This window comes from Mercurialis annua, linkage group LG3 (assembly GCF_937616625.2).
Source record: "Mercurialis annua linkage group LG3, ddMerAnnu1.2, whole genome shotgun sequence".
In the NCBI taxonomy this organism is placed as follows: Eukaryota; Viridiplantae; Streptophyta; class Magnoliopsida; order Malpighiales; family Euphorbiaceae; genus Mercurialis; species Mercurialis annua.
Window position 1 is genome coordinate 62,790,088 of NC_065572.1, and position 72,089 is coordinate 62,862,176.

Here is a 72,089-nt window from a genome sequence, read left to right on the forward strand (position 1 = left end):
TTCCATAAAGCCAAGCGAGCTTTAAAACGTTCCACAACATAATCCCACGACCCAACTGACAGCTTCCTGTTTGCTAGCGGCAGACCCAGGTAAGTAATCGGCATGGTTGCAACTCTACATCCGACAACTCCTGCAGCTTGTAAAAGATCATTATTATTGACATTAATTCCCATTAACGAGCTTTTATGGAAGTTAATAGTCAATCCCGAGATAAGCTCAAAACAACGCAATATTCTAGTCAGGTTCTGCAGATAATCCATATCGTAAGGAAGAAACAGGAGAGTATCATCTGCAAACTGAAGTAAAGAAATCTGTTCTTGGTTACCTGCGAAACTAAACCCATTAGTATAACCCAATTCAACTGATTTATCAAGTATGCGTTTCAGGCCCTCAACCGCAATCAAAAATAAATAAGGAGAGATAGGGTCTCCCTGTCGAACGCCTCTCTTCAAAAAGATGGGTTTCACAGGACTACCATTTACCAATACCGCAGTAGTAGCTGTAGACAGGCACACATACATCCACTCCCTCCACTTGACTGGAAAATCCATACAGCGCATAACCTCTAGTAAATAGTCCCAACTAATACTATCAAATGCCTTATGGAAGTCAAATTTTAACACCAATAACCTCTCCTTCCGTCTTGATGCTAAGTGAATTAATTCATTAGCAATCATAGAACAGCCAAGGATACTTCTACCTTTTAAAAAGGCATGCTGACTGTCTGAAATCACCTTGGACAAGATAGGCGTCAGTCTCAGAGATAGCGTTTTTGACAGAAGTTTAAAGAAGCCGTTAACCAAACTAATTGGTCTGTAATCTTTGATGTTAGCAGAATCGACAATCTTTGGAACAAGCACCATAAAAGAAGTGTTAATTCCTTTAGGTAAGGTGTTGAGTCTGTGAAAAACATCAAAAAAATCAAGGAAAGTTTACTTCATGAAAACCCATGCGCGCCTGTAGAAATAAAAATTGAAGCCGTCTGGACCAGGAGCCTTTTTCTCGCCACAAGCTGTCAGCGCTGCAAGGATCTCGGCTTCAGCAAAAGGAATCAGCAACCGATCGGCCTCCCCCTCAGTCAAGCTACTGAAATTTAGCCCAGACAGATCAAAGTCCACTTTTTCCTGTGTGCTATATAGAGATTGGAAAAAATCTCTAACCTGAGATCTTATATTATCCGGCTCAGAAAAGACCACATCACCCACTTGCACCGAGGAGATGAAATTATTTCTATAATGTTTGGAGGCCACACTATGAAAAAATTTTGTATTCTTATCTCCCTCTAAACTCCACTTCAGACGCGATTTCTGAGCCCAAATAGTTTCTGCCCTTTTTTCAGCTTGCCATAATTCTGCTTTGAAGTCATTTAGGGACACGCGTTCATCCTCAGAAATTGGAGTTACATCTGCCAACCCCTCCTTTATAAAAATCTCTGCCGTTGGGTCCTTGATTTTTTTATCTGATCACCAAACACTTTTTCGTTCCATTCTTTGAGAAGCTGCCGCAACCTTTTCAGTTTAGTTACTAAACTCGGAGAAGAGTTACATACTGAAGTCCAAGAATTCTCCACAAAAGAAGGAAAGTCATCATGATCCCACCGAGAATCCACCGAGCGAAATGGTTTAGGGCCCCAATCAAAACCATTACAAGACCGAAAACAAATTGGAGTGTGATCAGATAGATTACCCGGTAAAGCCGATAAAGACATGAAGGGCCAAACAATTCCTGCTGAAGCCGAAATCAAACAACGGTCAATACGAGATTTTGAAAAGGAATTTTGCCAAGTGAAGGCACGACCCTGAAGCGGCAAATCCAAAAGCTCATTTGAATTGACAAAATCCCGAAAAGCAACCATTGCCTGAGAGAAACCCACGCCATTCAGTCTGTCCTCTGGGCCCAAAGTTTTATTGAAGTCACCGCTAATAATTACTATCCCTGCGAAGTCTAGTAAATTGCTTAGCTCTTGCCAAAGAGCAAGCCTCTCTAGAGCTGTGCTGTGAGCATAAACAAGAATATGACGGCAATAGATGTTTTGCAAAGAGAACTCCATTGCAATCCATCTCGATCCTTTCGAAATAACAACGTTCCCCAGAATAATAGGATTCCAAATCAGTATTAAACCACCGGATGCCCCAATAGACGGAATCCAATCATAAGAAAAATCCAAGTTTGGCCAAAGACGTGTCACCATGAAATCATCTACTACTTCCTTCTTTGATTCAAGCAAACCAATAAAAGAAAGTTTATGCATTGAAACCAAGTTACTAATGAAATTTTGCTTCCTCGTGTTAAACAATCCACCTCTACAATTCCAGGAAATAAAAGACAATGACACAGACATAAAAATTTGCAGAAACCTTGCGCAGAAACTGAAAGTTAAACTAGCCTCATTTTACTTGAAATCAAGTTCGTCTTTAACTTAGACAGAGTAGCCGAGCGTGTCTCCCTCTTAAAAACACCAAGATGATGACCAATATTCCATGTCTTGTCTATCTCCTCATCAGTATACACGTAACTGTTGTCTTTCCTTGCATTCAACCGATTCATATTTTCAATATTCGAGTCTGAAATTTCATTGTCTAATTCATGTTGGCAACCCATGTTGACATTGCTAGTTAAAATCACATTTGATACTGCAGGCACCGTGTCCATAGTCTGACCCGATAAAAAAACCTGATGAGAATCTTGTTGCTGTCGTTTCTTCACTTCATCGTCAGCTGAAGCTTCTAAAATTTCTGTCAGCAGATTTCGAGCTGGAAGATCCACCAAAGCAGCTGCCAAGTCCGTTTTGGTCTGTAACCTGCCGTCTTCAAAGGGGTGACAGTGAAGTTTTACCACGTTTGGACGAGTTCAAGACAGTAGCAGCGCTCCCTTTCCAGTAAACACAACCTAAAGTGTCCCCATCATCACCATCTGAAAATCTGTCATTTGATATTTCTATCTCTGATGACTTAGCTGCTGTAACATTAACAGCAACAACGGTTTCCTTGACAGGACTGACCGTTAGGGAATTTTCTCCACCACACCTAAAATCCCTATTAAGAGATACCCCATTAAAACTCTTTAAAGGAGATTTTCCTCCATCTTCAAGACCAATAGGATTCGGAGAAACAAAATTGGCAACTTCCTCTACACCAAAATTTGCATCCTTATCCGCGTTGATTTGAAGACTAAAATCCTCCACAGAGTTAGGAACCGTAGTCTCAGCTGAGCTACTAGGTAACGATGCCAAATTTTCTTTCCAAGCAACGGGTTCCTCTAAAAATACTGGTTTACCAGATTCTACCAAGTGAATTATTCGAGAAACATCGCCAATCTTAATCGTAGCAGAGTGATTAATGCATCGGTAAGTGGTCGAAATCAGAATTAAACCTGTATCCAAGCGATCATCAATGTCAAAAGCAATTGCCTCTCCAATAGAGTTCCCAATTAGACCTGACAATTCGTGTCTACGGGTCATAAACGGGTCATACACGTTTAGACACGAACACAATTAACCTAAACCCAAACACGACACGATTAATAATCGTGTTGCATATATAAAACCCAAACACGATACGTTAATAATGCGGGTTACACGACACGACACGAGTAAACACGCTTAATTAAACGTGTTACGTAGATAACCTGTTTAACATAACACGACACGACACATATATACACGTTTATTTAAACGTGTTATAAGATTAACTTGTTTAACATACACGATTAGACCCATTTAACATACACATTTAGACCCATTTGATAACCTAAATAACATCACTGCAACACAATTAGTATCATAACAATTAAAGTCTTAACAAAGTTTCAACATCTAACTTAAATAGAAACTAATCACAACATAATATCAAGTTTCAAAAACAACCATCAACAAAAAGATCTTGTTCAATTCAAGAATCACAATTAATAGAAGAAGCTTGAGTTGATGGTAAAGAGTCCTCGTCTTTGTTGAGATTCAATTGCAATATATCTTCCGTAAGCTCTACTAACTCATCTTCAACCGCATCTACATATAGCAAATAAATATATAAATTAGTAATATATTGATACTAAAAACTTTAAAATAAAACTATTAAAATGATAAAATTACCTATATCGCCATAAATCCAATCACGTGTACAAATGAGTGCCTCCACGGTTTGAGGTTTGAGTGAACTTCGGTATTGATCAAGAACTTGGCCACCAATGCTAAAAGAAGACTCGGAAGCAACTGTAGTGATCGGGATGCTTAATACATCACGAGCCATAAAAGCAAGTTCAGGATAACGGAATTGATTAGCCTTCCAAAATGCTAAAACATCTATGTTTGCGGTTCTTTCAACTTTTTGCTCGTCAAGATATTGCTCCAACTGTGACTTTTGTCTAGCACCACCAAATTCTTCACTTTCTAAACTATCAAATTCCTTTAATAAAAACAGAAAATCAGTTTAGTAGAAATATTAAAAAACAAATCAGCTCTAAAAACATAAAATAACAAATCAGCACTAAATAAAAAACTTTAAGAACTAACCTTGAAAACATCTCTAGAATCATCAATTAATTCTTGATCGTTTAAGCCATTTCCATTTGAGCGAGATGGAGCTCTTGAAGAGTACTCTTCGAAAAGTGAAAATAAGTTATCTCTTACATTTTAAAATTGACTCGAGTGCAATCCATACAACTTCTTATACCCCCAATCAACAAATTGAATCTTATATCTAGGATCCAATATCACCGCAATAGCCAAAGTAGTATTAAAATCAGCCCAATACTTTTCAAATTTAGTCATCATATTAGTTGCCATTTCCTTTAAATATTCATCATTTGATTCCATATTTTCTTTCAAGCTTAAGTATGCCTTAAATATTCGAGGAAAGTACAAGTTTGCGGTTGGATATTCCGACACCGAAAAGGCACAAGTAATATCATAAAAGTCCCCCAAAAATTTACTAATCTTTTCAATCTTTTCCTATTCACTTGAAGAAGGACAACTCTTGTAATTAGAATCACTTAATTCTAAGTGACAAAAGGCACGTCGATAAAATAAAGCACTTTGAAGCATCAAAAATGTGGAGTTCCACCTAGTTGGAACATCTTGCCTTAGACCTTTTTTTGCATTCATAGACAAAAAATTCACACAATCTAAGAATTTTTGTTTTCGACTTTGAGACCCTTTCACATACTTAACACTTTCCCTAACTTTTTAAACCGAGCGATCAATATTACTTAAACCATCTTGAACAATTAAATTCAGCACATGGGCACAACACCTAAGATGAAAAAAATTACCATTGCACAAAAGTGACTTCTTAACATTTAACTGATCTCTAAATTGACCCACAAAGGCATCATTAGCAGAGGCATTATCCAATGTAACTGAAAATAGCTTATTGTCTATTCCCCAATCTGTTAAAATACTAAATATTTTCTCAGTCAAAGCTACACCACTATGAGGAGGAGGCATATATGTGAAACATAACACTCTTTTTTGTAAAATCCAATCTTTATTCACAAAATGTACCGTGATGCATAAATACCCATCAGTAACAATAGAAGTCCATAAATCAGCTGTTAAACAAACCCTACCAGATAATTCAGCAAACACATTTTTTAAGTTATCTTTTTCATACTTATACATCTTCATCAAATCAGCTTTAACAGTGTTCCTTGATATCAAAAAAACTTCTGGACAAAGATAGGAAAACAAAGCTCTAACACCTTTATACTCAACAAATGATAACGGCAAATTATGCATCACTATAGCAGCCACAAGCATCTGACGAAAGTTTTCAGCATCAAATTTTAAAGACTTAAGTTTCATATCAGCTCCTACAATCATTTGACCAATATCACGATTAACTCTACCCGGACAACTATTAATATGCCTTTTCAGATTACCGGTTCCATACCTACTATCATACTTAAAAATAGATGCACAATGTTTACACTTACACCTTGCTGATCCATCAATTGTTTTTGTAGTCAAACGATCAAAGTAACCCCAAACTGATGACGTGAGCCTTCTCTTCCTCTTCCCTTTTTCTTTTGAAGTAATAGGTTGTTCATATTCTGTAATTTCAACCACATCATCATCCCTCGCTTCTATCGACACCGTATTTAACTCTAAATCAACATGAATTCCTTCTGAATCCATCTAAAAACAGAAAGTTATCAATAAGTCAGCATAATAAAAAAAACACATACAGACTTAAAAATGAAAGTTAGATTTTCAATGTAATTTTTATAAACAATACTGCAGTAGGTTTAAATTTAAGCTAAGAGGTGAATGATTAAAATTAAAAAATTGAAAAACAATTTCTTAAATTCGTTAAAAAATCAAAAAACAGATTTCAGTAATTTAAACTGATTTAAAGTGTTACAATTCGTTAAAACATTAAAAAAAAAATTGCTTGTGAAATGCACTTACCCGTCTCTTTATTGGAAATCTTGAAGTGTAGATGATAAAATTAGTAAAAATATGAAAATAAATGGATGAGGTGAGACTTTCAGATGTGAGGATGAGAAATGGAACACTCAGATGTAAAGAAAAGAAGAAGATTAGGTTCTGTCACTGGAAAAGAAAATGGAGGCGGCTAGGGTTAGAAAAGAAAATAAGCTTAGGTCCAAGATAGAGAAAATGAGAGTTAACGTGTAATTGTAAGTGAGCTAGGGTTAGTTTTTTCATTATTTTTAATATTATATTTTTTTGTTAAATAAATAAGAAATATTAACATGTCACATTAAATGGGTGTTAACAGGTATATATGGGTCATATTAAATGGATTAACACGATTAGACATGTTTAATTAAACGTGTCTAATCGTGTCTAAACAGGTTATGCGTGTTTTACCTGTTTAGACACGAAATTAAACGTGTTATAAACGGGTTGACCTGTTTATGACCCATATCTGTTTATATTAAATCCAAACCCGTTTAACTTCGTGTCGTGTCGTATCATTTAATCGTGTCGTGTCTAAAATTGCCAGGTCTATTCCCAATATCCATAAATGAAGTTGCCGACAAAAGATAAAGAGGTAGACCCGTTAAGGATACCCAGACCAATCGTTGTAGAGTCTGCTTGAAATCAGTAGCCCAGGTAAATGTTTGAAAGTAATCCAATAGAGTTGGATCCTCTAAATCCATGAAAAACTTCGCTTCCTGAAAGGTGTTAAAGGTCAACAAGATGACATTGGCTCCCATTAATGAAGTCTTGACATTAACATTCCTTTTTGAAAGAAAGATCTTTGCTTTCAAGATGGTTTGGATATCATTAACCCTAGCCACAATAGAGCGGGACATCCATTCATGTGTTTCCAGTAACACTGCTTCATTAGAGATACAAATCTCCATGTCCGTTTTTGCAACTTGAGCTATTGAGGAGCTGACTTCAATCCCCTTCGTTGATAAAACATCTCTGAATGTTCTATTATCCCTAAAAGCTGGGGAATGGATAGGTCGCGGTGATTGCAATGGTTTAGGGTTAATCGTTTTATTCAAAGGTTTCAACTTCTTCTCCGGAAACTTTGAACGAAAAGCCCTAAGGTTGAACTTACCGATAGCAATCATATTTAGCTGTTTCAGAATCCATGATAAGTCCTTGTCCATGTCTGGTCGAAGGAAACCAAAGCTGCAGTTAGCTTTAGAGAGTTTTGTTGCTAGAGAAACTCTCCCAACAACACCATATCTTGCAAAAACTTTTTCCAAATCGCGATACCTCCAATGTTTAAGGAAGTTTTCAAAGTAGATAAGCTTTTGAGAAGAAGGCAACTGTTGATCATCCCTTAACAATATGGACTTGTTTGCTGCAACACGTACATGGTTTGCATGAAGATTAGGGTTAACCCTAATTACTTGAAACGGAGCGGGTGTTGAAGTTGAGATGCTGATGATGGCTGAATCCTTGGGATGATTGATGTCTTTCTGTACCGAAGTCTGTTTGCTGGTCGGAGTGAGGAGTTCCGTCGTCGTCGCCGGGCTAGGGTTCCAGTTAAGGAAACAGTTAAGAAATCAACGTCCAATTTATTTTATTTGAACTTTTTGAAGCTAGTGATTAGGTATTATGTCCTTCTATTATAATTAATACGATATGATCCGTACTTGCATATGAATGATAATGATATGAATAGGATCTAAAATTAATAATACTGCATGTATATTCAGTCTCACTCAAGCAATTAATCAACTGGCCATTACATAGATACAATTTTGTCAATTACCTATGAAAAATGAGACTATAAAGACGTACAATTAACAAGCAATTATTAAAGACGGACGTGTTTAATTAAAAGCCTTTTAAATGCCTTTTTTTGATGTTTATGTTTATTTTATCTTTATTGAATGAATTAATATACAATATGCCACCATTCAATGACCACTACGTGAGGAAAAAAGCGATAAACCTTTAAATTTTATGAATTATTATGCCATCAATAATTAAAGACGGACGTGTACATGATCATGATGTTAGGGGCGTCCATGGGCAATGAAATTGAAACTAGTATTCATATAGTTTTACATTGCGAATTTGCTTGGAAATTTTGGTCCTTTATTTTGAGGAAATGTGATATTTTCCGGGTGTCTTCGATCTCCATTCATTGAAGATTTTTATAACTTTTGGTTTTCTCTCTCGATTCCGATTTATAAGAATTTTTGGCGGCTTGTTTGGTTTTTTGATTGTTGGGAGTTTTGAAAAGTTAAGAATAACCGAATGTTCAATAATGGTGCTTCTTCCACAAATTCTTTAGTTTACTTGGTCATTTGTAGATCGGTTTTGTGTTATGCTTCTTTTCATCCTCATTTTCTTTATTATGGAAATGATGTATTTAGATGTATTGATTACTTTGTAAAGACTATTTGATTGATTCTTTTGGATTTTTGCCTTCCACTTCTTGTGGTTGTGCCTTATAAAACCATCATTTATCTAAAAAAAATATCAGTAATCGATTGAATTACAAATCTTTCATTTTCTTTTCCATAGTATGAGCAATTTATATATGCAGTACGTATCATTTTCTCATTTCGTTTTTTTAATTGGCCTATGAATATAATAATAAGACCATTTAATTTTAATAAAATAACATCAATTTCTAAACAAAAATTATTCCTATAGAAAAATGAACTCATCTAATACATGTTCATGAAATTCCATAGACTAAAAATTATTCCTGTAGCAAAATGACCAATTTTTTTAGTTTTGACTTTTTTACCGTTAAATCAGTCCGTTTTGATTTTTAAATCACCAAATATACGATCAGTTTCTGAGAAAAGATGTTGCTAGAACTTTAAGTTCTCTTTTTGGAGAGTTGTTCATTTCTAAATGTAACTGAACGGGGTCCAGGAAGGCATATAAATGAAACGTTTGCAGGGATCTAAAAAAGGGATTTTGTACTGAAACTTTGTCATTAAAATTTATTAAAAGTAGACTAATAAGCTAGTCGAACGTATTTGCGTAAAAGGAGAGTTAAAGCTTTGGTCTATACACTGACCGGTAACATTAGTCTTACTGTTTATATACAATCTTAATAAGCAGCAACAACAACAAAAAGAACCTATCTTTGTCCGAACCATAAAAAGGCGAGTCATGGTAAAAAAAATAAAGCAAGGAGAGAATCCAAGTAAAAGAAGCAAGAAACACTTGGCTAGCTACTCTTATAGAGAGAAATTTTAAGGGAAAAGAAGGCTGATTATGATTTTTTAAAAAGGGTAAAATCCATACGGAGGCCCCTCTATTTCTCTAATTTTGTTCGAGAGATCCCTACTTCAAAATTGTTTACGTTTGGGTCCCTGTACTTGGCAAAATTCCAATTTTCAGGTCCTTTTGAGAGATTGGAGGAATAAAAAAATTGTAAGTAGAGAGATTGGAGAAAACTAAAAAAAACCTGAAAATTAAAAATTATTTAAGTAGAGGGACCAAAAGAATAAAAAATAATATAAGGGCTTGTTGAACAAAAATGATACAGTATAAGGGCCTATAGATGAGTTTAGCCTTTAAAAAGCTTTGTTTCATGAATTTATAACCCTAATTTTACGAAAAGTGATACAACATCTTAAAATAATTGTCGAATATTTCGGCCGGCAGCATCAAACACCGCCACTTGCTGCCTTCAAACCGCCACTCTTTCATTTTACTAAATTTGTAAATATAAAATAAAAATAAATTTAAAAAAATTAAGGCCAAACTCTAAAAAAAATCCCAAATCGTTGCGATTTTTATCAGTTATGGTCAAATCTTTCAAAATTTACAAACCCGTTTTGACAAATTATGATTTTTTATAGCCAAATTCGAATCAAACCAATTTTTTTTTCAATATAACAGCCATGTATATAAAATTAATAAAGATTTAATCACAATAAAATATTAAACATTTGCGTGTTGTGTCATAATAAAAGGTTTAATTACAATAAAAAAACAAAATCAATTCAAAAATGGCTATAAAAGAACCATATTATACAAAAACGGGTTATATTTGCAAATTTTGAAAGATTTAGTCATAACTGCAAAAATCGCAAAAATTTGGTATTTTTAAGGTTTGGCCAAAAATTAAATGGTAAAATAGAAAGTATAATTTTTAAAAAAATTAAATATAATCAAATTTTTTAAAAACATGAAATATATGTTTTTCTTATCAAATTTCAATATCAAAAAATGGGTGGTCACTAAATAATTTTGGTCAATTTATTTAAGTGTGCGTATACTTGTACATATACATACATATATGTATATACATATACAATGGACCCTCTAATAATTTATATACACGGCGAATTAAAAATTTATTAATTATTAAAATTATTAATTTATTGAATATCATATCAGAATCTAATTTTTTTAATAACCTATATATAGTTGTTGATTAATTATCAGAATCTAATTCATCAAAATGAGTTGTAAAAATTTAAAAATTTAAATGTCGCTAATAATTAAATAAAATTAATTTATCTATATATAATTATAATTTTTTTAAAATATATTAATATTTCAAAGCTTTATTAGTCAATAAAGGTTTGGTTTGCTCTTTGAACTTGGCAAAAATAAAACAATTGAGGCCAATTTATGGTTTTAAAAGAAAAACACCATGAATTTATTATGTCTCATTTAACCCCTCAAATGAGTTGTCAAAAAAATAATTGGTGAACCATATACAAATTGGAGCTGATATAACACAATTTTATTAGACAATTTAAATATGAAAAGATAAAATGAATCAAAATGCTAATTTCAAGGTGTTTTATTTTAAAGTCATAGACTTGACTTTAATTGATATTTTGTGCTTAGTTCGGGTGGTAAATGTTCCACTGTTGCTTTATTAGTCTGGTCCATTATTTTTAAGGATTAATGTCATAAAAATTCACCAACTTTACACATTTTTTCATTTTAATCACGCAGTTTAAATTTTCTCATTTTCATGCACGAACTACCACTTTTTCTCAAATTCATGCATAGTGCTGAGGTGTCACGACTCCATTAGTGTAATTTGCTGATGTGGAGGTCATTTTACACCAATAAATGAGTGTCACCTCAGCACCATGCATGAATTTGAGAACAAGTGGTAGTTCATGCATGAAAATGAGAAATTTTAAAGTACGTGATTAAAATGAGAAAACATGTAAAGTTCGTGATTTTTTTTGACATTAACCCTGTTTTTAATGGATAAACTGTAATTAATATACAAATTTATCTAATTTGCAATTACAACACGAACTTTAAAATTTGGAAAATTTCTACACCAACTTTTAGTTTTTTTGACAAATTAGTACACCGACTAATCATGCAACAATACGTGAATGTATATTATAACGTCCACGTTAGTATTTTTTAATTCGGTGTATCAATTTGCCAGAAAATGAAAATTAGTGTACCTATTTACCAAATTTTAAAATTCGTGTTGTAATTGCAAATCAGGATAAAGTTCGTATATTAATTTACAATTAACCGTTTTAAAGTTATATCAAACATATTCACAACTTGTTTAAAGTTAACATGATACAATATTATATGACATTGTCAATATCGTGCGACATCATTTACAAACTAAGTATAAACATATTTAACTAACACATTAAAAACTAATAAATAACTGAATTTGTTTTTGAAAAATGATCTTATTTACCCAACAATTTCAATATTTTTGAAAAATATACTATGATCTTTAAATTTTGTCAGTTTGATCCATCAATCGTCTTTTAAATTGTTGTCAAATATAATATAACCACGACTCATTTGTAGCTGACATGTGCAAGGTTGTATACACCACATAAGATAAATTTCATACATATGGACGAACAATATTGCGCCACATCAGCTCAAAACGAGTCATACATGCAAAGAACTAAATAACAATGAATCAAAATAATAAGAGTTAAAAGTTGTGGTATACTTGACAAAACACTAAAAGCGTAGATGGATAAATTCATTTTCCAAATATTTTGAATATTATGATATATCTAAAAAACGAGTTTAGTATTTTCATTTTCTTACCAATGAGCTATAAGTCAAACGGTATAAAAACTGCACAACAAACTGTTAGGTGGTGAGTTCAAATCCTTCCACATACGACTATATCTTCCTATTTGTATAAAAAAAAAATCCGAGTTTGGTAGATAAATATATTTACCGAAATAATACTATAACCACTTACAAATTTTAACCCCAATAAATTTCATATCCGGAATATGAGTATCTGAGGGGGAGCAGGAGAATTGGTCTCCCAGTCAAAAGAAAGTTTTGGCCTCCCACGGGGGTAAAAAAGTTCATATAATATATGTCTCAGCTTCTGCTATCAACAGATTATATTATTATTTGTCCTTCCCTCTTCTCTAACTAGGGTTCCATAGATGTGGCCAATCTCTACCAGTCATTAACCCTATCACCTACACACTCCCACTCTCAAGAAATCAACAAGAATGGTTGCTATCACCTGTTCCCACGTGAACTTGTCACCATTTCAAACCAAGAAATTTTCTTTTCTTTTTAGAAATTTTGATTTACCTAAATACGGATCATCATCAAGAACAACATCAGCCCTTTTTTGTACATTAAATATTAGTTTAATTTTTCCACTATTCTTCTACCTGCTTGGCTTTAAGAACACCACCCTCGTCCCCTCCTTTTAATAGCTTTAGCTCTTCAAACTGTTTCTTGACCTAACTAATTAACCATGTATGGCTATAATCCATTCTTGGACACTCATCAAAACCCTAGTGAACTACTTGAAAACCCTTCTTCTTCGCCTTTCTATAACTTTTCTTCACCTTTTGTTGATGATGGTGATTTGCTTCTGAATGAATTCTTAACACATCATCATCATAATCAGCAGCATCGAGAACTCGAAACATTAATGTCTCGTAATCTTGATTTGGCGGTGGAGACTTTTGGTAATCAAGAATTGAACCCACCTGCAGATTCAAAGAAAGCAACAGCAAGAATCAATGGCAAGAAAACCGGATCAAAGCCGGCGGTCCCACGAAAGAGAACCGGAAAAAAGGATAGGCACAGCAAGATTTACACTGCTCAAGGGCCGAGAGATAGGAGAATGAGACTCTCTCTTCAAATTGCAAGAAAGTTTTTTGATCTACAAGACATGTTAGGGTTTGATAAAGCAAGCAAAACCATCGATTGGCTCTTCACAAAATCAAAGGCAGCAATAAAGGAACTAACAGACAGTCTTCCTAAAGTGAAGAGAAGTAGTAACACGAGTGGTGGCAGAAGTGTTTCTGCTACTTCAGATCAGAGTGAAGTTATGTCAGAAATCAAACTGACAATGGATAATAATAGAGACAAGAGAGTTATGGGATCGGAGAATGACTCAGTTGTAAGCATTAGTAGACAAAAAACATGTGAAAACTCAAATGCTAAGCCAGTTTTTGATTATCTTTCTGCAAGAGAATCCAGAGATAAGGCAAGAGAAAGAGCCAGAGAAAGAACAAAAGAGAAACTGAAGAACAAACTTCTTGACCAATCAACAAATTGTTGCTCTCATTCAAACCCTAAAAAATTACAGCAGCCGGGCCCCTCTAGCTCTCTTGAAAATGGTGATCAAGAAGAAGAAGAAGAAGATCAAGAACCTAACGGTTATAACTTTCAGCTGCCACATCAAACGGGTTCCATAAGCATCGTTGACAAGTTCTTGGATCTTTCTCGAAATGCTGTAATTTCAAGTGGTCCTGGTTTCGAGGATCATGAATTTGCAGGGTTTCATGCAAATTGGGACAGAGCACTCAACATGAAGCATTCATCAGCAGGTAATTATTCTCATGTACAAAACCCTAATGCAATTTTCATGGCAACCTCGTCGTCAAATGCCCTAGAACAGAACCTTAATTCAGTGTTTATGGCTACTTTAGACAAACAAGAAGAAAACCCTAATTCAGTTTTTATGAACTTCTCAAATGTCAATAACAATTATGGCAGCTTGTATTAGAGTAACTAAAATCTTTAATTTATCATAAAAGGATTCAGATTCAAGCCCTAAAATCACTGTGTGAATCCAAGCAGGTGAGCCCTTGTAACTTCTAAACTAAGTTAACTGCTATATAATTCAAGGCTGCATTATATTAATATCCATACAGAATTCTTAAAAATGAAGCACAATTTTATTGGTTATTTGATTATTTGTTTCAAAGAATCCGTTTATCCATTGCTCAGAAGGTTCCTTTTTTTTTTTGTCAAAGATGGTAATCGACTTTTAAAGTCTCAATTGTTAGTTGTTAGTTACCGAGGCGTGGTTCGAACCCACAACCTCTCGATGCACTAAGAGACGCCTTAGCCATTTAAGATAGACAACAAGCAATATAGTTTACATTTAAAGGAGGTCTATTTCCTAGTTCACACTAGGCAAATATATTTTTATATACCCACAACTGTGCTTTGTTTGTCAAATATATCACGATTTTAAAATCGTGCCAATTTGATCCATCATGTGATCGACTTACGCCCAATATACTCATAGCTCCTTTGGAGCTTGAATTAAATCTACAAATAACAATATAAATCATCCCAAAATGATGATGTTTTGATGCTCTATTGGAGTTGTAGGTATATTTGGCACATATCGATAAGTGATGGATTAAACTGGCACAATTTTTAAAATCGTGGTATATTTGGCCAATAAACCATAATTATAGATATAGAAGAACATTTTGCCTTCAGAAATGTCATCTAAGGTTTGTAATCCACTGATGGAGATAACAAAGCTATCAAATAGTTTGATGGTCATCTTAAACATAGGATAAGTATTATTAAAGATCACGAAAAATATGGTACTTTTCATATATTTAATTGCAGAAATGACTCTTCATTATCGATATCTAGGCATAGTGAGCTAGGATCTAATTACACACTTCTCTAACAAAAAATAAGGAATTTTATTTAAAAATTTACAATATCAGTTAATTTTTCATTTTAATTTTTGTTGGGATTATGGTTACATTTTTGTTCTATTGCCTCTTTTGACATTGCCTTAAAAATATCATATCGCTGCGTACTTTCTTCTAGCTATTTGTTCATGTGAAAAAATTATCTCCTGCAACCACTATGTGCAGAAAAGAAGTCCCTACTTCCAATTTTTTGTACGATTGATCTTTATTTGTATGATTTTAGGGTATATTTTTTTATTATGTATCAAAACGGATGTATAATTCTTATATTGTAGAGCTAAAAATGTTTTCCAAGAGATAAGTTTAGGCTTTAAAGTCTTGAAGAAAATAGTTACAGATCTTGTATGTACCAGAGGGGAGTGACTCTGGAAGAATAATGAATCAAAGAATTTATGGTAAAGGCAAGATACGCTTGGACTAGAAAAACCCGTGCTCGAAAACATAATATGTATATATATATAAATGTTTTCCGAGAGATAAGTTTAGGCTTTAAAGTCTTGAAGAAATTAGTTACAGATCTTGCATGTACTGGAGGAGAGTAACTTTGGAAGAATAACGAATCAAAGAATTTGTGGTAAAGACAAGATACGCTTGGACTAGAAAATCCCGTGCTCGAAAACATAATATATATATATATATATATATATATATATATATATATATATATATATATATATATATATATATATATATATATATATATATATGTGATTTTTGTGAAAAGTATCAATAAACTAGACCCATGCTTCGGGTTCATGCCATAAATAAAGAAGTTAAAACTGGTACACAATTTCCCTTGCGAAGGTGTAATTATATATTTGTTGTTAATTAATCGGGAAAATGTATAAGTTGAGTCGTTTTCTGGACAGAATTTATTTCGCGTCTACCTTTTCCATCAGGAGATCAGCAATGAAATTGTCAATCGGGAAAGAAATTTCCTTCCGGGTTATTCTAGACAAATAATATTTTTCGGAGTCTCATCAAATAATTTGTTTTCCAACAGAATGTTGTCCAACGCTTATACCATTTGATACATAAATAATAATGCGTAAATTCTAGTAGTGTTAACATCAAAACAAGTAAAAATTTGAAATTAAACAAAATAATGTTAAATGAGCAATAGGAGCTAGCTATTTAGAGTAACTTTTGTTTCAGGAAAGTGCTCAACAGACTATAAAAATAATTTAAAATATCCAGACAGATGGTGTTGGAGAAATAGGTAGCAGAATTTGTAGTAGTACTAGCAACGCTACTATGTTATTAGCCGTTTTAAGACATAAACTTCAGTTATCTCATCTTTATGGCGACTTCTACTAATTTACTAGAATAACATACCACTTGCTCCCACAGAAAATTTGATATTTTTTTCTTTTTATGTTTGAGAGTATGCACCTAAAGTAAATTGTTAATATAGAAATTTAATCAAATTGTTAATATAGATATTATATAGTAGTATCATCTATATATATATAGTGTTAGTCAATTAAGTTAAATAACCAAATTAAAAAAAATTACTTCAGTCCTAAAATTATATGTTTAATACATCTAAATAAAAATTATATTATTATGAAATTTAATGAAGTTTATGACTTCTCTTAAATTTTTATTATTTGAATTTTTTAAAAAGATAATTTTATTATTTTTAAAAGTAAATTAATTAAAAAGATTAAAAATATTATTTATGAAATTTAAAAATAAAAAGTGAAAATTAAATAAAGTAAATATATTAAATCAAAAATATTTCTTAGGGACTAAATTTAAATTTAATTTTTTTTAGTTAAGTCTTTTAATTCAATTGACTAATACCAAAAATGGACGGAAGGATTAAACTGTTAATAGAAATAAAAATGATAGATTATATTATTTGATTTTCAAATACGAAAAATTAAAATGTGAATTACGACATGTACGGAGACTTAATAATAATTTGCTCATATTATATTATGTAAAAGAAGAGTAATTTGGATAAGCCCATTGCGTGATTGGATTGCATTGCAGTATTAGGTGCATACTCTCAGACTATATACATATAGATGATACTACTGTATAATATCATAAACTACGGTGACATAGCTGTAAATTACTGTGTTAAAATAAATGTTAATTAAATTGACTCGTTCAGATATATACTACTGTTAATTATGTAACTTCTTCTCTTCTAAAAATAATAATATAATAATATAACTTATTTTTTTGAATGGTTGTTGAGAAATCTAAATTCATAAGGCTCTAGAAATTAATGATTATTAGTTATGAACAATAGATTGTGAGTGAATCTTCTAGGGTTTGGGTTTGGTCTGTACTGTGACGAGGTGTGTTAGGTAAAAGGAAACACCGACTTTAAAATTATTACTGTACAGATGTTTCTTTTACTCAAATAGGATCAACAGATTCTTGCATTTAGAGGTTTGCAATATCCGCATAATAACCGAATTAACCAACCGAATCAAACTGATGCTGTAATTTAATTCGGTTTTTGGTTAATTCGATTTGGCCATAGCTAATAATTTTGAGTTTTGGTTAATTCAACTTGATTCAAATCAGTACGAAATTTCCGAATTAACCAAACCAACCGAATTAACCAAATTACATAATTAGAGTCGCTCCAGTAATCATGCCAAATAAGTAGTTCAATGTCAATTTACAGGTTTAGGGCATGAACTTGCTTAACCTGCTTCGCAATTTAAAAATGCTTTTCAAACTTTGGTGAAAAAACTTTATTTTTCTTAACTGCAATAGCATAAAAACCCTTAAAATATAACTTAATTTCAAATTTAAATAGTTTGTTATGCTATTGAAGAGGGACCTAAGTACACAACTAGACTTGGCTGCCTGCTGATCAGTATGAAACTGCAGCTACAGAATTTGACAAGAAAGTAACAACATTTAAGGTAAAGTTTAATTGATAATATGAAATCTTACACCACAGCAACCTTATTAATTACATATAGCACGCCTCAACTCCATTTTCAGGACCTCAAACGCGCACGAATACAGTAAGCATTCTATGAGTAATTGCATACAACCACCGTCCCGTAACCTCTTGTTACATACCCTGGACAACAAGCAAAAGAAAGCAAGCAAACAGCAAACTCGTATTTACATGATATAAGTCGTTTACAACTGACAGCGGGTGGCAAAAGAAAAACATGCAAGATCTTAAACCCAAATTAAGAGAAGCTTTATATCAGTTGAAAACTATAGCTAAAATCGCCTTGAGTTTTGCTTATGCCTGACGGAAGATATAGGGCCCTTTGACATAGAAGATGGCTTGAATCCACCGGTCAGCAAGTTGGAGGCTGCAGCTGCACTGATCTTCCTTCTTTTGACTTCCAAGTCCAAAAGTTTCTTGTTAGACAAGGACGATCCAGGAGCTTCGGGAAAGATTGAAGCAGCATGAATCAAAGCCCGCTTATCTTTCCTATTTCTTTCAAACTTGGAGGAGAACTTCACGTGTGCTGCACTAGCAGCATCTTCTTTTGTAGACGGAAGCAGCCGTATGTTAATTCCCATTTTCCTGGAAGTGGCCTCTTCTTCAGAAACTCTTTTCTTTTGACTTCTAAGTCGAGCTCGAAGTGCTTTGTTGAGGACATAGTCATCTGAATGTCGGGCATCAGATACTCGTTGAAGGCGCACTATTACTGGTTCAGCTTCTTTCTTCTTCTGTAGATCCTCTTCCTGATGTTCAAGCCGATAAAATGGATCTGACAGCTTGCCTCTCTCTGAAAAACAAACAATTGAATCAAACTTTTCATTCATATAAATCCATAACAATATTGGCAATATGAAATTGAGAGAGCAATATTAGTTTCATCAGAATGGAAGGAGTTGGCACCAACCTTCATCTGCAGGAAGAGCAAATGTCTCTGCATCCTCGACGTCGTAGTCCTCCGTCTTCTTCTGAGCCCCACTAATAATCAAATACTCACAATTTTTGGGATCAGTCTGAATAACAATCTCCTGTTTGCAGCATGCCGCTTTCATAGAGAAGCTCCATATCTGAACCGAACAAAAGACATGGTAAGAAACTTCAATTCTGGGAGAAAAGAAATGCCAAAACAAACTTCCAAACATCACTAGACAGAAGCTATCCCATAGACTAGCAGAAAGAAAATTCCAAGCCAGTGAACGTCCTCTTGGACAACAAGCAAGTGACGGGAATGAAAGATCAAAACATTATATGCGTATGCACATATGCATATATATTATTAACTCTATAACAACACAGCCAGATTACGACATGGTACATCCGTTATCAAGTACAGCAAATAAAAATTCTTGAATGGTAAATATGCTTGTTTCCACATGCATTTAGAAAACAACTATCACAATATATGCCTTTTTCAATTATACGTAACTTTCTACCATAAGATACCAGAAACATCTGTTAATTACTAGTTGCAAGTACCTTCGTAGAGTAGTAGTTTCCCACTTGCTTTTTTTCTGCATTGAACCGAACACCCTTTGCAATCATGGAATTGCAACCACCACACCATATATTGTATGGCATCTCGAACCTGAAAGCAGAAATTAATGACGGATTACAGTCAAAATAAGTATAGAAAATTGAAAACAACTCTCAAAGCATATTATTAAAGCAACAATGATAATCTTCTTTTAGATTAGCTGCTAGCATTGGTGACAAAAACAGCTAATGTATGATCCTAAATTCTAATTCATATCTTGCCATCACCAGATACTAGCTTCCCCTGTTTAAGGATAGAGCACTCCCCCATTTAGAAAACATACGATTTGGTACAAAAAGAAAATCATAGCATAATCATATGTCAGGATATGATACCTTATTACCAAAATGCCTTGGTCTATCTTTTTTGCTCTCTCCCGTAAAGCATGCTGACCATGAAATTTGTTCAAACCACCCTGAAAGTAAAAGGAAACGTGAGCAATTTAAATCAAAAACTACTTCCCACAATGACCTTGTTCAGAATAAGTCATACGCAAGGCAGTATTCAACGTAATAGACTGAACTCAATTCTTGCAAAATCATGTCAATTTCCACACAGTTCAATTCAATTTCTATCAAAATGCTATGTTACTTTAAAGTTGAAAGAATTGAATGGTCATGAGAAATTGCCTAAACAAAATTCAATTTAATCAAAAGTCTCGTATTTTAGACTACCCGAAACACACTCAACACTAAACAAACTGTACAATTTTTATTTCGGGGAAGACGACGTACCTGTTTCGGAGTCCATTCTGGCGGGTAATAAAAATTGTCTGCTCTTGCTGCAGCTAAAGTAGACTGCAATAAATCCAAGATGAAAAACATCAGTAAATAAACATGTTAAAATCTACAAATAATCATGTTAAAACTAAAACTTCGTCCAATATAATTCAATAAAATCGAACAAATTTTTTTTGGCAATAATAAGTTTTACATATATAATCAAATTATCATGAATACTACATACAATAACCGATTCGAAAACTAGAAACCCTAACAAGAAAACAAACAAATAGATAACGAACCATTGTGATTAAATTGGGACGAAGAATTGAACGATTAAATTAACCAAACAAATAAAAAAACAGAAACCCTAATATTTAAATCATAAATTAAACAGCATACCATTTGAAATTGTAATCTGAATCAGAATCAAATTTGGAGAAGGTTTTGAAATCTCGTTTCGCGATTCGCACCAATATTAATTATGCAGATTCAGAAGCTTGTATGTATATCGCCTGTGTAAACGCCGTCGTTGCTAAGGCGGTCCCGAATCCTATACTTTTTCGGAGAGGGCTATTTTGGTGAGAAGCTTTATTTTCCTTAGCATATTACATATACACCCCTAATATTTACCTTATTCTACAATTTGGTCTTCTACTTTAATTACTCCCTTCGGTCTATAATATTTGTCGCATTTGCCTATTTCAACTAACTAGTTTCGCATTACGTGCTATGCACGTGACTCATAACGTAACTCGTCAATGAACATATTAGTAAATTTATTATTAAATTAGTTAAGAATATTTGTAAAAGTAAATATAATATATTCGGTTATTAATTTTTTTCCATACTGAATTTATTCTTCTTTTGATTTTATAATAACCATAATAAATAATTAACTTAATTTTATTAATAATAGCTTTAAAAATAATAAGATAGAAATTTAAATAATAATATATTAACCAAATATAATATTTTAATTTTATAGTTCAATCGAACTAAAAAATAGATATTCCTACTAATTTGGAGACAATTTAATTATTTTTTACATACTAAAAACTAAATTGGAGATAATTTACCTACCTATTCTAATTAGGACTTTAATTATAATAGTGATTAATTAAATAAATAGTTAGTTAATGACTATAAAACCTTTATTTAGTAGTAAAATGAAAAGAATTATTCAGTAAATTTGCTTGTCCCCCCCAATCCGTACTTTTATATATAGTATAGATAAATATGTCTTATATAACATTTGACTAATTTTATTAATCTTATTAAGTTATTTATTATTAAGAATAAATTTTAAAAAATAGCAGTTAATGTTTTTTTTTGAAATTTTAATAAAATTAGTCAAATGCAAAGGAATGGAGTATTTTTTCAAATGCGACAAATATTATGGACGGGATGGAGTATTTTTTATCCTCTAAAATTTTATATAATATTATGATGATATTTTGTTTACTAATTTTAATATTAAAAAAATGATAAAATGTTATATTTAATATAATTTTGTTTTCTTTAAGATCAAATGCAAAGGAATATAGAATAATAATTTTATTATTATTATCATGGTTGTCAAATCCGACCCGGTGATAAAAACGGTAAAATTAGAGGGTCAAGGGTTAAAGATTCAACCGGGGTTCAACCAGAATTAAACCCGTATTATAAAAGTAAAAAAATAAAAAATTATAACTATTAATAATCATATATATATATATTATAAAATAAGAAACATAGACACAAATACAAAGTTAGTTTGGTAGTATTAAATGCTTTCATTAAAAATACTATACAATCAAGGTTCAAATCTCAGCAATGACATTTAAATTTTTTGGTCCAATGCAGCGGTTACCTGGTCGGTTCGATTAAAAAACCACGGATTTGTGATTATAAGGGTTTTTAGTGCAACCTGAACCGTTGATATGACCGGTTCGAAGGTTTTCCGATCGAACCGGACGGTCCAATTCGGGTTTGACAACCATGATTATTATAATAAATTTTCAAATGCGACAAATATTATGGACGGGATGGAGTATTTTTTATCCTCTAAAATTTTATATAATATTATGATGATATTTTGTTTACTAATTTTAATATTAAAAAAATGATAAAATGTTATATTTAATATAATTTTGTTTTCTTTAAGATCAAATGCAAAGGAATATAGAATAATAATTTTATTATTATTATTATGGTTGTCAAATCCGACCCGGTGATAAAACCGGTAAAATTAGAGGGTCAAGGGTTAAAGATTCAACCGGGGTTCAACCAGAATTAAACCCGTATTATAAAAGTAAAAAAATAAAAAATTATAACTATTAATAATCATATATATATATATTATAAAATAAGAAACATAGACACAAATAGAAAGTTAGTTTGGTAGTATTAAATGCTTTCATTAAAAATACTATACAATCAAGGCTCAAATCTCAGCAATGACATTTAAATTTTTTGGTCCAATGCAGCGGTTACCTGGTCGGTTCGATTAAAAAACCACGGATTTATGATTATAAGGGTTTTTAGTGCAACCTGAACCGTTGATATGACCGGTTCGAAGGTTTTCCGATCGAACCGGACGGTCCAATTCGGGTTTGACAACCATGATTATTATAATAATAATCTCGTTTTTATTATTAAAAAAATGTATCATTCTTTTTCTATAATAATAAGAATGTATCATAGTTGCAGTTTTAAAGCGGTAGATTTTCATAAATATCATAATTCGGATTTATTAGTTATTTCAATAATGGTGTTTATAGAAGTTTAGATCTAAAAAAATAAGCATTTATGAAAAAAAAAGTTAGCATTTTACCAAATGACAATTTTTAAAAGTTATGATTAAAATAAAATTCCATGTAAACTTCGTGATTGTTTTAGGAATTACCCTATAAAAAATATACATATATATTTGATTACTGTAACACTTAATTAGGTGATTAATTAACAACAAAAACATAGGGTTAATGACGTTTTTATTTGTAAAATTAAACAAAATTCTTAAATTAACCCCAGATTAAAAAATTTTCCCCATTTATATCATACAGACCGCGGAACACTTAAGCGGTTTTGGGTAAACCGCGGAAGTGTTCCGCGGTCTGCACATGTGGCTCCACCTGGATGCAGGTGGAGCCACGTCACTGTAAACCGCGGAAGAGTTACGCGGTTTACAGTGACACGTCACTGTAAACCGCGGAACTCTTCCGCGGTTTACAGAGGGAATTTATTCCCTGTCAGAGGGAATAAATTCCCTCTGACCGAGTGGTTGTAGACCGCGGAAATTTTCCGCGGTCTACACCACTATAAAAGGGGGAACCAACCCGTTCCCTCTTATAACAATTTGTAAGAAAATTTTTTATAGAGAGAGAGAGATATGTGGAGAGAGAGAGAGAGATAGTAGAGAGATAAAAATTTTAAATCGGGGTATTATTGTGGAGAAAATTTCGCGGAGTCGGTTTTCGTGGCGAAATATTATTTTTTGGCGCATTATTGTGGAGAAGATTTTGCGGAGTTGGTTTTCGTGGCGGAATATTATTTTTTGGCGCAGAATATTATTTTTTAGCGGAATTATCGGATGAGTCTTTAAAATTTATAGATATGTTATTTTTAATTATTGAATGTAGTTAGATTTAAATGATGTTTGATGTGTAGTTAGATTAAAATAATGTTTGAAATGTAGTTAGTTAAATAAATATAGAGTTAACCCATAGATATAGTTAGATTTAGTTAAATTTTTTAAAAATATATATTATAAAATAAATTAGATTAATGTGTAAATAAAATTAGAATAATGTGTATAAAATTTATATAATTGTAAAATAGAGTAAATTAAAATTAGAAAATCGAATATATGAAATTTTTAGAATATTTTTATATTAGGTTGGAATTAGTGCAAAATATTAAAATTTATGTTTTATATTATATAAATAGATTCGATACTAAAAAATTAAATATAATAGGTATTTGTTTTTAACAGTATTTAGAGAAAATATAATTTTTTTATAACTGTAGGTTTGTGAAAAAAGTTAACATAAAATATTCGTATTTACATTTAAATCGGCTAATTATTAAAAATTTGAACTTGACATGTAGAATATTTGAATTATATTTTAAATGAGAGTAACCCTCTTTTTAATGAGCTGTCAGCCCTAAAAATGTAGTTAAAATTATATTTTTTTAATATAGTAATGACGACAAATGAGCTGCCAGCCCTAAAAATTTATTGGGATGGTACAATATTATCGACTCCGGGTGGAGTTGATTATGTTTCTGGTAAATCAGAACTGGTTGAGCTGACGAGTGTAGTGAATTTTGCACAACTACAAGTCGTAATTAGAAGGGTAATTGGGCTGAAGGATGGTGACGAGATAGTGAAGATTTATCTACGAGTGCCTCGGTTCGATGAACATGGAAGATTTCAAAAATATGATGGTTTTCCTATGGAGACAGATGTTCATATGCAAGCAATGTGGCGTAATGTTTCGCGGACGCCACAAATGAGGGTACTTGAGTTTTATATTGTGTACAATCCGTTATCTCAAGTACGTGCGGATGTAGACGACTCTGTGGATGTAGACGATTGTGCGGATGTAGACGACTGTGCGGATGTAGACGATGGTGATGATTTTAGTGATGAGGATGAGGAAGAAGAACACTTCTACGGGGCCGTTGCTGATGACAACGAGGATGATGATGATGATGACAACGAGGATGATGATGATGATGGCACCCGTTGTGGATACTGCAGCTGTGGGCATTGGACCGACTTAGAGTTATTGCTCCCGCTCTTGCCGATCCCACTATTTCACCACATCTACCACTGGGCGACAGGTGTGTTTTACTGTTATTTAATATTTTTTAATTTTATTCTATTTCTTAAATATTGACGGATTAATGTGTTGTTGTTCTTGAATAACAGATGGGGAGGCCGGAGAAACGCCAGCCGTTCGGCTCGACACTCGCTGCCTGACATCCGTGTTCGGCTTGACACATCTCGCTACGAAGATGTAAGAAATTATGTTTCGGTTTTATTATCTCGTATGTTAAATAGCTCATTGTGGGAATGTTTTAATATTAAATGTCTTATATTTTATACATGCAGTTTATCTGGCAGCCGTACACTGATGATATGCTGGACACTATCCCAGCGTATTGTTTAGATGGGCGCGCTTTTTGGCGGGCCACGGTTCCACCTATTTATTTTCATATTGTGGAGTGGCACCAGGCAGACAGAGTTCTGCAGCAGTTCGGACTGCAACAGGGTATTCCAGACGCCCCACTTCAGGACCACTCACTACACTCCCTTACCCTGAAGAGCAGCTCATCTTGGATCCAGACACACTCTCACTACATTCGTGTGTGGGACGACCGGCTCCGGTTTGTAATTTCAGGACAGCCCCTCCAGGACCCACCTCATTATCATTCCGAGTATATGGATTGGTTTCGGTATGTCACGCGTCGCTGGATCACACGACAGGGCGCTGAGCTCGGAGCACAGGTATTTTTTTAAATTATATGTTTTTCAATTAATTAATCAATAAATTGTGGGTTAATTTTCTAATTTTTTTAACGTATTATATCTTTATTTGAAGGCCGATTTTGTGGAGCGTGTACGTAGGGATGCTCCTGTTGACACTGAGCTTCGGCGGTTCGCAGCCAGCACACAGAGAGGCACTAGAGAGGACCGCCGTGATGTTACATCGCCCCCTATCGAGCCTTCTATACCGCCGCATCGACTACCAGTCATACCTGACGCGCCGATAGATCCGACTACACTGCGACATCGACGGCGACAGCGGCGTCACCCCCCTGCACCACCTCAGCGTCCGACCGATCCTATGCCTCCCCCAGTGGTTTTTCATCCTTTCAGAGGGCATTACTATTACGCGGGGTCCAGCTCTGCACCGCCACCCTTTTCATCGGGTCCTCCTTCTTCTTCTGGCCAGTTTTACGGGGATTCGGCACATCACTATTTTGAGGGGTCGTGTTCATATCCAGTGCCACCAGGACCTTCTTCGCCTTTTGTTCCACCGCCGCCTGCTTATGTACCACCTACGGTGCCTCCTTTTCAGGTGCAGTGGGATCAGCCTACACAGGGTACACAGGACTTTCCAGCTTCACAGGGACTTCCACAGACACCTGGGACTACAGACTTTCTGTCATATGGTAGCAGTTGGTTAGGTCTAGACAGCATGGAGGCGATGATGTTCCGCCAACAAGGAGAATTTGTTACCCCGCCACCAGCAACGACGAGTACGGCCATTCCCCAGGACCAGCAGGGTGACGACGGAGCCGACGACGAGGACGCCGATGCAGGAGAGGGAGATGGTGATGGTCGCCCAGGTCGACGTTACCTCACCATCAGTACAGGCCGTCGGGCGAACCGTAACAGAAACAACTTGCGCTCGAACCTCCCGGTAACTAGCAGATATGACGATAGGACTCCTAGGTGATTTCTTTTTTGTACTTTGTACATTATTATCTGATGTAGTAATCTTTTTTAATTTGTAATTTTTAGTTTATTAAATATGTTATTATTATGAGGTATAAATTATATTTGAATATTTGTTAATATAATTATTTTGTAGTATTTTATAAATTTATTTTTGTAGAATGTTAAAAAAATTAACTAATTCAAATGTTTTAAATTTAAAAAGTTCAACAATTAAAACGTAAATTTTTTTTAATAAAAGGTTTTCTCATTTTTAAATTTTTATTTAAATTTTTTTTAAATGATTGGGAGAAAACCTCCCAATCATTTAAAATAAAATCAAAATGATTGGGAGAATTTTCTCCCAATCAGTGCAGTCAGGGAATTAATTCCCTGGCTGCACAAAAGCAAACCGCGTAACACTTACGCGGTTTGCCACGTTGGCAATGCAAACCGCGTAAGTGTTACGCGGTTTGCTTTTGCATATGTGGCTCCTCCAGCGAGGAGCCACGTAGGACAGACCGCGGAACTGTTCCGCGGTTTACACAAACCGCGGAACAGTTCCGCGGTCTAGAAGGTATAAAATGGGATTTACGAGTTTTTGGGTGATAATTTCGGAAATAATTAACAAAAACCAAATTTAATGGTCATTAACCCAAAAACATAATCAAACGTGGTATAATTCGAGGTTTGACAATTGTTATAATGACCCCTTTTTGTTTCTTGATTTCAAAGTAACTCTCATTGGGGGAAAGGGTCTACATCCCCTCTTCTTTAATTTCACTTTCAGCAATGAATTACCATAAAAAGGTGGCAGAAAATCTCACATGAATCCTCAAAAAGAACATTTTATAAGAAAATTTACATACACACATCTCAAAACCTGCCTCTAGCTTCCACAATTTCTTTGTATCAAAAGATTTCAAATCTTTCATTTGCTAATTTAGGTTACTATATATAATTTTTAATACCTTAACCTTCTCGTCTTCATTTATTCATAACCAATTGATCTCGATCGCAATTCCGATCCATGCTTCGTATGCAAACCCTAATTTTCTTACTCTTCCACCATGGCCTTGAAAATTGTACATTCTCTATTATGTGTAGTTTTTTGGCTTTCTCTCCTCTTGTTAGGATTTCTTGAGTTGTATAATTGTAAGTCTCGCATTGGTACCACAAACGAAATCATCAACTCAACGTATAATTTGCATCATCATCGTCGATCTTCATACAATAGAAAAGTTCTTGCTAGTAGATTCGACTTCACTCCATTTCAAAAAAAGCAACATCTTCATGATCATCGTCATGATCATGGCGAAGAGGAAAAACAAATGCACGAAGATAAAGATGGAAGAGAGATTGATCCGCGTTATGGTGTCGAAAAACGTCGCGTCCCTACTGGTCCAAACCCTTTACACCATTGATGATATTTTATTCTTTGCTTGGTTAGTACCCTTTTATGATTACTCTGGTCATGATCATGATCGAAAGTGGTCAGTAAGAGCTTTCATTACTTAGATATGATGATCCAATAGCATTTTGATTTTCTTTTTCTTTCCCTAATACTTCTTTATTTTATTTTTCTCCTTTTTGTTTTCCTTTTAATCATGAAGCTAAAAGTATTTCGAGTTTGATAGATCATGATATTGTAAAAAAAGTATAGAGTTATAGTTTTGAGCTTGTACATCTATTAAGCTTTTTTTTTAATTAAATTTTCTGGTTTTGCTTGCATGATTAGTTGATTTTTATCATAATTATTATCATTACAAATATTGAAAAAACAACGACAATTTAATCTGTATCGCTAGTGGTATATTTTACAATGAGCTTTCAAAGGAAACAAGAGTAGCTGTGACGGCAAGGTAAGGAAATTAAAGTGATAATATTAAAAAAAACTAAAAAAAAACATAAGTTATCTTTTAATAAATTGATGCGTTTGGTTAATTAAAAGTTTTGCTTTCTTTAAAGATCAAGAAATATGTCGCTATGTGCAGTACAAGTGAAGAATTTGGGGTTGTAAAGCCACTAAAATTGCGTTTATTGCTTTACATGCACCAAAAAATGAAGAAAATCCGTAGATGAGATCACTTGAGATATTGTAAAAAAAAAGGTCACTTGAGAAGACTGTAAAAAGGCAAAATTATTTTGGCCAAATCCATACAGAGTCCTTATATTTGGCAAATATTTTACTTGCAGTTCCTATATAAAAAAAAACAAATAGTCTATTATGTCTCTACGTTTGATTTAATAGGAGAGAAAGGAAAATTAATGTGAAGGTAAGTTATTTTTTTTTTACACTTTGCATGTATTGGATTTAATAGGAAAGGAATGGAAATGTGAAGGGAAGTTAATTTTTTTTTTTATGGATAAACTAATAATTAATTAGAAGGGAAATGAAATGGAAGGTGAATCATTCTCTTTCATTCACCTTACTCCAGTTAAAATAAGTTACACTTTATTTTAGAATGCAGACAAATTCAATTCCAATTACACTCCATTTTGGAGTTTAAAATCCGGTGATAAATTTGAATTTTTTTTGAAAAATTGTGATTTTATATAACATTTTTTAAAAATCGTGATGAGAATAAAAAAAAATGTATAAAGATAATGATTTAATATAAAATTAACTCTTAATATAATAATAATTTATAGGCTTAAATATATCAAAAAACACCAACTTTCACGTGTTTTTGGTATTTAAATTAATTTTTTAATTTCGGAAAAAAAAAAATCATGAACTTTCAAAATTTTGCAATTAAAGACACCGGCACTGTTTTGGATGTCAAAGGCACCATTTTGGATGTAAAATGACACTATTTAGTTGCAAAAAAAAAATATTCATGTTAAATACGTCAAAATTAAAAGATTATGTTAAATACTAAAAACACGCGAAAATTGGTGACTTTTGGTGCATTTAAACCTAATTTATATTGCTATCGGCACATGAAAAGCAATCCGGATGCATGACATTCACGCTCTTTCTTCAATGATTTTTTAGGGGTATTTGCAAAGTAAATCCCAACATTTCACTTCTGTAGTGATTTGATTCCAATATTTAAAACGTTACGAAACAAATTTCAATCTTTCTTATTTTGCGATTTGTAGCCCAAACCAATTTTCGTCAACATTGTGCATACGTGATAACCATATTAGATACATGTGTTGGCATATTATATCCCAATGTTTCAAAAAAAATTCAAATAAAATTCTAAACTTTTGTGTTTTTACACTTTGTAGCCTAAAAAGAGACAAAACTGCCGGAAAATTGATTGGGGCTACAAATTGCAAAAATAAAAAAGATTGAAATTTGTTTCATAATATTTTGAACGTTGGCATTATCGCTATGAAAGTGAATCGTTGGGATTTGTTTTTTCAATATCTCTTTTTTATTTTGTTGATTTTATATTATTGATTATTTTAATATTTATTGATAATATTTTTTGTTATGTGTGATAATATTGTAACTGTTTTTTATTATTAAACTTTTTTTACAGATTTTATATTTAATAACATGTAAAAATTAATTACTCTACAGATACTATTGTAATTTAAATAATTTTTATTTATAAAAATTATGTATAAATTATTGAAAAATATTATTATTGTATAGTATAATTAGTTTAGTTGTAGACTAATTGTTAGGATTATTTCTAAAATTTTAATTAGTTTAGGACTTTAATCGACTTAAATAGCAATTTGCCTCCTCAATTTGTAAGCAATGGGCAATTAACATACAAATTAACTTTGTGGGAAAATTAGTCACGAACTTGCATATTATGGCAATTAGCCCCAATATGGCAATTTGTCCCCTAAACTTGTAAGTTTTTTTTTGTTAAATGATGGATATATAAGCACTATCACAAAGCAGTGATAGGCAAAAAGCTCAAAGAGCTAAAAGTCGTTACAGAAAAAAACCAAATTTCTGAAAACATCATTTGCCGAATACGAAAACCCAGGATTAAAATCCTTATAATAGGTTACTGCTCTACAAATACCCATGTAAACTAAAGAGTTCCGCTCCATCAACTCTTGTCGAAAGACTTTCTTATTTCTAGCCTTCCATATCTCCCAAACGCAGAAGAACCAAATACACTGCCACAAAGAACGATATCTCTTTCGAGAAAGAGAGCTCCAATAGTAAAAAAAGCCATGAACGGAAGAAGGCGCCACCCAACAAATATTACATAAATTGAGAATATAACTCCAAATACCCCAAGCAACTCGACAATGGATGAGGATATGAGTTGTATTCTCTTCCTCCGAACAAGACGAGCAGAAAATTTGGTCGGGCGAAAGAACTCCACGCTGGAATAAAGACACATTCGAAGAAATCCTGTCCCTCTCTACTAGCCACAAGAAGAACAAGATACGGGGGGGAGCTTTAAACTTCCAAAAACGACCAAAGTCTGTGACCAAATTAGGCCCGCATAATGTCTTTTTGAAACAAAGGCAGCAGCAGAGTAATAGACTTTTCCTTCCCAGCTCGCCAAATCTGAATTGCCCCGCTGAGGTTGATGATTCTCGATAATATGAAGCATTTGAGAAAGGAGCTGTTGTTCTCCTATTCTCAGCCGACGCCGCCAAATGAAGGAGAAACTGAGCTGCTGGAAGTCATAAACAGCAGCAACCATGGAGTCTTGGTTGCGAGAAAGGGCAAACAGACCCGGAAATTGATCAAGAAGAGGAGCTGAATTGTGCCATAAATCATACCAGAAACGAACTTGAGAACCATCGCCCAAACTTATCTGAAAACCGGACTTAAAAGTATTCCAAACTGCATTGTTTTTAACACAACCCTTGTAGATGCCTTTCCAAGCATGAGAAAGATGATTATAGTTAACTGATTCAATATCAAACCAGAAATTCATACCCGAGCTACACGAAACAACTTTGAGCCAAAGAGAATCTCTATTTGAAGAATTCAACTTCCAAATCCACTTGATAAGAAGACTTTCGTTCTTTAATCTGATAGGCGCAATATTTAGCCCCCCAAAAGTAAGAGGAAGACGAACATCTGACCAAGCAACTTTACTAAACCCCGTCTTGGAAACAGAGCCATTCCAAAGAAAACGACGCATGAGACGCTCCAAAGTAACAATCACAGACTGAGGAATATAGAACGAACAAAGAAAGTAGACATGCAAACTACTCAAAACAGACTTAATCAAAACTACTCTGCCAGCTGGAGACAAAAGATTACCTTTCCAACTTGCTAGGTGCTGCGAAAAATTAGAGATAACCGAATCCCAAGAGCTCGCCTTAACTGGTCTCAAAGAAAGAGGAAGGCCCAGATAAGTGATAGGTAACTCTTCTATATTGCAACCAAGAATATCTGCAGCATCGGATAAAGATTGATCATCAACATTAATGCCGATAACTGATGATTTTTGGTAGTTAATCTGAAGACCCGAAACCAACTCAAAGCAACGCAGAATTCGAAGTAAATTCCTGACCATCTCCAGATTATTCGGCATGAAAAGTAAGGTGTCGTCAGCAAATTGCAGGATAGAAACCGGCTTCTCATAACCATCAACATGAATACCATCAATTAAACCCACATTCACAGCATTCTCAAAAAGAGCTTTCAAGCCCTCCACGGCTAAAACAAATAACATCGGGGAGAGGGGATCGCCTTGTCTAACCCCTCGACCCATGTTGAAATTCTGAGTTGGATTACCATTAACAAGGACCGAAAGTTGCGCAGAAGAGAAAAAAGAAGATATCCAATCGATCCAAGACTTATCAAAATTCATCCTAGTTAGCATTTTGATAATAAAATTCCAAGAAATAGAATCGAAAGCCTTTTTAAAATCCAGTTTGATAAGAAGAACCTGATTTTTGCGCTTGTGAGCTAGGTGAATCAATTCGGAAGCAATCATATGGCAGTCGTGAATACTTCTTCCCTTAATGAAGCCAAACTGATTCTCGGAGATAATGTTAGGAAGAAAGGGAGATAGTCTATTAGCCAAAACTTTAGACAAAAGCTTGAAGACACCATTAATAAGACTAATAGGACGAAAATCTTTAATATCTTTAGCCCCTTTTAATTTCGGAATAAGCACCAAGAAAGCTGTGTTTAAACCCGCAGGGAAAGCACCCGTGCGATGAAAGGAAGAAAAAAGGTCTATGAAGTCTTGCTTAATAAATTTCCAAGCTTTCTTATAAAAAAAGAAATTGAAACCATCCGGGCCTGGAGCTTTGTTATCCACACAATCCGACAACGTCATAAAGATTTCCTCCTCTGAGAAAGGCCGAACCAAACTAGTTGCATCATCATCAGAGAGAGACTGAACAGGGAGACTATCCAAAGAAAAACTGACCTCTGATTGTCTCTGATATAAATTCTTATAAAACAAGTGAATATTTAATTTCACATTGTCGACCGTTGAATAAGAAATATTGTCCACGGTAACATCAGAAATCATGTTGTTTCTGGAGTGGACTGAAGCAATTGTGTGGAAAAACTTGGTATTTTTGTCCCCCGATACATTCCAATTGATCCGAGACTTCTGATGCCACAAAGTTTCAATTTGTTTCGAAACTGAAATGAACTCCGTACGCAAAGAAACCAACTCCTCTTGTTCTTGAATAGTCAACTCTCTTAAATCCTCCACTGCTTCCAAAGCTTGGATGTTATTCTGAACATCTTCTAATTTCAGATTGAGATTGCCAAAAGAATGGGTATTCCAATCTTTGATAACCTTACGTAATTCCCGAAGCTTAAAGACCAGATTAGCATTAGGAAATCTCAAGGAAAAAGACTGCCAAGTAAAAGAGATTAAGTCAGAGAAAGAAGCATTACTCCACCAAGCATTGATAGACCGAAAAGGTTTCGGACCCCAATTTGCTGCTGCTGCCGACTTGAATAACACTGGACAATGATCTGAATAATTACGGGGAAGAGCATGAACAGACATCTGCGGCCATTTAGTAAAAAAATCCGGCGATAGAAAGCAGCGATCAATCTTTGAACGAGAGATTGAATTATACCAAGTAAAGAAGCGACCTTGAAGAGTGGCTTCCTCAAGGTTAGAAGAGCTAATAAACTCTCCAAAATTAATCATAGCAGCTGAATACCCATGACAATTAGCTCTTTCTGAGGGATGAAGGATTTCATTAAAGTCACCCGCCATGATACATAATCTGTCTGAGACCAATTCCGAACCAATACTAGACCACAAAATAGCACGATCTGCTGCCTGCGAACAGCCATAAACAAGAAAAAATCTGATTCTGATGTTAAAAAGATCGAAATCCAAACAAATCCAACGAGGGAAGATGAGAGTTCTCGTAACCGAAATAATGTTCTTATCCCAGACACAAATAAGGCCTCCTGAAGCACCCGAAGAAGGAGAATAACAGTATTCATAATCTAAATTCGGCCATAAACGACTAACAAGAAAGTCATCAACCAATTCTTTTTTAGATTCAATGAGACCCAAAAGAGAAAGTTGATTTTTAGTAACCAAAGAACGGATAACTCTTTGTTTTCTCGAAAAAGAAACGCCACCCCGACAATTCCAGGAAATAAAGTTAAATAACTCAGACATAAAAATTAATTAACCTTGAAGAGAAAAGAACCTCTAAAGATTCTTCTCCTGGAATTCCTTGAACAAGCCCTTACTAATGCTCTGAGATAAAAGGTTAATGATCTGTGCCTCGTTTTCTACTGAAAAGAGACCCGTTTCTAAGCCAACAGACCAAGTTTTTTTGGCCTCCATTTCCACAAAGTTCTCAGCTCTGATAGCTGCATTCCTGTTTCTGATCAACCCATCCGAAAAAGAGTTAGTCTGAGCATCCTCGTTGCTGTTGGAAACCAAGTCGTTGGCAGTTAGCCTCTTTGATTTTTTCCTAACAGTAATATTAGTCATAACCGGAGTGGCAAGCGATTCTGAAGAGAGATCATGCTGAGAAGAATTCTGGAGATGCGATGAGGAGACTGATTTCTGCTGGTCTGTTTCTAACGAGGCCTGATGTAAGTCCATAACCTTATCAAGAGAGAATACTGAATTATCATTGATAATCTTCTGCTCAGTCCCCCCTATTGATTCAGAATCCGAATCTGTAATAGATTCTGAGCTAGAGTCTGAATTGTGAAGGCAGTTAGATATCAGGAGGGGAACTGACGATTCGCAAACCTGAACGATAAATTCTTTCCCATTAATACGGACAGGAAGATTACAATCAATACGAGGAGTGGAAATTGATATAGAAATAAGGACTGATCCCAAATCTAAGCGTTCTCTGGATAAAACCATAGGATGAACAGTTATAGATTTCCCAAAAGTGTTTCCAATAGCCTTGAAGAAGTCTGGATTCCAGGCAATCAAAGGAACTCCAGTAATGTCGATCCAAGTATATCGTTCGTTTGAGACATAATAATCCTCCAAAGGAGTATATGAGTCAAAAAAGGTATTCAAATTCGCAAAGTCCTTGGTGAAACGAAGCAGATATTGTTCATCGTGAAAACATATTAGAACCTTTGAACCTCCAAGAAACGATAATGACTCGAACAATACTTCATTGTCTTTCAAGAAAGTCTTGACATGAGGCAAATTCTCGATAATAGAGACGGAAACTACCAAGGCCAGTTTGCGATTAATCAATGGAGCGTTAAACAATAAGGGTGATGGTGCAGTAACCTCTGAATAAGATCGATTATCCCTTATTGATTCTCTGAATGTTTTGTGAACAGCTTTGCGAATCAACTTGTAAGTTATTTGTCTCTCAATTGGCAATTTGCCCTATCAAATTTTAAGTTATTTTTTCAAAATAAGCTAATTGCCCATAATCAGCAAGTTCATGACTAGTTTGTCCACAAAATTAATTTATGCGTTAATTGTCCATTGCTTACAAGTTGAGGGGACAAATTGCTACTTAAGTCGACTTTAATCTGTCCTAATATGTGTTAGATATTAATTATACCTACTATTAGTCTTTGTGTAGAAAAAAAAAGTTTAATCCTATTAGGATTTGAATTTTTTATTCCTTTAACATATGTTGAGCTCTATAAATAGACAAGTTCCATGGCTTGTCAAATTTAAGAGTGTGAGGCAGATTAGTACGACTAAAATATTATTTGGGTTTATTGTTGAGTTTAGGCATTAGAAAAAAATTTATCGCTTTTTTGTAATCTTAATATATTAGTGAGCAAAAACTCGTTTCTTCGCTCGTGGATTAGTCTTGGACGAATCAAGTAAATCTTGTGTTTGTTTTAGTTCGATTTATATTTTTCCCTAAACTTGATTGCCTAATTAATTTTCTGCTATGTTGCTGCGACTAATCTCACAACAAGTGGTATCATAGCAACAATTCCGGTTCAGGATTTATTTGGAATCTTTTTGATATGGCTATGGAGAGATTTGAAATTGAGAAGTTTGATCGCACTAAAATTTTTGTCTAATGGAAAATCATGATGCGTGACTCTGTTTGACAAAAGCTGGATTGCGAAAAGCATTATTAGAGAAGGAGAAGTTGTTAGAAACAATGAATGAAAACGAGATTGAAGATTCCGGTGAGAGAGCTCTATATATCATCCGACTATGTATATCTGATGATATTTTGCGTTGAGTTATACGCGAGAAATCCGCTTTGAATCTGTGGAAGAAACTCGAAATGCAGTTCTTGAAGAAAAATCTCACCAGTAAACTTGGTATTGAAAATAGTCTACATATGCTTCATTTGGTTGAAGATACGTTTTTAAAAACACACCTTGAAAAATTCAATTCAATTTTAATAATTTGGAGAGTCTGGATATTAACTATGATAAAGAAGATTTAATTGTCTCTTATATTGCTCTATTCGTTACCTGCTGATTATAAACAATTTCATAAAAATTTAACTATTAATCATAATACGCTTTTTATTGTGTGAGTTAAATTTGTCCTATTTTCGAAGAAACTTATAGATAAAGAGCTAATGGGTAATGATAGTTAGATATTTGATACTGCCTTTACAATAATACTAGTATGAAGACAAACTATGATAACAAGTATCTGAAACACAAAAAATCTACTTGTAACTATTGCAGGAAGAGGGGAATCTAAAGATTGATTGTTGAAAAAAAAAAACAAAAACCAAAAACTGCCAAAGCCTACCTCTCAAGACAATATTGTTGAAAATGAATCAGATGAGGACGGTACCATGAAGATGTGCTAGTAGTTTGGGATGGAGATTTAGGTTTTAGAGGGAGCTAGTTCTCCAATCGGTTTAACCTAGAGAATCGGCTTGATCCAAAAGTGCAGCAGAAATCTTTAAGTTTGAAATTTTGTGCAGATGCGGGTTGTTCATATTACATTTGTGTCAATTTCGATTGTTTTTTTTACTACTACAGAGTTGATAGTGAAGTTGTTGTTATGTTCAATGGTCAAACTTGCAGAATTTTAGGCATTGGTTTTAGTCAAGATCAAGATGCATGATGGAGAAGTTAGAACATTTACTAACGTTCGACATGTTCTTGAAATGCGAAAGACTCTCATCTCTCTATATACTTTATAAATTTATCTATATTAGTTTTATGGAAGGAATGAGGTTTTGGATATTGTGAAAGATAATGCAAATGTTATTGAAAGCTAATAGAGTTGGTCGTTTGCATGAGATTGATGGATTAGTTACGACTTCGTCTCTTTCGCCAGATTCTACTGATGAGATTGTCGAAATTAAGGTCAACAAATACGCAGCTGCATGCCAATTGGTTGATAAATTAATTGATTTATCTTTTGTGTCATTTTGCATTGACAAGTCAAGACGTTCTTGACCTTTTTTGAAATTCATCAATTGTAATAACTGGTTATGGTGGAGTGGAGAAGGTGAAGTTTAGTTGTTATTCTATTTATTGAAGATGTAAGAGAATTGTAGTTAAGGGGGATATTATTAGGATTATTTTTAAAACTTTAATTAGTTTATGATTTTATTTTTATTAATATATGTTGGATATTAATTATACCTATTATTGATTTTTGTGTAGAAAAAAAATCTAATTCTATTAGGATTTGAATTCCTTATTCCTTTGATCTATTTTAAGCTCTATGAATATACAAGTTTCATGTCTTGTGAAATTTAAATGTGCGAGGTAGATTAGTACAAATAAAGCATTATTTGGATTTATTGTTGAGTTTGGGCATTAAAAATATCTCTACTGTTCTTTTGTAATCTTCATCTATTAATGTATAAAAACTTGTTTCTTCGCTCGTGGATTAGTTTTTGACAAACCACATAAATTTTGTGTTTGTTTTAATTCGATTCTGCATTTTTCTATGCATAAGCTTGATTTAATTTCCTGCTATTCCGCTGACTAATCTCACAACACTAATTTATATTAAAATAGATTGATGAATTATCAACGATCTATAGTTCAAATGGTGTAAGAGCTCAATAAAAAACTGTTAAGACCGTGAGTTCAATTCTTTCCACAAGCACTCCCCCTCTCTTAATTATCAAAAACAAGTTGATGAATTAAATTTTATTTTAACATTTAAATCCTTAATAACATCAATATTTTCATGAGAGAGGAGGGAATAGTTTAATAACGTAAAAATGAGGGGGTAATAATATAAATTTTTTAAGATTCACGGACTAGTAACTAAGAGTTAAAATTGGATGTAATAGTACTTATTTCTAAAAAATAAAAAAATTGAAAAAATTAGTAGTTATACACAATATATATATATATATATATATATAATAACTAGGCTTCAAATTTCCTAATAATAATTAGGCTTCAAAATTATTAATAATTGGGCGCGCTCCGTTAAAAATTAACAATATATGAATTCGACATGTCCTAAAATGAATCTGGATTCAAAACATCAGTTTGTACAACAAGATGAGGAATTTAATTAGACTCCTTACCCAATCCACTTGCCAAGATCTAAACTTATGTATCTATCAATCACTTCCATGGATTTTTCTTATATATTCCAAATTTTCATTATGCTCAATAATAGAATTTAATCATAGCGATATACATAATTTTAAAGAGAGATTCAATTAGGAAAATTAAATTATCTATTTATTTATATACTTATATAATTAAAAGAATTAAACAAACATGAATTTTCAATTTAAATAAACACTTATTTAATATACTAATATAACTAAGAGGATAAAAAAAAGCATTTTAATGAATTTTTAACTTGCATAAATCACTTGTTTAATTTTTAAAAGTTGTTACTAATAGATAATTCTCATCAAATTCTCATTTTGAATGAAATACTTATATCAAACGAGCATTCTCGTGAATTTTAAATTTTAGTAAAATAGTTATTTAATTTTTATAAAATATCACTAATAAATAATTTTCATTTGCTTTTTAAATTGAATAACACATTTATTTAATTTTTGAATTATGTTATTAACATATAATTCTTATTATTTTTCAAATTTTCAAATAATTTACTTAATATTATTTTAATTATAAATAATTTACCTTTTATTGTTTTATTGTTTTTGCTCTCATCAAAAGCGGTATAGGATCAATCCCAACGAATAGCAGAAAAATAAATAAGAAATCAAAGTGACAACAAAATAAAGAATTGAACCATAACAAACATATAATTTATGTGGTTCGCCAACCAACTACGTCCACGAGCGACGAAATGAATTTATTCATTAATGTCAAGATATAAAAATAATAGAGACTCACTCTAATATCTAAAACCGAATTGGTTTCATAAACCCAACAAGAACATACTAAACTAAAATAATGCTTAAGACCGTACTACTTAACACTTTTAAATTTTACAAGTCATAAAATTTGCCTATAATCAAATTAGGTCAAAAGCAATATGTGCACAATTATACTTTTTTTTTAATTTTTTATAAAAGAATAATGATGTAGGTAATAATTAATTTTTCAAAACATATTAAGATTAATTTAAATAAACAAATACTAAACTAATTGGAATATTAGAAATAAACTTATCAATCTCCACATTGATTTAAGTTCTCTGGTTACCACTTTTTCGGCTTCTATGCAGCTTTTCTCAGATTTTATCGCTGGTTCGAACTTGATTGAATCTCCTCTTCAAGGTCGATATTTTACTTGGCAGAATGGGTCTTCTAGCTCCAAAATAGACAGATGTTTTGTTGCGGCTGAATTGCTAACAGTCTGGCCGAATGCTTTCCTTTCGGCATTGCCTAGGAATTTCTCAGATCACGTCCCCTTGCTTTTTCGATCAGAAGTTACTGACTGGGGCCCTAAACCGTTCAAATTAATCAACGCGTCGTGGGATAATAGAGAATTCTTCTCTTTTGTTTCGAAATCCTGGTTTAATATTTCAGCTTCAAATCAGGGAGACATTGTGGCTAAGTTGCGAAATCTTCGTGTTATGATTAAAGAGTGGAATGTATCGGTTTTTGGCAATTTGAATCTCAGGTTGGAAAAAGTTCAGCAGGATATACAGAACTTAGAGGCTTCGGCAGATTATTCAGACCCTTTCGAAGAAGATTTGCAAGCTTTATCTTCTCTAAACTCGGACAGTTTTATGATTTCTAAACAGATAGAATCTTTATGGCAGCAGAAATCAAGAACTTCTTGGAATCTTGCGGGAGATAAAAATACAAAATTCTTTCATTCGGTCGCTTCTGTTCATTCCAGAATCAACTTGATTACTGAGATAACAGTGGATAATTCTAGCTTCTCTTCTCCGAATGACATCAAGGAAAATGTTTTTTTGTTCTATAGGAAATTATTCAAAAAATCGGCAACTGCAGATTTCTCTTTGAATAATTTACAGCTGAATACTCTTTCGGATTCGCAAGCCGCAAGTCTTTCAGAAGCCTTTACTGAAGAGGAAATTCATCGAACCCTTTTGAGTTTAGATGATAACAAGGCGCCGGGTCCTGACGGCTTCAATTTTTTCTTTTATAAAAAGGCTTGGAGTATTTTGAAGAAGGATATTCTGGATATCTTCTTTAATTTTCATCATTCGGCTGTTTTTCCTCCTGGAATTAATACAGCGTTTTTGGTGTTGATTCCTTAAATTAAAGGAGCTTCTGACATTGCGGATTTCAGGCCAATTAGTTTGATTAATGGAATTTTTAAGCTGCTTTCTAAAGTTTTGGCTAATAGGTTGTCCCCTATTCTTCCGCTGATTATTTCTGCTAATCAGTTTGGTTTTATTAGAGGTCGCAGTATTCATGATTGCCATATGATAGCTTCTGAGATTATTCACCTCACCTCTAGACGCAAAGACAAAGTTTTTATGCTGAAACTTGACTTCCGGAAAGCTTTTGACAGTATCTCTTGGGATTTTATTTTAAAGATGATGGTTAGACTCAATTTCGATTCTAAGTGGGTTAAGTGGATTAATTCTTTCTTCGATTCTGCTCAACTTTCGGTCTTAATTTATGGAAGCCATACAAAAAAAATTTCAATGGGAAAAGGGGTAAGGCAAGGGGATCCTCTTTCGCCCATGCTTTTTGTGCTAGCGGTTGAAGGTCTCAAAGCTATTATTTCTCAGGCAATTCAGCAGGGTATTCTAGATGGTGTTCATATTGATGGGTACGTTTATCCGGTCTCAATTCTCCAATTCGCAGATGATACTTTATTGTTTATTCCAAATGATATAGATATGATTCGGAACCTTTTGCGAGTTCTTCGCTGTTTTGAGATTATATCGGGTCTCTCAATTAATTATGAGAAGAGCTCTTTGCTGGGTATTAATATTGATGAAGATGATCTTGTAGCTGCTGCAGATATTTTGAACTGTTCTACTGCTCATTTTTCTATTTCGTATTTGGGTCTTCCGCTCTCTAATAAGTCTATCCGAGCTTCGCATTGGCAGCCAGTGGTAGAGAATTTTTTGGCAAAATTGGCTCTTTGGAAAGGAAAACTTTTATCTCCAGCGGGTCATCTTGTTCTTATCAAGGCTGTTTTGAACAACTTGCCGGTGTACTATATGGGTTCATTCGTCATTCCTCAGTCGATAGTTGTTTCTTTGAATCGTTGTATGAAACGCTTCCTTTGGTGTGGTAACCCGGAAGGGAAAGGTCTTTGCAAAGTGGCTTGGAGCTCTATATGTCTTCCTCTGAATTTGGGTGGTCTGAATATAATTCCATTTCGCTTCCAAAATCTGAGTTTTCTTTGCAAATGGTTATGGAAATTTCGAACATCTCGTGGATCTCTTTGGTTCTGCGTTGTGGCTAATAGTAATGGTTTCACTTCTTGGAATGAGCTGAATTCTCCTAATCAATCTCATCTTTCTCATCAATGGAAAGGAATTATCAGATTTTGTGTTAAAAATCTAGATGTTTGGAGGGCTTTTAATGATTTGTTATCAGTTTGTATTGGCAATGGCGAGTCGATTTCTTTTTGGTCAGACAGGTGGATGGGCAACGATACTCTTCAAGTTCAGTATGAGAATCTGTTCAGATTGTCAAGGAATCAAACTTCAACAGTCTCCCAACTGCTGCCTGCGTCATCTGCTGTTCCAATTTTTGCTTGGAACCGAAGTCTAAGAATAGGAGAGAAACGTATGCTGAATGAGCTGCTGGAAAAAATTAGTTCTATTAATTTGAATATTGATTTGCAGGATTCTTATTGCTGGAAAGGAAAGCAAGAAGGCTTTAGATCGCGCGATATCTCCTTGATGCTTCAGAACATTGCAGGACAAGGCATAGCTATAAACAGTCCGCTCATCCCTTCGATTTGGCAATGGAAGCTTCCCCCTCGTGTTCAGTTCTTCGGATGGCTTCTAGCTCGAGATCGGATTTCCTCTTTGGTTTCCTTGACAGCTCGAGGTATTATTGTTTCTAAAAATGATAGTTGTTTAGTTTGCAATTTTCCGGAGACTACTGTCCATATTCTATTACACTGTCAATTTGCTTGGCATTTTTGGGGAGCTTTATTGCGAAAGTGTTTTTTGATATGGGTTTCGCCTCCTACGATGGATATCTTTTTTGGTTTCTGGATCTCAATTCCTCGCAAATCATTCAGCGAACTTTGGCGTCTTATTTGGTTCTTCGGTATTTGGGAATTGTGGAAAGCTAGAAATATCAGGATTTTCAACGGCGTTTTTGTGTCATTCGATTCCTTGGTGATCTCAACTATTCGAAAGGCGGTTTTATTTTATGTTTCTTTTCATCCGCATTTTCCCTATTCCGGAAATGAAGTTTTTCGTTGTTTGGATAATTTTGTAGACATCTTTTGATCCTTTTGGGTCTTTGCCTCCCACTTCTTGTGGTTGTGCTTTATAAATAATCATTTATCCAAAAAAAAACTTTACATTTTGCACTTCGCTCTAACCAGGCTACTTTTATTGAGGAACTTCAAAAAAATTTAAGAACGTTTTAAACATATCAATGCAAAAAGACACAAAAATAAAAATCAAATAATTTATCAGTCGATTGCCATGCAATTACGAATTTATTAACCTTGATCTTGGAAATATCATTATAGTAAATTATGATGAAGAGACGATGTCGTAACTGATCCATCAATCTCATATAAACGACCAACTTTATAAGCTTGCAATAACACCATAACATTTTTCATAATCTCTAAAACCCCATTTTTGCCATAAAATTCATATCCACAAATTTCTAAAGTAAACAAAGAGATGATATTTTTACGCATTTCATGAACATGTCGAACGTCAATGAATATTCTGACTTTTCCATCATGCATCTTGATCTTGACTGAACCAATACCTAAAATTGTGCACGTATGATCGATGTTCATCACTACAACTTCACTATAAACTCTGTTGTAGCAGAAAATCAATCGAAATAGGCACAAATGTGATATGAACAACCTACATCAGCATAAAATTATAAAATTGATGTTGCTGTTTTTGCCTAAACCAGATATGTAGCTGGTTTTCTAGGTTTAATCAGTTATGGAATCTACTCACTTTTCGTCTTAACTGGTTCAGCATCCGGTTCACTAGGAAATCAAATAAAGAATCGGTTTACCCTACATCCAAAATCGGCCTCCATTAGGTTCTATGGGCAAAACTTGATCTAGGCCCTATTCATTCTAGAAACACCTAAATTTTTTCAAATTCTTGCAAAACACTGCTAGCACATCATCACGATCCTCATTCAATCTATCTTCAACAATATTTTGAACAGTAAGCTTTCGATAGTTTTTGCTTTTTTGGATTTTTTTAACAATCAACCTTTGGATGCCTCTTCTTCTTGCAATAGTTACAAGAAGATCTTTTTGTGTGTCTCAAATACTTATTATCATAATCTGTCTTTATACTACTACTGATAGTAAAGACAGTATTAAAAATCTGACTAGCATTCCCCATAAACTCCTTGTCCATAAGTTCTTTTAAAAAAAGGCAGATTCAACTCCCTCAATAGAAAGCGTATCATGATTAAATATTAAATTTTTATAAAATTGCTTCTGATCAGAAGGTAATGCATGAAACAATAAAAGAGAAAAATCTTGTTCATCAATATTTAATATTCATACTCTCGAAATCCATGATAATGGAATTGATTTTCCAAAGTGTGTTTTTAAAGACGTACCTTCTGTCATGTTATGCTACGTGTGTTAATATGGGTTGACGGGTCGTGTTCGTGTCGTGTCGACCCACTCTGTTGACACTATTAGGGTCAACACGAACACGACCCATTTAACTAATTGTGTCAAAATTCTCAACCCTAACACCACACGAATTTTAGACGAGTGACACGACACGACACGATTAACACGTTAAAATAAACGGGTGACACGATTACACGGCTAACACAACACAACTAACACGACCCACTTAACATTTAAGAATTTTTTAAACCATATAAATATAATTTTAACCTCAAATTTATCAATCAATATTCAAATTGTAAAATTTTAATATAATTAATTTTATTTTTTTTATTAATATAATTAATTTAGTAATTTTATTTTATATTTTATATTTTATATTTTATATTTTTTTATAATTATAACTATTTTATTTTTATATTATTATAAATAATAAAATTTATAAACAGGTTAGTTGGGTTAGATGGGTTCGCGAGTCAACCCTTGATACGACCCATTTATTTCGTGTCATAATCGGGTTAATGATAAGAGTAAAATACTCTTATATCTAGAGTCGTTTCCATTACGTTTTGATACATTTTAGCACGTATTTTGAGGTGTTTTGGTGCCTTATCGTATGTGTATGCATTTTAGGAGCATTGGAGCGTAATGGAGACTATTTGGCCCCAAAAGCGGAAAGAACCGGCAAAGAATTGATTCGGCAAAGTCTTGGAGTAAGAAAACGGCGAAGAGACAATTTTAAAGGAGGTCACGATCTGGACCTTGAGGGTCACGATCTGGACTAGGCATGAAAATGGTACCGAGAGGAATGCTCTAAGGAAGGTCACGATCTGGACCTGAGGGTCACGATCTGGACCAGTGCAAAATTATTTCTCAGCTTTCAAATTTCAAAGGCTCAAGATTTAGGCCCACTTCCTTATTTGGCCAAACACTCTTGTAATAGGTTGTCTTTTATTACCTTTCTAAAAGTACTATATAAACAATTTTATCTCTTCTTTTAGGGTATGTCTCATTAGTGTATGAGACATCAATTTTAGTGTAGCTTTAGTTCTTATTGTTCTCTCTACTTTTAGAATAGGATCTTCATAGTTCTTAGTGTTCTTCAATTAATTTCCAGATTTTGTAATTTGGGTTTCATCTCCATTAATGCAAGCTTTTGGTTTTCTATCTTCATTATCTTGTTTATGATATTGCTTCCCTTCTTACTTAAGATAGTTACTCTAACTTTTATTATGTTTATTGATTATTGGTTAGTAGTTAATGCAAGATTAGTGATGGTTGGTTAACCCCCTTGTTTGGGGGTTGATATGAATCCTAGTTAATGCATGATTGGGTTAGGGTTTGGGTTAGTCTGTTTGTTCTAATTAATGCTCCTAAGGCTTGCTTAGACTAGCTACCTAAGTATTGTTGTTAGATTAAGATTCACCTTGAGAGAGAGAGTTTATTAATTGGAAAGAGTTAATTAGATGCTTAATTAGTGACACCGTGAGAGTGGGTTAGTAATTAAGTGGCATTGAGTTGTGATTTAGTGTAATTGCTCTAATTGTGTTTAGGCTACGAGAGTAAGTTAAGCTTGATTAGTTGTGGTTTTGTAGCTCTTTGAGGCTCGAGAGAGCGGGAGTTGCGATTTAGAAACGCTCGGCCCTCGTTTTATGATCCTAGACCCGAATACCGAGAATGCATGACCTAGTTGTAGTATCGACCTCCAAACCTCGTTTATCATTTAATTTATCGTAATTGTTAATTGTTCTAATTTTTATTAATCGCCAATTTAGTTGTTAATTGCTAGATTAGTGTTAGTTGTTGGTTAGTTGTTTAGTTGTTACTAAAAATCAATCTCTTTTCATTGCTTTCCGAATTAAAGTTCAAAATCATATTTCACTCACTTTAAACCTCTCATCTCTGTGGGTTCGACAACCCGGACTTAAAGTCCACTTTATTACGAGTTGCGCTATTAGCCAACAGTTAACATGTTTTCAACACGAACCCGTTAAACCTCAACCCGGATTCGCCAAACTTACGGGTTAGGCGAATCGTGTTATCATGTCATGACCTATTTTGACACCCCTATATTATGCATATGTAGATGGTTTTGGCATAATTTTATTGGTGAGATTTTGCTTCAAGAAATGTGTTTTATATTTCTTCTACAAATTCAAAGCAGATTTTTCGCGTAGAACTTTACGCAAAATATTATCAAATAAACAATACCGGATGGTAGATAGAGCTCTCTCTTCCAAATCTTCAATCTTCTTTTCTGTCATTTTTTCTTTTTGCAATCCAGCTCGTGTCAAGAAGTCACACATCTTAATTAGCCTCAAGACACAACTTTTTGTGTGGTCAAATTTCTCAATTTCAAATTTTGTCACAATCATATTAAAAATTATTTCCAAATAATAAGTCCTAAATCGGAATTGTCGCTCTGATACATTTGTAGTGAGATTAGTCGCAGTTACAAAAATAAATAGAAAAGTCAAAGCGATAGAAAATTAAATAATTGAACAAAAAATAAACACAAACTTTACGTGATTCGTCTACCGACTATATCAACTGGCGAAGGAATGAGTTTATCTGCTAATAATCAAGATTAAAAAAATGGTAGAAATTCACTTTAATGTCCAAAACCGCATTTAGTAAATCCAATCAGAAGAAGTTAAACTCAAATAATGCTTAAGGTCGTACTAATTTGTCTCACATTCTTAAATACTACAAATCATAAAAATTGCTTATTTATATAAATCTAATTTGGTTAAAAGGAATATAATTCTAATGTGATTATATTTTTCCCAAGAGATAGTAATAAGAACCATATTTCGATTATACTTCCTATTTTCTTTATAAAAGGCCAATTCACCTAAATATACCAAACATTTGCGACTTGTATTAGTTATAGGCATATATCATTTTGACCCAGATTTAGGCAATTTTGACATATTCCGTTTCTTTTATAGCCATTTTTGAACCTATTCGTTTTTTCGACAGCACGTTGGCCACGTCAGATCTAACTCACCAAAATGTTGTTGGATTAAATTAAAAAATTTGGCTATAAATAACACAACATTCAAAGATTTGATTAAAATTGACACAAAATTTGGTTAAAATTGACAGAACATAAAATTGACACAACTGTTATAATAGTGGTTACTTTTTGAATTATGGTTACATCTTTGAGTTCCACCGATTAAATCATCAGTACCATACGTTACCCATCTATAAATTCAAAACTTTGAGCGTAGGCGTATTTTCTCTGGAACAGTAGATAAAGGATCTAAAACTATAGAACCTGAGAAAATATAATATACTAAGAGAACTATTTCACTATTATAAAAATATTTCTTGACAGATTTGTAAATTAAACAAATTAGCAATAGATTTTGTCACATAATATGTAATTTTCTAAGTTCTATAGGCACAAATCCGTCAAAAACCCATTAATTTCACCCAAGTATTCTAATTTTAATTTTTAAAATATAAATCTCTAGTACTAATTTCTAAATAACAAAAAAAAATAGCAAGTTATAATTTTTAATTTTTTTGATGAGATGTAACAAATATTAAAAATAAATGATTATCACCTAAAATTTAAATCGAAGTTGTTACTTTACAATTTAGTAAAAACATATTTAATCACTATCCTTTAGTCGATAACACACAATTGATAATTTTTAAATCCGAACAATCTGTTAAGTCAGTGTGATCATCAGTTCAAAATTTAACCATATACTTAAATTGTTTTAAAAAATATTTAACTAATGATAAATATGTAATGGCTTATATAAAAAAAGCAAAAAAACAATAACAAATAACAACAGAAAATGTTTATTTCTAATACAATGCCAAATTTTTGCGTGTTGTGTCGGTTTTAGCCAAATCTTTGCGTGTTATATCATTTATAGCCCATTTTTTTAATTTGATCCGACGTCGTTTTGGTGAGTTAGATCAGACGTGGCTGACATGCTATCAAAAAACCGAACTGGTTCAAAAATGGATATACAAGAAACGGAATATGCCAAAATTGGCTAAATCTCGCAAGTTAAAAAAAATTCGATATAACTGACACAAGTCACACGCGTTTGGTTTTTAGATGAATATATCTTTTTAAAAGATTACTCATTTAATAAAATATCAAACGTTTGCGGGTGTTGTCAGTTAAAACCAAACCTTTCAAAATCGGCTAGTTTAGCCCATTTTGGGGTATTTGAAACCTTTTCTAGCATTCGTGAATTAAACCGAAAAATTTGACATTTGTGAATGGGCTAAATTAGATGATTTTGAAGGATATGAGATTTAAATCCTTTTCTAGCAAGATCAACCAAAATCGTCTACTTTATCTCGTTTACAAATGACAAATTTTTAGGTTTGATTCACGGTTGGCTAGAAATTTTTTTAGATATCCCATAATGGGCTAAACTAGCCGATTTTAAAAGATTTGGTTATAACTGACAAAATTCGCAGGCGTTTGATATTTTATTAGAATTAAAGCTTAATCTTATATAAAAGTTTACTCATTTTAATAGCACATTCGTAGTAAATCAAAACTTACTCATTTAAAAATATATTTTTTAAAAAAAGAAGATTCGATCAAATTTTTTTAATTTCATCAAGATAATCTAACTTTAATAAATATTTTTCAATTCTAATCAATTATCCAATTTAATGATTTGTTCATCTTAGAATGCCAATATTTAAAAAAAAATATTTTTAATTCTAATCAAATGTAACTTTTTTTTAATTGAAAAATATTTATAAAAATTTGATCACATTTGACGAAATTAAAATATTTGATTATAACTGAAAATAAAATAAAATATCAGTTTTCTACAAATATATTTTTAAATTGAAGAAAATGATTACATTTAAAATTTATTTATTAAAATTAAACCATAATTAACAAAATTAATAAATTTAATTAGAATTGCAAGTAGCTGAAAAGATTTGACCCTCTTGTTGATGAATAGACAAAAATCAAAACGCGGTATATCCAGAATTATCGTGGCAGATAAATTGTCATAGTCCCCTTAAGATTTGTAAAGATATATGATAATGGATTTGCAGACTAATTTTCATTAATTATTTTATCATTTATTTTCATTGATTAGCTTAGCAATAATGTAATTAAGTACAGAATTTGTTCAACTTATCTTTCATAGCTAGCAATGCAAACTTCATATGACTATGACAGGAACGAATTCGGTACATCGATTCCTTTTGCAAAATTCGTTATGTAATTTATATTTTAAAATTGATTGATCAAATCGATTAAAAGAATAAAACATAATAGAGAGATTAAGTATTGAAATAATGTTTAATAAAATTGATAGGAAATTCTGTCAATTATGTGATGATAGTAATGAGGGAAATGATATGAGATGCTTAGCTAGTGACAAAAATTGAAACAATATATGGCATGAGAGAATAACATCTAAATCAAGACATGACACTAAATAAAATGTTACAACTTGGAATAATATACAAACGCACCAGGTGCGATACATTGTTTGTTCAACAAACTAACGAGACATTTGTGATATTAGAATATTTAATGATAAAAAATAAATAATGGTTAAAGACTTTATATCGCAATTGTTTATTAACTTGCTATCAAAATAATGCGACACAACGATTATATGAAATAAGCACTCTATAACTTGAATGTTTACAAATCAGTACTCAATTTTTATTTTACTCAAAATAATAAATCTTTAGTTACATTTTTTGGTGTGTTTTTGCCTTAGCATTAACATATAAATATATGTATACACCCACCATATGAAAAATACATCATATACATGTCGATTTACACCAAAGTGTGATATTTAAAGAATAAATTAAAAAAAAATTAAATAAGTCGTGTTTATATAATATTTATTTTTGTTTTTTATAAAAATACGAAAATCTCTCTTATTTTTATTTTTTTGTAGGCGCGACTCTACTAATAAACTAACAGATCAAACCATTTCATTCGTCAAAAATAAGAGAGAGAGAATGAAAATAGAAATGAAAATGGCGTATTCTCATTATTGTTTTATCCAAATTCACTAGAAAATGGAATGTGATTACTTTTTTAATAGGAATCACCCATTCTCCCTTCATCCATGGAAATAAATTTTTTTCTTTTGCATGAGAATGAAAATTTAATTAATTGTTTTAATAATAAATAAATAATATATAACTATTAAAATAAATAAAAATAAAAATATATTTTTTAAAAATATAAAAAATAATTTTTTTATTAAAAAAATAATTTGTTCAAGAAACAATTTAAAAAAAACAAAAAAGTAAAAATAATTTTAACTTTAAAAATAATATCTAAAACCAAAATAAACCGAAAACTAATTATTTTATAATATCAAACCGAACTAAATTTTGTTCTGACATTTTTGTACAATCCTACATATTTTTACTTTTAAAGTAATTTATTAAATCAGATAAAATATGAAAATAATCATCCCTATTTCAATTTATTATTATTTTCATTTTTTTTTTCAATTCTCATTCTAAACCTCGAACTAGATGACTCCTTAATTTTCAGGGCACTACTATGATCATAAAAAACTATTATAAGTATTTCTGAAATTGGGCTTTCATGGGCTACAAGAGAATCTCCTGAACAAAAGAATCATCTACATATAGGTGGGATGTAAATCTGAACCGAGTTCAAATGATGTTAAGGTCAAGCTCATAAGAATTTGATCGAGCTCAAAAACTATACAAACTATTCAAACTAGACTCAAGTAAGCATAAATTCAATTAAAATATTTAAAAATTATTATATGTGTTTAAATTTGTTTATTCTCTAAATACATAATGCAATCAATTAAAATATATATACTATAATAAAATTATTTATAAATTTATCTAGGTTCGCCAGTTTTACAAACATCTTTACCATATATTCAATGACTCGAGATTAAATTTGAGTTTAAAATCAAATAATTTTTTTTGAATTGATTTTAAGTTTTTTAATCGATTTTGGATAACTATAAGATGGTTATTCTTTGAGATCTTTTTAAAAGTACTTAAAAAAATATTTATAAATTTTAACCCGTAACTACAAGTTTTTAGTCATATCTCAGTGTGTTTTCATTTTGATTTTCTTTTACTCTGCAATTTAAACAATTTCAAACGGTTCTTTTTTTTAGAAACAATTTAAATTTTTTTAGAAGCAGTTTCTAAACTGTTTCAAATGATTTCTAAAAACAAAATTTCCAATTGTTTTAACACTCTGTTTCTCAAACAATTTCATAACATTTTAAAATTAGTTTCAAATAGTTTTTAAAAATACATTTTTAAACCGTTTTTAAAATAGTTTCTAACAAAATGGAGTATATTTATAAGCAGAGTAGAAAAACAAATTTTCGAAAGGAAAAAGTAAAAAGGGTTAATTTCATATAAAATCACCACATTTACATATTTTTTCATTTTAATCACATCCTTTAAAAAGTGTCAAATAAAATCAGCACCTTTCATTTTTTTGCAAATCTATCACGAATGTGAAAATTCGGTGTATCTTTATCTACTCGACAACCGAAATCAACAAGAAAAGAGTAAGAAAAATGTATTTTGTGTGTTAATAGAGCATTAGTCAGATTAAAATATTTATTTGGAAGGAAAAAGACATCAAATTTTACTCATCGATGATAGATTTGCAAAAAAATGAAAGGTGGTGATTTTATTTGACACTTTTTAAAGAACGTGATTAAAATGAAAAAACGTGTAAAGGTGGTGATTTTATATAGAATTAACCCAAGTAAAAAAAAAAGTCAGCTCATATTGAAATGGATATTGATTAGATGCAGTAGTTTTCACAAATACTTTTACCCTTTTACGCATAAAAGACTTATGTGAGCTACATATAACGCCGATGTGCCCTAACTTGGATGGCTAAAACATCTCTAAGTGCAACAAGAGGTTGTGGGTTCTAACCACGCTTCGGTAATTAACAAACTAACAATTGAAACTCTAAAAAGTCGATTACCACCTTTGACAAAAAAAAAAGCTACATATAACATACCCATACTAGTACCAGTACTGTATAATATATATAAGAGTCAGCTCATATGGTAATGGATATGATTAGATGGAATTCTATGAAATTATAAGAAATTTAAATTTATGGAATATTTGCATTTGATACTTTTTTATTAATACCATTTAATTAATATATTCTTTTTAAACTGAAATAGATGCCGGATTGCAATAATAAAAATATAATTGTTTTACAACACATTTTTTTTTTGAATTCACCGGATCTCATTAAATTGAATATGAAACAGTTACATTTGTAAGAAATTCGGGATAATTTGAAAACTAAACCCGATGACCTGACATGGAGCAGACAACATGCTGCCTGATTCGCAGACCTTACTTATGAAAATAAAAATAAATTACTAACTGTTTCGCAAATTAAGTGCAGTCTTCAATTATCCTTCGTTCAAACTTCTTCAAACACCCGCAAACTCACAGCATCCGATTCAATCAACACTTGATATAACTCCTAAAAAAGAGACAACAACTCCTCTAAAAAAGAGACAACAAACCTTTCATAAAGAAAGGACAACAAACCTTTCATAAAGAAAGGATAAAGTAAAACATTCATAAAAAAGACAAACAATAGAAGATAAATAAAACTAGTATAACTCATAGACGAATCCATTTTGTTACTGAAAGATCTTCAATCTATCGTCGCTTATTGATAATTGAATTGCGCTTCGTGATAAATTTTAATCCGTCAGAAAAATGAAAAAGAATTGGCTATTTATTATGTTTTATGACATTAAAATAACATAAACCAAAGGGGTGGCTACCGTCAATAGAAAATTAAGCCATTGACGGCTGCCGAAGAAAAAAATAAGAAAAAGCTCTAGGCGGCTAGGGTTTGTTAGAGAGAAAAGAGAAGAGAAGGTGGCTAGGGTTTTTATGAGTCTTTTTTACAACACATATTTAAATCAACCGAAATCACACATTGAAAAAATTAAAATTTGAACCCACAACTTCATAATATACAGCCAATAATCTAACTTTTAAATTAAACTCTCATATATCCAATTAACTTTATTTATTTATCCGACCACCATGATAGATTCAAATATCTAGTTCAAATTAAATTTTGACTCTTTCAACCATTTTATAATTAAAAAGAGTTTGGTAATGATAAGAGAAATATGTATTATTTTTATTTGGCCAAATGTTGTAAAAAAGGCCAAATTTTTTATAAAAATTTCACAAAAATCTTGACCTTTTAATTTTGTCAATATTGGCCAAAAACAAATTATTTGGTTTCAATTGTGACCAACTCTCAATTTGATTTCAATTTGCTTATGTGACGCCTATGTGGCATGTCAAATATTGAAAGGTCAGGACTTTTGTGAAACCAAATAATCCAATTTTGGCCAAAATCGACAAAATTGAAAGGTCAGGACTTTTGTGAAACCAAATAATCAGTTTTTGGCCAAAATCGACAAAATTGAAAAGTTAGGACTTTTATGAAAGGTTTGGCCTTTTTACAACATTTGGTCTTTTTATTTTAACTTCCCATCCCTACTATAGTTGAAAAAAAAAAAACTAACGAAGCACATAACATAAAAGAAGTCATAAAACGTGATTTCATGTTAGCAATAGCCATAATTGAAGTTAGCCATAACATTAGTGTTGAATCCTTCAAATACTAAAATATATAAAGTACATATTTGCAACTACAAAAAGAAGCAAATATATAATATATGTCAACGTAAGCTATCATGTTGGCCTTATTGAATTAGGGTTGACTCAACTACTCTCTTTAAATATTATTACTAACAAAACGACGACCCGTTGACTCTCAGATACAAGTTTTGCTCCAATTTCATCCAAAATCAGTCCTTAAATTGCAATACAAACATTGCTTCGCAATGTGAACTATCTGACTCTAATCTTTGCCTTAGCTAATGCACACCCACTTCACACACCATTCTGCCAACCCTCTCCACCTAACCAACAAAGAACCTTTACGCATTCATTTCTCCCCTTCTCTTGTTCAATTAATGTTGCAAATTAATTGGGTGAAATGAGACGGTGACGAAACTAAAAGATTTAGAAAAGATATACGGATTTATAGAAGAACATAAACTAAAAAAGGGAGACGGAAGAAAATAAAAATTAATAACAATTTGAAAAAAGTGTAATGATACAAGTATAAAAATAAGTATATAAATATAGAATGAGAGGAAAAAAATATACTAGTTAATAAGTCGGAATATAAAAATTAAGAGCTATTTATATATAGATGATAGGGTGATCGCCTATAATGCTCCACCTAATTAATATATGTAGAACATGAAATTGGGTTAATATTCTTTTGATTATTTAGAGGGGAGATTTTTTAGCACTCATAGAAGAATTTAATCATACGATCTTAGTTAGAATGATGTCCGGACAATACCATTTAAACTAGCAAATGAGTGAAACTGGGTGAATAGTGTAAATGATGGACAGTAAATTGTTAGGTCGTTGGTTTATATCCTCTAATAGGCACTCTTCCTCTCTAATTATTAAAAAAAATAAAGGTATTCTGATCGGTTTTATATGCGCTTAAATTTTAGAATATTATTGTATAATTCATAAAATATTTTATAAAATGTCATGAATGTAATAATCTTATCTATAATTATGATGTATTGATTAAACATTTTAAACCAAGATTACTAAAATGAAAAATTTAATACCCAATTGGGTTCATCTTTATTATTGAGAGGACATTAGTTATTAACAGCAAGTTGAGGTAGTTAAACTATTCACTTCCCCATATATATACATCCATGACCAAACCTTCCTTTTTCAAATCTTCCTACAAAATCAACTCTCCATATTCATACTCACAAATGGCACGTCTTCTTCTTGAACATGGAGCTCATCATCATCATCATCGTCATCATCTCATCGGAGTAATCGGAGCCACGCCGCTAGCAATTGCTTTGTTCGTCTCAGTTTCAATTCTCGTAGCATTATGTGCAAAACACACACGACCACAAAAACATGAAAACCCTAAAACCTGCAGAAACGTAACTAACAAGTCACCGTTAGCATCTCCGAGAAGATTAGCGACGAAACTTAGCAACAAAATGATTGATCCGTCCAAGAAGAAATTATCAGATAACCACGGCGGTGATGATGGAGGCGGGGAGATTATAGACGGAAGTGAATTTGGAGAAGGTGGTTTATGGCAAAAATCAATCTTGATGGGTGAAAAATGTCAACCGCCAGAGTTTTCTGGTGTTATATATTATGATAGCCTTGGAAATCAACTTTCAGAGATGCCAAGGTCACCGAGAGCCAGCCCTTTGACAAGTTTTTCCTTTCCGGTTGCTAAAGATACCAATTACAACTACTAATTAATATAATTTCTGGTATATATATATGCATCATTAATGTAGGCAATATGATTTTATAAATCAATATCTTTGACTAAAATATAAGTTCATTTATATATGCCGCCTGCGGGTAGAAGAAATATATCCAATTAGAGAAAACCAAAAGATAGTTTGTTAATTGCTCATGTAAAATAAAACATTAATGTTTAAACAAAAAAAAGCAACAAGTAATACCATCAAATTCAGAACTAGCAAAAAAAAACATCTAAGTTAAAAAAAACACTAATATTAATTGAAACAACACAAAATTAAATAAAACTGTGTAGATTTTTATATCGCGGCTATTTAGATACACTCAGAATCGATTGCTGTATCCCCGTTATACGATCCTTGTGGGGAAATGAGGTTCATCAGAAATCTTTTCTGGTAGATCAACTCTCACTCAGTGATTTTTTTTGTAACAAAATAAAGTTTAATAGCCTTTTTGTAGTAACAGATAAGTTCTGTGAACCTATTTGGTCTTTAAATATGTACATCATCAACCTTTGTTAGATTGCTCCTGCATTTTTCAATGCAAAAGACATCATTGTATAGTACATTCATTTGTCACAAAACTTGTTTTGGCTTGAACCTCTTCCCTTCATTGAGATTCAATTGCACTTTTATGCCATGTCTACCAAGCTGTAGATTTTATAGCATGCGGTGGCATCCACTAACTAGTCGATGTTTGATAACTTTGGGACAAGTTTTGTTAAGATCTGTGAAATCGACACACATGCGAAATTTTCCACTAGCTTTTGCGACTAGTATGCCATGTAGGCCAACCATTCTAGATATTTAATGAGCTTGATGAATGATGCGTGTTGCAACTTCTCTATTTCATCTACGATTGCCTTTTATCGTTCCTTGGAGTGCCTTCGTTTCTTCTATTTAACTAGCCTTGTTGTTGGGTCCACGTTGAATTCATGACAAGCGATCTCTGGATCTACTCCTCTTATCTCCGAAACTTTGGTTGCGAAGGTTTGTGCGTGTTTTTTTAGTATTTCTTTTATCGCTCTAGTTCTGAGTTTTACCATTTTTCTTGGGTAGACTTCCATTTTTATGTATCTCTAACAAGGTTCTGACATCAGTTCTTTACATGAGAGGCTAAGTATTTCGTCTATTAGTAGGAGTTCTGCCATGACAGCCCTCCGACATTCCTCTTCTGCTTTTAGGTCTCTACTTATGATGATTGTTCCTTCTACTGTGGGGAGCATCATCCTCGAGTTCCTGATATCTATTGTCGCTCCTGATTCATACAAGAATGGATGCCCTAGTATCATGTTGTAAGGAAGTCTCAAGTCTACTATGTGGAATATATGGAATAGGGTAGAAACTATTTTTTTAAACTTTAGTACCGCTTCTAAACAACAACCGAATGATAGTGGTGCCCTGCAGCCTTGTTCCTCTCGTTCCCTTGACTTTTTTGGTTGTAGTCTTATCTGGATCATACTTCCACCGGAGGTTCGATAGGCGTACCATGTTGCAATGTTTGTCGCTTCTCCCGGATCTACAGATGTTCGCCGCACCGTTCTTCCTTGCACTTCTGCCTCTATCAGTAGCGATCCTCTCTTGGATTCTCCATACATACGTCATATACTGTCATCAGAGCAATCTGTTTTCCCCGTTTGTACAGTTTGTAACAGAAAACAAACAGAATAACCGAGCTTTGATTGAAGTTTGTGATTACAAAACTTGGATTGAAAAATAAAGCCTAAAGCTATTTATATACAAAACAGAATATAACCGTTCCTACTTATGTTGATGAGCTGTATCTTAGCTGGAGCTGAGTTGTACCTTAGCTGGAGTTGAGCTGTCATTTTGTTGATGATTTTGAGCAGCCACACAGCAGCACCAAGAACAACAGACTTGAGACTTGAGGAGTAGAGGGCAACATCAATATGTTCTAATATCCCCCCTCAAGCTGAACATATATCATTTATGTTCAGCTTGCAACAACTTTGCAGAAACACCAAGAACAGCAGACTTGAGCAGTAGAGAGCAACATCAATATGGATGAAGTTGAGTTTGCCATACTCTTCTTCAAACCACAGCCCATAGCAAACAATTATGTACTAGCTCTTCAATGATCAAAATATACACTTACTGCACATTCTCATCTCGCATTGAAGCATAACCAAAATTAAAAAAAAAATTGAAACAACAAATTAACCAATCACGTTATCATGAAGCACGTTGCAGCGGTAGGAAACGTCAATTTTAACCAACTGTTTACAGGCACCAAAAGTAATTAAGAGAACCATTTCAGCCTCGAAGTGCAGCAACTTGTACATAACTTTGCACCGAAACAGCAGCACTTTTGCAGCAAAAATAGCAGCAAATGTGCAACAATTTTGAAGCAGTTTTGCGGCAGAAACGATTTGCAATAACAGAAGATTCGAAGCAGCAACAAAAACAGACTTCAATAACAGCCTTGCGGCCAAAATATGACTTCACCACGGCATTCTCCTTCATTATATCACTTTGCTATTTTTAGCTTCAACAAACTGAGGATTCAAAAACTAATGGTTGTGCTGTCGATTGTCTCATTGAGGAATTTTATCAAACACAAAGTGAGCTTGACAAAAGAAACTATTTGTTTTCGCAAATCTGTTCACAGCTTATTCAATTGCTAAACCAGCAACATCCAAAATTCATATCACAACAAATTGTTGCAGCAAAGATTTATTTAAGAATCGGAAACTTATAATGTGAATAATAGGAAATCAAAGAATCTAAAGATAAGATAATGGATAGAGAAATCAATCTAATAATCGATGAGAGATTAACGAACTTGAAAAGTGAAGTAACTCAAGAATAGAGAGAATTTAATGAAAGAATCAGAAGAAGATGATTGAAAAATGTGAACATGAAGAATTAAACTTCAAATCTGAATTTTCAATCTGACAATAATGAATTTGCGACTGAAATCAAACAGTGATAACTGAAATTTGAGAATAATGATCTTATAGCACAAGATCAGAAATGCAGAATCAGAAAGAAGAATGAAAAAAAAATAAAGAGGAACCTGAACAATAGAAATGATCAAATTGACCCAATCAATTAGCCGCCATTGATGCAGCTGAAACTGAACTTCAAGTCACCGATAGCAATGCTTGAAGCCGAAATTAAACTCAATCCGGATCGCTGGGGCTGGACATCCAGATCGATACAACGGAGAAGAAACAAATCGATAAATCTGAAATCACGGAACTGCTGGGACTGGACATCCAGTACAGTTAACCGGAGAAGAAACTAATAACGCGGCGGCAACTCCGGCGGCAATGCCTGATCCCGGGCTCGGACCCGCTCTGATACCATAACAGAAAACAAACAGAATAACCGAGCTTTGATTGAAGTTTGTGATTACAAAACTTGGATTGAAAAATAAAGCCTAAAGCTATTTATATACAAAACAGAATATAACCGTTCCTACTTATGTTGATGAGCTGTATCTTAGCTGGAGCTGAGTTGTACCTTAGCTGGAGTTGAGCTGTCATTTTGTTGATGATTTTGAGCAGCCACACAGCAGCACCAAGAACAGCAGACTTGAGACTTGAGGAGTAGAGGGCAACATCAATATGTTCTAATAGTTTGTGATTCACTTCTTGCTAGGGATGACAATGGAGAAGGGATTCCCCGTTCTCCGTGGGGACCCGCCCCTAATGGGGCGGGAAATCCCCACCAATTACCCCCATGGGTACGGGGATGGGGAAAAATCATTCCCCAACCACGGAAATGGGGAGGGGACGAGGAATATAGTCCCCACCCCATGGGGATCCCCATCCCCGTCCCCATGGGGACTCGATTTATATTTATGCATATTTATATTATATTATTAGTTTTAGTATGTTATTTATAATTTTAAATATTTTAATATAATTTTTTTTATTAGTTTCTATTTAGTTATAGATATATATTATTATAAAAGATAATAGTATTTTCTATAATTATTATTTTTTTAAAATATCTTATGAAATTATTTATAAATTATATTTAATTATACGGGGAACGGGAATTTCTATAGGGATGGGAAATTCATGGGAATGGGGACGGGGATGATTTTATCCCCATTAATTAAATGGGGACGAGGATAGGGATTTTCCATAGATGCGGGGATGGGGATAGGGATGGCTTCTCCGTTCCCACCTCGCCCAATTGCCATCCCTACTTCTTGCTCCGCCTCATGTGGTCTTTTGCCAGTTCGTGTGGGTTTAAGTATTTCATGTTTGGTAGTTGGTTGGTGGTGTGTGTGTTTTATTGATTTCATCATTTATTCCTGTTTCTATCAACAGAATTTTTCTGAGAATTTTTGTTTACACAGACGGCCTAAAATGATGGATCCAAGAATGTATATGCGCCAGCTCTGTGTCCGCTGGTCTGATTTCCCTGTAAGAGAAGATGCATCTTGGGCCTGAGTCACAAATCCACTTCGATGCTTAAATTAGTTAAACAAAAAACTAGTATATTAAAAATATGTTGACATGTGTAAGATGGTACATATCCTTAGCGGCTTCGACCCTATTTTAATAGACCAGCGTGTGGGTCTCTCCTTTCTTCAACGATGTGGAATTTTATACGATTCCATAAATTATGTTAAAAAAATAAAAGTGAATTTAATTTTTTATTTTAAAAAGTAAACATTAACTCAGAGAACTAAAATTAATTTCAATATTTTTTTATTAAATTATTAAAATGATATTTTATATCGATAATTTTTTTAAAAATATAACAATATTGCGCTTAAAGGTGTAAACAGACGTCGATTCTGATATATGTCAACTTCGAATTTGAGTATGTTATACAGCTTACAAGTCAGCTGGCTACTTCTATTTTTAGAGCAGACATATAAGGCGGAAATATGACTGAATTTTTGATTTTTTATTAATTTACTTTAGCTCGCCTTTTAAAAAAAATTAATTTTGAATAATTCTCGAACAAGGAGCTCATTTACAATATATACTCTAATATGTAAATTATAATTATTTTGATAAAGTGATCATTCAAAATATCCTTAAAAATATAGTTTTGTTATTAATTTAATTTTAGATCCTTATTATTAAATTAAATATTATAAAAATATTAATTAAATTGCAACAACATCTTGCATTATTGATTAAACATATTATATATTTTTACGCCAAATTCTCAAAAAATACCAAATCTTTGCGATTTTTGTCAGTTATGACTAAATCTTCCAAAAAATTTAAATATAACCCGTTTTGGCAAATTATGTTCCTTTTATGACCAAATTCGAATCAAATCAATTATAAAATGACGTTCAAAATTTTATTTCTATGAAAACAACTATAGGAATTTCGTTTCTATAAAATAAAAATACAGGTACCTTGTTTGTATAAATTAAAGGCCTAATGTCTTAAAAAACCCCGACCTTTTAGCCCCTTTTCAATCATACCCTGACGTTGTAAATTTGTCAATTTTACCCTATTTTGCATTTTTGTGTTTCAATTGTACCCTGAAAAATTAAATTAACGTTTTTTGCGTTTGGAAATTTGTTTAAAACATTCTACATGTCTCGCATATATTAATTGTATATTTTTAAAATTTATTTAAATTTAGTTAAATTAATTAAGAATTTAAATTAGTGTTAATTTGATTATGGTTTTTAGTTAGTTTTTAAAAATAAAGGACTTATTTGTACTTTTTTGAATAAAAAAGAATTTAATTTCATGTTAAGACTTAATTAATTGAATGATTTCATCATTTAAGTATAAAAATTAACAAAAATTAAAATATTGGGGTACAATTGAAAACGGAAAATTCAAAAGTGGGTAAAATTGACAAATTTTCAACGTCGGGGTAGAATTGAAAAAAAGTTTAAAGCTGAGGGGTTTTTGAGTGATTAGGCCTAAATTAAAAGTGTAAGATTTTGTTTGTATAAATCTAAAGTGCAGGGCCTTAATCGTTATATATCAAACTATAAAAATAAATTTTTATTCTTATTAACGACGTCTGCACTACACGTGCTAACATAAAAATTTACGTTAAAGACAAAATGAAATTAGAGAGACTTTAATGATGAGATATTTTAATACAACGAATTTATGTGCAATAACTCAAGTGCAGGGACTTGACGATGGATTAAACCATATAATTATAAATTAGTATACGATTCAATTCCACTCATGGATAGGAAGTATGTATCGTAATATTCACTTTCGATTTTAAAGTATGTACTTAACTAAAAAAATTAAATCCTCTAAAAAAAAACTATAAAATTTAAATAAATAGAATAATTGAAAAAACAGTGCCGTATTTTTGCTTCTGATGGTATCATTTGGATTGATAGCAAAAATATAGTTTATAAATTGTTTTTGAAATTGTTTAATATGTTTTAAATTTCAAAACTAGTAAGTTTATAAATTTCCATTCATTTACATATTCTGAAAATAATTAAGTTTGTATGATAAATGCTTATCACTTAATTTTAGGTGTGCAGATAACCTAAGCCTAATTTAGGGATATAAATTTATATAATTCTTAACTGGTAAATTTAAAACACTAAATTAAAATAATAAGACAATTAATCAATTCAGAACGAAAGGAGTATAGCATAATTAAGATAAACTCAAGTATCATAATTGTTTTATATTTTTAAATAATTTTTAAAAGTATAAATTTTTATTTTTTTATTTTTTTTAATTTGAATGACCAATTAATAAAAATTTCAATCAATCAGTGTTGATATGGTACATAAATTTAATTATCTTACCGAGCCTTTATTTATTTGTATTCAAACATATTCCATATCATCATTCATATGTGAGATTTTCCGTTGATAATCCAAATTAGAAAAGGAGCTAATTATTATTATCTTCATAAATTTATTTTTAAATTATTATTATTTTTATAAATTTAAAAATTAGCACTACTTTTCTAAATATATTATATTTTTCAACTAAAACTATCCTTTATAAGGGAATTTCAGTTATATATATATATAAATATTAAGGAGAAATAATAATTATGTAAAACTAAAAAAAAGACTGATTTAAATTTGGAGATAATAGCAATTAATTCTTAAAATATTACATTTTTGATTAAAAACAAAAAAACATGAACTAATGGTGTTGGAATTGCAAGTGTTCAAGTTTATGCTTGCTTGATCCTACCTCTCTTTACAAAATTGTTCTCTTTTTTTAAAATCTAAATCAAATCTTTGATTTATTTTTTCGGTGAAGAAGCTGTAATTTTATATTTTAAACCCAAAATCATAGTTTCTTCACTCATTTTTATAGGTTGTTTTCAATGTATTTTAATATTACTTTAATTCAAATCAATTTCCAAGTAAAATATGTATTTATCTTAGATTAATTAATAACAAATAAATTAAAAATAATGTTAATATTAAAAGGTAATATCAAATATAATTTATTATTTATATTATCATTATCTTATCACATTACGAGCCACGTGCGTAGCACGTAAAAGATACTATATAATAAAATAATTAAAGAACCATTGACAAATTTATTTTTTGTCAAAAAATAATTAATAAGATCAAAGCAAAAGCTGTATAATAGCCAAAGCAATGGTAGAAGATTGCTTCACCGCATTATTCAACTGAGTCATCGGCGATTTTCCATGAAAACTATTCTCACAGTCAGTGGCTTCATTAGCAGCATCATTAGCACCAGCCTGACCAAATTTTGGCTGACCTTTCGTCAAAGCTTCAATGGCTGACGGTATACCACCGTTTAAAACTGCGTTATACGCACCAGCACACGAACTGAAACTTTTCTTCAGCTCCGGCGAACTCTTACCAATTTGCTGATGAATGAAATTTACTGACGCAGTTGCTTTAGCTTTTATTACATTCACCATAATTAGGGCTAACTTTGTTGTGTCTGCATTTAAGCTGCTCGGGTCTGATTTAAGAAAGCTGATGCAGAGACTAGGGTTTGGTGTTTGACTGCATATTTTTGAGATGAGATTTGCATCAGATAATACAGAATTGCATTGGATTAGGATGACAATTAGGGTTACAAAGAGAACAAAAATGGAGGGTTTTGTCATTGTTTTTGTTTTTTTAATTGTTTATGATTTTGTGGAAAGTTTAGGTCTTTTATAGGTAGATTTTTGATATTTAAATGGTTTTAATTTACTATATTTGTAATTATTGGATTAACATTTGACTCTCATTGATGACCGTGATTAACTCATTGCTAAATTAGGAATATTATAGAAATAGTTGGAGATTTTTCTTAAGAAACATAAAAGATAAAAATAAAATGAATTGTGTTTTGTTAAATTACTTAATTTAGCCTTTTAAAGGTAAAATATAGTAGTAACTAGAAATCTGAATGCAATGAAAAGATAATGACGGGATAATTTAAAATGCAATGGAAATAATAGGTAGTTATATATTCAAAATCAATTTGACTAATATAGAAATCGCAATGGTGAAGTTTATCGTATTTGGGAATATTTTAAACCTCGGATCGGTGAGAAAACCGGTGTGACTAGAACCGGTTTAACCTTTTAAATAAAAAGTAATTTTGTAGTAACAAGAAACGTAAAAAGATAAAAATAAAATGAATTTCGTTTTGTTAAATAACTTAAATTAGCCTTTTAAGTAGTAAATAGAAATTTGAATACAATGAGTGGATAATGACGGGATAATTTAAAATGCAATGGAAATAATAGGTAGTTATTCAAAATCAATTTTTTTTTCACAACATAATACACATTCTCAATAGAGTACTACTCAAATTCAACATGCTTTGAACAAAATTAATCAAGGAAAACTTCACAAAATACAAACACGATTTATTGACCAATAACTAGAAATAACTTAAACTCTAGCAACTTCAATACATTATATAACAAAAAAAAGGCTAAAATAGCGGAAAATTAAAGAAAACATTATACTACCAATAGGTTTTTGAGCTGGTTCTTGATTGAGCTCATATTTTTCATGATTCATTAATATAAATTGAACTTCTGCCGGCTTTAACCATCGAATTTGTGCTTCTTCAAACAGTACATTTATATCATATCCTCCACCTGATTGCGACATATCGGAATCCTGCAACTCTCCGTACCGGAAATTAACTCAGTTGAGCTTCACTAGCTCATTTTGTAACCGTTTTTAAAGAATTTATGATCGGGAAATAAAAAACTGAAACGGAGCAGCTGTTAATAATTGAAACCGTAACAGTACGGTTCTTAGTAATATGCTGAACCGGATCAGGGTAGAACCCGAAACTGGATAACAAAAATTCGGGTTACAGAGAAACTATTCAAAATCAATTTGACTAATATAGAAATCGCAATGGAGATGTGAAGCTTATCGTATTTGGGAATATTTTAAACCTCGGATCGATGAGAGAACCTACGTGATGAGCGATTTAAGGTTGAATCGGTTCAACAAGTTCAACCATCAGTTCAATCTTTTAAATAAAAATAATCTTTTATATACTTTTATATATACATAACATGAAATTAAGAAGGTATTGTATTTTAGTATATAAAATTATTTTAATTATTTTAAAATACTCTAATCATTTATAAATTATATAAAATTATTTTACTTATATTAAAACATTAACTATAATATTAATTTAATTAGTTTTTAAAAAAAAATCATAAGTTTATCTAAAAATATCTAAATAAGTTTAAACTAAATACTGCTTCTTATAATAAATAATTTTAAATAATTTTATTGAATATTATATAATAAAAAATATTTATAGTTTAATAAGTAAAAGTAAATATTATGCTATTTACGGTCATTTTATATATAAACAGCAACAGTTAATTAATCAAATCTCACCAAAGGTAATTGGATCCTTAATGGTTTTAATTCCTAAGGTAATTGGATTTTTTAATATCAAGGACTTCCGCCCTATTAGCTTGGTGAATGACTTATACAAACTTTTATCTAAAGCCTTGTCTTTGCGCTTAACTCCTCTTCTACTCATGATTGTTTCGGAAACTCAGCACGCTTTTTGAAGGGTAGAAGCATCCTTAACTGTTCTATGATTGCTAACGAACTAATTCACCTAGCAAACAAGAGGAAGCATAAACTGCTTATTCTGAAGCTTGATTTTCAGAAGACTTTTGACAGTATTGATTGGAAGTGCTAGTTATTGGTTATGCGGTGTATGAGTTTTCCCCAAAAATGGCTTGATTGGATGTCGTATTGTCTTTCTACGGCTACAACAACGATCTTGGTTAACGGCAGTCCTATGAATCCTATTAAGCTGCAACGGGGTGTGCGTCAGGGTGAGCCAATCTCTCCCTATTTGTTTGTCTTAGCAGTTGAGGGCCTGAAATGCATTCTCGATAAATCTTGCCAATTGGGTTTTACTCGAGGTTATTCTTTTGTAGATGAGGTTGATCCGATTTATTTGTTACAGTTTGCTGATGATACCCTTATTTTTGTTCCTTATGATATAGAGTATTTGAACAATATGACTCGAATTCTTCGATGCTTTGAAGTTATGTATGGCTTGAAGATTAATTTCCATAAAAGCTCCATTATATAAATTAATATCAGTGGTGGAGATTTAGCTACACCAGCACAGATAGTGGGTTGTAAAGTTGAGTCTTTCCCTATTAAATATCTTGGTCTACCTCTAGTGAGGCGTCAGTTGTCTTCTGGGTTTTGGGATCACGTTGTAGACAGATTTAAATCTAAATTGCATTATGGAAGGGGTCTCTACTGTCCTCTGCAGGCAAGTTAGTTATTACTCCCTCCGTCCCAATAGAGTTGTCCACTTTGAGACATTTTTTGTCCCAAAACTCTTTTTCATTTTCAAAAAGTAACTAATTTTTACATTCAATTTTCCTATATTACCCCTATTTAAAATCCACTAATGAGTAAATTGAAAGTAAATTGCAAGTGGATCCTATATTAAATAAGGGTATGACAAGAAAAGCAAAAAAAAAATTATATAACCCATAAATAATAATTACTTTTCTTAAACGTGTGATAAAGGTAAAGTGGACAACTCTATTGGGACGGAGGGAGTGTAAAATTTGTCTTGTTTAGTATGCCGGTTTACTTTATGTCTGTTTTCAATATGCCTAACAGGGATATGAAGCTGTTGAGTTATGGCTCATATAGTTCCTTATTGGATTAGAACTTAAATTGTGTCTTAATGGTTCACTATAAATAGAGGTGATGACCCTATTGTAAACTCACAACAAACATATAGAATAAATTCTCTCTCTACCGTGGAGTAGATCGTATTGATCGAACCACGTAAAAAATCTTGTGTGATTCTTTTCTCTTCTCTTATTTATTTTCTGCTGCGCTAACAAGTGGTATCGGAGCCTAGATTTCAAATCTGAGATTCTAGGTATTTTGTTGATTGAAGATGTCGCTTCATAAATTCGATATTGAGAAATTCAATGGTTCGAATGACTTTACTTTGTGGAAAGTCAAGATGAAGGCTGTTTCGGTTCAGCAAGGATGCGTAGCGGCGTTAGGAGGAGAAAGCAATTTACCGGAAGGTTTGTCTGTGGGAGAGAAGTCAGATATTATGTCAAAGGCACATAGTACGATTCTATTGAGTCTTTCTGATAAGGTGTTGAGAGAGGTTATCGGTGAAGGAACTGCTGATGCTTTATGGGGAGCGTTGGAGAGCAAGTTTCAGAAGAAATCTCTTACAAACCGGTTGTATCAGAAACAATGTTTGTATACATTGAGGATGACGGAAAATACTCAGGTAAGATATCATGTTAATAACTTCAATCGAATTGTTATAGATTTACAAGGTGTTGGTGTTTCGATTGAAGAAGAGGATCAAGCCCTCATTCTTTTATGTTCTTTGCCCAGTTCATATGAAAACTTTGTTGATACAATGTTATATGGTAGAGATTCGATTTCTGTTAGTGATCTAAAGGATGCTTTGCAATCCAAAGAACTAAAGAAAAAGGTCTCTAACTCTAATGAGGAGGAATCGGTTTCTGGTCTTGTGGTGAGTCGGGGCAGGAGTCATGAGAGAGATGGTGGGAAAGGAAACAGGTCGCGTTCCAAATCGAAGTTTAATGGACGACGATGCTATCACTGCAAGGAGCAGGGGCACTTTAGAAGAGATTGTCCGAAGCTGAAAAAAGGTGGCGAAAACAAGGAATCAAGCGGTAATGCTAATGCAGCTGTGGTACAGGAGAGTTCTGATGAGGAAGAAAGCGGTGATGTTTTGACTGTGAGTACATCAAGTTCTGATAGTACCTGGGTCCTAGATACTGGTGCATCTTATCATATGTCTTCTAGAAAGGAATTGTTTAATTCTTTCAAGGAGTGGAATGGCACTGTAAAGGTGGCGAATGATAAGGAGCTTGCTGTCAAGGGTAGTGGTTCTGTTCAGATCAAGATGTATGATGGTATGGTTAGAACATTTGATGCTTGGTTTATTCCTGAACTGTGGAAGAACTTGATTTTTGTGGGTACACTTGACAAGCAAGGGTACAACCACTCAGGTGGAGATGGACAGATCAGAATTTCTAAAGGTGCATTGACTGTGATGAAGGGTCTGCTACAACACGGCATTTATATTCTCACAGGGAGTGCAGTAGTGGGAACTGTGGCGGTTGCTCGGTCCTTGGAGGTACATGATGGTAAAACCGAGTTGTGGCATCAGAGGTTAGGTCATATGAGTAAGAGGGGGCTATCCATATTGAGTAAACAAGGGTTGTTAGAAGGAGCGGAAATGGGAAAGCTGAAGTTTTGTGAAACTTGTATTCTTGGCAAGCAACGCAGGGTGAAATTCACTTCTGGAAGGCACACTTCTAAAGGCATCCTGGATTATATTCACTCGGATTTATGGGGTCCTGCTCGGGTTGAATCCCACAGGGGACTCAAATATTTTGTGACCTTTATCGATGACTACTCGAGAAAGGTGTGGTTGTATTTTCTGAAATTGAAGGATGAAGTGTTTGGGCGGTTCAAGGAGTGGAAGACCATGGTTGAAAAACATACTGGAAGACAGGTCAAGACACTCAGGACGGACAACGGGTTAGAGTTTTGCAATGCACCATTCGATGACTTCTGTAGAAAGGAAGGTATAGTGAGGCATCACACTGTACGGTACACGCCACAGCAGAATGGGGTTGCAGAGCGGATGAACTAAACACTACTACAGCGTGCTCGGTGCATGCGATTAAACGCGGGTCTTCCAAAGCGTTTCTGGGCTGAAGCAGTTAACACTGCTTGTTATCTGGTGAATAGATCGCCATCTACTGCAATTGATTTGAAGACACCTCAAGAGGTATGGTATGGTAAACCCTCTGATTATTATGGCTTGCGTGTTTTCGATTGTGTTGCCTATGCTCATGTTAATGATGGTAAACTTGAGGCGAGGGCAATGAAATGCATATTTCTAGGGTATGCGACTAGAGTTAAAGGGTACAGACTGTGGTGCACAGAGATGGATAGAACTCCAAAACTGATTATTAGTAGAGACGTAACCTTTGATGAATCTACTATGTTTGGCCAGAAAGAGGAACTTGGTGATCTTGCAGGAAAAACTGATCTGGGTGCTAGCTAGAAGGTGGAGTTTGTAGCTCCAAATAGGATTACTACTGATCCTATAAGCGAGCCTAATGAAGAAGTGGTAGAAGAGAGTATAGCAACAAGGAGAGGAAGAAGGCAAATCAGAACACCAATGAGATATGTGGATTGTGTTGATACGGTTGATACTAATCCTATGGCTTATGCTTTGGCAATAAGTGAGATCATTGATTCTGATGAGCCGCAATCGTATAAAGAGGCAGTGCAGAGTAGAGAAGCATCTGACTTGGTTAATGTACGCATTGCATGAGGCCCTTAAGGGGCATGGATGGCAGAGAGAGTTGGTCTTGGTTAACTTTGACTTTGGAGTAATTTTAAGTCAAGGTGGAGAGTTTATTCTGTGATGCAAGTTGGTGGCCTTTGTGATTTGCTGAAGAAGGTTTCAAGATTAATCTTGTTGGATGTAATCGCCAAGGTGGAGATTGTTGAGTTATGGATCATATAGTTCCTTATTGGATTAGGACTTAAATTGTGTCTTAATGGTTCACTATAAATAAAGAGAAGAGAAAAGAATCACACAAGATTTTTTACGTGGTTCGATCAATACGATCTACTCCACGGTAGAGAGATAATTTATTCTATATGTTTGTTGTGAGTTTACAATAGGGTCATCACCTCTATTTATAGTGAACCATTAAGACACAATTTAAGTCCTAATCCAATAAGGAACTATATGAGCCATAACTCAACAATCTCCACCTTGGCGAATACACCAACAAGATTAATCTTGAAACCTTCTTCAGCAAATCACAAAGGCCACCAAATTGCATCACAGAATAAACTCTCCACCTTGACTTAAAATTACTCCAAAGTCAAAGTTAACCAAGACCAAATTCTCTCTCTGTCCGTGGAGTAGATCGCATTGATCGAACCACGTAAAAATCTTGTGTGATTCTTTTCTCTTCTCTTATTTATTTTCTGCTGCGCTAACAATTGGAATCAGAGCCCGGTTCGGCTGGGTGGAACTTGGTGACTCCGGGTAGCTATCCCGAAAGGGTTGGAGTCTAGTTCCGAGGTAAGTTGAGCGATCCAATGTGGAAGGGTATCACACTTAAGGGGGAGATTGTTGAATATTAAGTGTGATGGAAATCACACATTGGAAAGATATGAGTAGAATGTGGAATATATAAGTGGGATGGACTACCTAACCCATTATCTTAGGGTTTTGGGTTTGATGTGGTGTCCGGCCCACGGTTATATGCTTCACATTTTGGGCCTCATGAATGTATTCTCCCATACATTACGCTCAACTTGGACCAACAGAAGCCTTTCTCTAGAAAGGTGATATTTCATCTAAAACCCTTTGTAAAGTTTCTTGAAAGATTATTTGTCAGGATTTTGATATGGCCGGTTTGGATATTTCGAATCTTAGAGTAAGAAATCAAAATTTGTTATTCAAATGGGTTTGGAAATTGCACTTTAATAACAGAACTTCACTGTGGTCAAATGTTATATCTACCTGCTCCAATATCTCTGATTGAAATTCATTATTTTATGGAGATCTAAAGAAAATGTCTAGTATTTAAAAGAGAATTAAAAAAAGTGTTGTGGGGATGTATTAATGTGGAAAATTTTCATTTATAATATTTTGTATAAGGTGGGTGACGGTGCTCTTGTAATGGTTTGGTATGATAATTGGTCCGGAAATGGAACCGGTAAATAGTTATTTGCTAAACTCTTTAATCTTTCTAATCAAAAGCATGCATATATCGATGATGTTAGACGTAACGGTTGGAGATGGAGAAGACGTCTCAGAGGGCCAGAACAGCTGCTTCTGCATAATTTTCAAATTTTATTTGATGATATTAATTTTATTGATGGGAGAATTGATGTCATTTTATGGAATACACCCTCAACTGTTTACTCGGCCGCTTCATTATGCAAATTTGTGTCCACTGTCACTTCTCATTTGCATGGATTGAATGCTCCCCATGCACGTAATATGGCACCTGCTTCTCATATTAATAATTTAATTGTGGTGACTGGACGTGATGATGTCCCTATTTCTAGACATGAAGAGCTAATTGGTGAGTTGTATTCTGCTCCTTCTCGCCATGTTGATGACAGGATTGGAAAAAATGTTGGACGAAGACAGGGGACAGATATGGAGGCATGGGAATGAACTGATTGGTAGAGAAAGAGTGGTAAAGACTTCATCCTATGCTCAGGTATGGAATTCACAGGCACCTCCTCGTGTTAAATTTTTCATTTGAGTTATTTTACATAATCGAGTTTCCACTTTGGAATTTTTAGCGCGACGTTTTATAGTTTCTTTTGATAATTCCATGTGCTCTCTTTGCAATTTGGTAGAGTCGCAGAAACATTTGTTTATTCATTGTATTTTTGCAAGGAATATTTTTGGCGTGATACAGAGATTGGATATCGCTTGAGTGTTTCCGAATTCTTCTGAAGAATTTATGATGCAGTGGAAGAGTGCTGTTCCGAGAGGACCCTACTGGAAACTTTGGGAGGTTTTATGGTGTTTGATGGTTTAGGAGATATGGAAATCTAAAAACCGCAGCGGAATGAAAATTCTTCTATAGAGACAGTGATTTTTAGTTGTTTTACAAAGGCAACTTTTCTCTTTAAATGTTGTAATAGCGTTTCAGTTATTCGGGTAATGGATTTTTTTAGAAATCCATTTTGTATTTTGTATTCGAACATGTGATTTTCTTATCCGTTTCCTATAG

At 32.9% G+C, this 72,089-nt stretch overlaps 6 protein-coding genes across 6 annotated transcripts; 4 read left to right on the forward strand and 2 right to left on the reverse strand.

The window, feature by feature from the left end:
• The first annotated feature begins 12,787 nt into the window (after positions 1-12,787).
• On the forward strand, positions 12,788-14,452 carry LOC126674617 (transcription factor TCP12-like). Its single transcript, XM_050369095.2, has one exon. The coding sequence runs from the start codon at positions 13,137-13,139 to the stop codon at positions 14,397-14,399; it is 1,263 nt and encodes a 420-aa protein (XP_050225052.1). The 5' UTR covers positions 12,788-13,136; the 3' UTR covers positions 14,400-14,452.
• Positions 14,453-18,231: 3,779 nt separating this feature from the next.
• LOC126675130 (uncharacterized) lies at positions 18,232-21,106 on the reverse strand. Its single transcript, XM_050369723.2, has 6 exons — positions 20,945-21,106; positions 20,555-20,617; positions 20,156-20,235; positions 19,763-19,871; positions 19,194-19,353; positions 18,232-19,076 (listed from the first exon to the last, which is right to left on the reverse strand). Exons 1-6 carry the CDS (start codon positions 20,945-20,947, stop codon positions 18,559-18,561), a joined length of 933 nt encoding a protein of 310 aa, XP_050225680.1. The 5' UTR covers positions 20,948-21,106; the 3' UTR covers positions 18,232-18,558.
• A 4,176-nt stretch (positions 21,107-25,282) lies between these two features.
• Positions 25,283-27,071, forward strand: LOC126671655 (uncharacterized). Its single transcript, XM_050365440.2, has 4 exons — positions 25,283-25,375; positions 25,464-25,551; positions 25,647-26,042; positions 26,137-27,071. The coding sequence occupies exons 3-4, from the start codon at positions 25,674-25,676 to the stop codon at positions 26,995-26,997; spliced, it is 1,230 nt and encodes a 409-aa protein (XP_050221397.1). The 5' UTR covers positions 25,283-25,375; positions 25,464-25,551; positions 25,647-25,673; the 3' UTR covers positions 26,998-27,071.
• An 813-nt stretch (positions 27,072-27,884) lies between these two features.
• Positions 27,885-28,646, forward strand: LOC126674708 (CLAVATA3/ESR (CLE)-related protein 12-like). Its single transcript, XM_050369195.2, has one exon. It carries the CDS (start codon positions 28,046-28,048, stop codon positions 28,397-28,399), a length of 354 nt encoding a protein of 117 aa, XP_050225152.1. The 5' UTR covers positions 27,885-28,045; the 3' UTR covers positions 28,400-28,646.
• A 26,577-nt stretch (positions 28,647-55,223) lies between these two features.
• Positions 55,224-55,903, forward strand: LOC126674415 (uncharacterized). The gene has a single exon (XM_050368861.2). It carries the CDS (start codon positions 55,269-55,271, stop codon positions 55,839-55,841), a length of 573 nt encoding a protein of 190 aa, XP_050224818.1. The 5' UTR covers positions 55,224-55,268; the 3' UTR covers positions 55,842-55,903.
• Positions 55,904-63,330: 7,427 nt separating this feature from the next.
• LOC126674481 (cell wall / vacuolar inhibitor of fructosidase 1-like) lies at positions 63,331-63,904 on the reverse strand. The gene has a single exon (XM_050368927.1). It carries the CDS (start codon positions 63,894-63,896, stop codon positions 63,381-63,383), a length of 516 nt encoding a protein of 171 aa, XP_050224884.1. The 5' UTR covers positions 63,897-63,904; the 3' UTR covers positions 63,331-63,380.
• Between the last annotated feature and the right edge of the window lie 8,185 nt (positions 63,905-72,089).

What these genes read in the sequence shown, in the direction of transcription:
- LOC126674617 (XM_050369095.2), top strand. Translation starts at nt 13,137, where the DNA reads ATGTATGGCTATAATCCATTCTTGGACACTCATCAAAACCCTAGTGAA.
- LOC126675130 (XM_050369723.2), bottom strand. An exon ending in CAGAATGGACTCCGAAACAG is followed by an intron (nt 20,236 to 20,554) that starts GTACGTCGTCTT and finishes TTTTACTTTCAG; the next exon opens with GGTGGTTTGAACAAATTTCA. An exon ending in CAAGGCATTTTGGTAATAAG is followed by an intron (nt 19,872 to 20,155) that starts GTATCATATCCT and finishes TTCTGCTTTCAG; the next exon opens with GTTCGAGATGCCATACAATA.
- LOC126671655 (XM_050365440.2), top strand. Translation starts at nt 25,674, where the DNA reads ATGCTGGACACTATCCCAGCGTATTGTTTAGATGGGCGCGCTTTTTGG. An exon ending in GCGCTGAGCTCGGAGCACAG is followed by an intron (nt 26,043 to 26,136) that starts GTATTTTTTTAA and finishes CTTTATTTGAAG; the next exon opens with GCCGATTTTGTGGAGCGTGT.
- LOC126674708 (XM_050369195.2), top strand. Translation starts at nt 28,046, where the DNA reads ATGGCCTTGAAAATTGTACATTCTCTATTATGTGTAGTTTTTTGGCTT.
- LOC126674415 (XM_050368861.2), top strand. Translation starts at nt 55,269, where the DNA reads ATGACCAAACCTTCCTTTTTCAAATCTTCCTACAAAATCAACTCTCCA.
- LOC126674481 (XM_050368927.1), bottom strand. Translation starts at nt 63,896, where the DNA reads ATGACAAAACCCTCCATTTTTGTTCTCTTTGTAACCCTAATTGTCATC.